A 72,089-nucleotide genomic window follows, 5' to 3' on the forward strand; every position below is an offset into this window, starting at 1 on the left:
CTATCTAATAAAACGCAAAACAGCCAAGAAGTGAATCTGCCATGAATTTCACAACTTTACAAGCTAAGAAATAGACACTGAGCTTTATATTGATTAAATATGTTAAATAGATATTAAATTAAATATAGATCCTGATAAATGCCTCGTTAATTTTCCATCATAGAATTACTGTTGAAACAACCCCTTATCCATGTTTGATGCCCTGCAATGGACTCACAGCCAACTGTAGAAAGCAGCCCAATCAGAGGCACTTTTTCTTTGACCCAGTTTATACTAAGTGGAGATATTATCTGAATTTCAGGAGTGGGACCACACCTCATTCATGCCGCCTCAGTTTATATATGCCCCCTTCACCAATACCCTCTGTTCTCATTTTCATGCCCACCTGGAGCCCAGGAGCCGCTGCCGATCCTGTTTGAGGCCTTCCCCACATTGCAGCACCAGTACACGCTCCCTCATCCATCATCGTTCATCGTAACTGAGGATGTGGTCCCAGCTAGTGAAATTGCTAGTAAAAATGTTAATGTGATGAACTCACCAGCTACTGGCTCACTGACATCCAGTACAAGAAGGCCAGGCTTACCAAAACATACAGTTTGATTTGTGCGCTCTGCTGCTGCTGCACACAAATACTGTCCAACACAAGGAATTCAGCCTGGATTTACACTCGTCCCAGTGTCCTATGGCAGGTCAGCTCTATCACAGGCAAGGACAGCTCTGACGCTTCAGAAGTGTTATCAAAATAAATAAATAAATAAAATAGAAATAACATAGTAGTTTGGATCAAAAGCCAGACTAAGTTTTAAGATGCAATTTAAAAGACTGGATGGACTCGGAGAGACGAATATAAAGAGGGAGGTTACTCCAGAGTCTGGGAGGTACGACAGCAAAGGCCCGATCCCCTCTGGACTTCAGACGAGACCTCGGTTGCGTCAGGAGCATTTGATTGGAAGATCTAAGTGCCTTATTAGGGATTTACAAATGGAGGCGCTCGCGTAGATAGCTGGGAGCTAAATTGTTTAAAGTTTTAAAGGTAAGCAAAAGTATTTTGAATATTGGTATGATAATCAACAGGGAGCCAACGTAGGTTGGCTAAAACTGGTGTGATGTGGGCATAATTTCTAGTTCCAGTTAAGAGACGCGCAGCTGCATTTCAAACTAACTGGAGCCGGTGAATAGAGGAAGGTGGGAGGCCCGAGTAGAGAGAATTACAGTAGTCTAATCTGGAAGTGATAAGACCATGAATGAGTTTTTTAAGGTCCTTCAAAGGGAGGTATGGCTTTGCTTTAGATATCTGACGCAGCTGGTAGAAACTGTTTTTTACCACAGAGGAGGTCGATTTCTTGAGCTGTCCAGGAAAACACCAAGGTTTCTAACAGTGAGTGAGAGATGGCTACCAAGGGACCCTAAGGCATCAGTAAGTTGTTCCAGCGGGGTGTGACTATCAAAAACTAAAACTTTTGTCTTTCAGTGTGAGAGACGTGACCACGTTTGGACCTCATTTAGACAGTCAAACAGGGGTTCCAGAGACGTAGAGACATCTGATGTCAAAGGGAAATAAATTTTTATGTCGTCGGCGTAGCAGTGAAAGGAAATGTTATATTTTTTAAGTATTACTCCCAAAGGCAGCATGTACAAGGAAAAAGAACTGGGCCGAGCACAGATCCTTGAGGCACACCACAGTGAATTTGTTTTTAAAAACTGAAGCTGGCCCTCCACCTCTGTCAGTGGACTGGGGTGAGCTTAGAAAGGTGAATCGGGTTGGTTCTGAGAAAGAAAAGAACTCACCAGGGCAAAGCCAAGTTTCAGTCAAGGATAAGAAGTCCAGCCCGGATGAAAGAATCAGCATAAAGAGTCCTGAAGTTGGCAGCATGGTGTTCAGAAAACAACCTGGGACTGAACACTAAGAAAACCAAAGAGGTCATTGTCAACGTCAGGAGGCACTGACTTGGCCCCCCTCTACATCAACGGGGAGTGTGTGGAGAGGGTCCACACCTCCCGGTTCCTTGGTGTCCTCATCTCTGCTGACACCTCCTGGACAGACAACATCTCAGCGGTCGTCAAGAAGGCCCAACAGCGGCTGCACTTCCTGAGAGTCTTCAGGAAGTACAAGCTGAACTCCAACCTGCTGCTGACATCACGGTATGGTACGGCAGCTGCACTAAGGCGGATAGAGGCTTCAGAGTGTGGTCAAGACAGCACAGAAGATCATCGGCTGCCCTCTCCCCTCCCTGAAGGACATTTATTCCTCCCGCTGCCTCAGCAGAGCAGCAAGCATTATCCATGACAGCTCCAGTCCGGTTCTAACCTGTTCAACCTGCTTCCCTCAGGGAGGCGCTACAGGTGCATCAGCAAGGAGACCCACAGACTCACAACAGTTTTTTCCACCCGTAACCTGAACTCACACATGATAAACACAGTTCCACCCCCCAATGTAGGACCTCTATACACAGACTACACAACTATCATCACCACTGTGCAACACTTAATTTACGTGCAGTAACCCACACTGTAATATATAGCACTATGTTTTGTTTCTATATTTGTAGATAGTGCTGCAGAACTGTGCAACTCACCCCTCTTTCTTTCCCACGTCTGCACTGAATAGGAGATGCTCTGAAGCTTATTGTGCATGTGTGTAGTGACAATAAAACGCATTCTATTCTGTTTTTGTTCACATGCTAAGTTCAGCATTCAAAATCTTGGTGTAATGTTTGAGTCTTCTCTGAGTTTCAACTGTGTAAAATCTTTATCTCACTCCTAACATTTCTAAATTGTGAAACATGGTCTCCTCTGCTGAACTGGAAGAAATTATCAATGCGTTTCCATCATTGCATTTAGATTAATGTACTGGCCTCTGTGCTGGATTAGAGAAACCACCAAGGCTCTGCACCAGTCTACAGCTGACTCTGTCAATTCTTTTAAAAAGCACTTCAAAACCTTTTTGTTTAAACAGATTTTCTGTTGAGAAGTTTTTTAAAAATTTTAAAACTACAGGTTTATGTTATTTTGGCACTTAATGGGTTTTTTGTGATGGTTTGTCTGTGAAAACGTCCTCACAATCACTAAAAACCAAAGAACACCACCCCCACAGTAAAGCGGTGGAAACATGGGTCATTTTTCTGCTAAGAGCACAACATGACCTCCCTGCATGGAGGGGCCAATAGACAGGACCGCGTATCGTACTGTGACGAGGAACCTTCGTCCCATGAAGATGGATGTTCAAGCATGATGATGATCCAAAACATCGTGTCGAGGTAACAAAGCAGTGGATGAAAATAAGAGTGGCCTATCGAGTCTTCCACTCATCACCTCCAGCTGGTGACGGCAGATGGCTGCCCCTCACCGAGCCTTGGGTTACTTCTTCTTCTCTGTAATGTTGTAGGGTATTTACCTTATAAATATGAAATATATAAATATGAAACATGTCAAAACAAAGCAGAGACAGCGATCAGTGATAACTGATTCTCAGTGCTGGAGATAAGGATGTACGGTAACCTTCAACATTACACATCCTGTGGACACATACTGTTTGATCTATTGTTAGCATAAAGACGCTGACAGGTGCAGATGAATGCGCCCCTGATTTCTTCAGCCTACAGCAGACAGACTGTCAGGAGTTAGCTGTAGGACTGCAGAGCGTATGCTTGGTTTTATGTTGCGTTGTTGTTTTTAGCCTGACAGATGCCAAATTATCTGTCTGATCAAACGGGCGATTATGGAAGAACACAAGCGCTTTGTCCTCTGGAGGCTGCTGACCTTCTCTGGCCACACAAACTGCTACACACTCACACTGACATTAACCTGTCACTGTGGTACACCACTCTATACTTCACATATCTTGGTTGTCCTCATTTACACGACAAACACTTAAATAGACACACACAGTGACACTGTACGCCACCCCGAGAGGCCCAGTGTGGCACGCTACTGGTGTGTCACATGCTCAGAGTCTAAACAGCCTCTGTGAACCCACACTGCTGCAAATATGTCGCCAGCGCCTTCAGATTCAAATCAGTGTGTCATTGAGCAACAGAGGTTAGCAAAGGTGTCCCAGTCCAAATATGGTGTAACAGCAGGAACGTGTGGGACATTCCTTTCTTATGACTTCATAAACTCAGCTACTGGGAGATTAATCCAGCGTGGTGTGGCAGCTTTGATCGTAGACCAAAAATGTGCAGTCCAAAAAGATCCCAGCGTAATCAAAACAGGCCGTCCTTTGGCGTCCACCGGGCAGTGTTTTGTAAATAATGTGTGTTTATCATTTATATGGGAATATAAAGAACTAGTTTTAGCTGTTCTACATAAACAGCATATCCCAAATATCATCAAAACAGAAAATTAGAATAAGAGCTTTCAAATCCAATTTATTGGCACAATTATTTCAATTTACTTAAATGTGCTCCGAGGGCTAACAGGCTGTTTAGATCACAGGGACATGTTACATAATGAAGTAATGAATGTCATTTCTAACTGTTTGATTTTAAAAAGTATGTTTGATAAATGTGGGACAAGGACAAGCATGTAATGGGATTAGTGGGGATACATTCATGGAGGAGAGGAGAAGTCCTAAAGCTAACTAATGAAAGGACAGCAAACTAACACAGAGGAAGAGGTCAAGGCAGATTTCTTTGCAGGGTGAGATGAGGAAGGGAGGAGAGTAACCACTGTGATCACCCAGAAGAGAATGACTCAGGTCTGTGTCCAGTCTCCCCAAATCAGCATGACACAGCAAACTAAGCTACATAAATCTCTGAATTACCAGCTGAGCCACTAATCCAGGCGGTATGACACTCGCCAAACTGCTAGTTCTGTGATATTTTACCACCGAGCATAAAAGTGCTTACAGGAAAGGCCAGGAAAGAATAAGCCATGAATACAGAGTTTAATCATAAGAATATTTTATAACGTTTAACATTACGCAGAAGCATTTCATATTCATGAAACGCTTTCAATTAAAAGAAAACATCGAAACAGGTAATAAGGACACACCCAACATGCTCAACACCCACTTTAGTACTTCCTACTCAGCAGTTTCAATTACTGGTTAAAGCAAATGTGTTAGAAACTTAAAGCACGTAAAGAATCTGCTCAAGTCAAACAAGACATCAGACAACACATCACCAAGAAGGCAAGTTTAAAGCAGTCCTACAGAAAGGTTTCAAAACTCACTCCCACAGCTTGATTCCAAGGATGTTAGATTCCTATCGGGCCTTTTCTACTGTTAATGTTTAAGCTAAATGACAACTTTGTTTGTCCACTGTCAGCATTCGAAACAACTTCTACAGGGTTTAATGGAGCACACAGATTTGACTTTTTACAAAAGCACTCAATGAGCTGTAGTAATGAAGAATTGTATCACAGTACGTTTTGTCATATCCTGTCTAAGATGTTTTTTCTTGCATGAGCCTAAGCACTCATTTATACTCGTATCCAATACAACTGATTTCGGTTTTATGCTTCCTAAAACCCTTAAAATTCCTTGTCAACGTCTTTTAGTTTAACCAATCCTAAAGAAAATCAAGCTTTGCTGCTCTACTCTATTTCCCGTTCCCTGCAACATGTGTGTGGATGCTGAATGAGACGGGTGGAGGGATGAGCGCTACATGGTTGTGTTTGAGCAGGAGGGCCGGATGATGAATGGGCTTTTATAGACATGCTGTTCGTTTACGGAGGCTTGTAGGCGATGATCTCTTTAGTGTAATATGAAAAGGAAACAGACACATCGTGATATCACAAACACAATCCTACATTTGTGCCAACCTAATAAAATAATATACAGTACTGTGTGAAACTCATCAAGTGGCCTGAACTAAAAGTTCTCCAGCAAGTTTAGTAGCATTGCTACTTGAGATTGTTCATGTTGCAGCCAAGAACTTCACTGATGACTGCTGCCATGGTGTAAATCAGCTGGTTGGTTCCAGCGATGGTCACACTAGGGACTGTCCACTGCAGTAAAAACTCTGCATTATCACTCCATTACCTGCTGCAAGCACTGCCACAGTCTGATTTTCTTTCATCACTACCTGAATTGTTTGACTAAAAGGAAAAAGAAATGGCAGATGTCCTTCTCTACAGGGGAGAACTGTTGGCAAACTGTTCACCACCCCCCAACCGCCCTGTCTGTCATCACTCCACTAGCATTGCTGTTTGTAATTATATTCACTCCACTTTTACACACCTGTACATAATATCCTAAAAGCCACAAATCAATTAGAACCCTGCTCTGTTTGGTAATGAACTGTGATAAAACAAATATCCCCTGCCTATGAAAAACCATAGGCTTCCCAAGGGAGTCATGAGTTCATAATGTTCATGTTTATAAACACTGAAAGCTGACATGGAGTAGGTCCCAGGCCCTGAACTCCATAAGCAAGAAAATGGATTGATGTATAAATACACACACACATATATACAAATATATTAGGGGTGCAACGACAAACAAAATTCACGGTTCGGTTCGGTTCGATACTTTGGTGTCACGGTTCGATATTTTTTCGATACAAAAAAAATGTTCATGCCTTTTTAATTTGTCAGTTATTAAAATTATAAATATATATTTTAACTCAAACGTACAGTTTTTAAATTTAATGTTGCTGAAACAACAAAGTAATAAAAAATAAATAAATCTATCTGATGGAGGAATCACCCATCTTTGGAAAAGAGAGTTTATTACAGAGAAATGGCTCTTTCAAAATAAAAGCTATACTATACGCTTCTTCTGGGCTATATTCTCAGCAGCATATTAATTAAACATATCAGGTCCCCATAAGGAGAATCCTGTGCTAACGGCTGTCTAAATGACTCGGGTAAAGTTTGTAGCATGGTGCTTGTTGTTTTGTCTGCTTCACTTGTCTTTGCACCAGGATGATGTCGGAGTAAATGTGCAGTCATATTCGTTGTGTTCCCACTAGTGCTGTCAGCGTTAATCTGAAATGACCTTAACGCCACAACACGGCAAATCTCCGTTAACGAGCGACCGCGGATCGCCCCGTGCGTGGGGCTAGACGGCCAACACGTTAACGAGCTAACTGCGCTAACGCACTAGTTCCCACCCATGTAATTGAGCATTGCGTGGCACATCCAACATACTGTTTTACTTTAGTCCATGACTCGCTTACCTTCAGGGTCATACGTCACATGAAAACCAAAATAGTTCCAAACACCAGATATGAATGAGGGTGGGGGAGGTTCAGTTTGCCATGTTGCAAGGAGCTTAGCTTCTGTCTCGCTAGCTTGCCCTGCGCTCAGTGGATCTGCACTCAACAGTGCAGCCTAGGCGGAGTAGTCGAACGCAGATCCACTGAGCGCTCAACACAGACAGCATCGTCAGAAGGAAAGTTGATGAAATAAATTAAAAATGTTGTATTGTTCGATACATATGTGTACTGAACCGAAAGCACTGTATCGAACGGTTCAATATCAATACGAATATCATTGCACCCCTAAAATATATATATATATATATATATATATATATATATATATATATATATATGTATATATATATATGTGTGTGTGTGTGTGTTTCTGTGGTTCAGCATTATGGTGCTGAACCACAGAAACACACACACACACACATATATATATATATATATGTGTGTGTGTGTGTGTGTGTGTGTGTGTGTGTGTGTGTGTGTGTGTGTGTTTCTGTGGTTCAGCATTATGATGCTGAACCACATCATAATGAATAAATGGATAAATTTCCAAAATCCCCGAGCAATGCAAATTAGCCGGTGCGAGGTAAGGAGCTCTGTCATTGGTTAGACAGTCTTAGCTTTGCACCTATACCAAAGGCCATTCAGCCTCTGTGTTTACACTCTGCCTACACAGATGTTGGACATGAGACGACACAGGAAAAGGATTTTTGATGTGAGGTTTTTATTGAGATTTTATTTCTTTTTTTTCTGATTTGAAGTATTTATTAATGGAATAATTATTTATTTTCAAATACTGATTTATAAATATTTATTTTATTTTATTTATTTTTTTTGCCTGTCCCGTTTGGCTCTTTTGCATCAGAATTGTTGTCTAAAAGCAAAGAAAGATGCCCAACGGATTTACTTTACCAAACTGACCATCCCAGCCTTGCCGTAATGGTCCATTTGATTCACCTTTTATTGTTTATTTTATTTTCACTTACTGAATACGGGACAGACTTGACTGGAGGAAAGAAGGGGAGAAAGAAAGAGAAACAGCTGAGAAGAGGGACGGGGGAGAAGGGCAAAAAACAAAAACCAACAGAATTTTATTTTCAATTAAATTACTAGATAATAAATTACTTTTGTATTGAATAAATAAAATAACTTAAAAATGAATTTGTAAATTAATATTTTATCGCACAATTCATTGTTTAAGCAAAGAACTTTTTATTTCGATGCGCTGGATCTTCTGGTCCTCTGCACATAAGTGGATTTCCATTTAGACTTTATATAGACAACAACTCAAAGTGCTTTACAACAAGTCACATTCACCCATACGATCATCTAGTGCTGTACTTTAAACACTTTAAACACAAACACAGATACTGTGGGGAGAGGCCACAGAGGCACAGGGAGAAAACTCACACAGAAATCCAACAATTAAAGAGGAACCTTCTCGATGTAACACTACCATCCTGCAAGATGACCTGGTCCTGGGCCATCTTAATAAGCATGCTGTGCACAGTAGTTTCATATTCCTGCCAGAACAAACACCAGACAGTTTGTACACAAGGCTCAGATTCTCGCTTTGCCAGATACAGACAATAGTTTAAGATCCTAATGTCTCTGCACAGCTCTGTATGTACTGAAATATCCAACCTCAGATATTTCCTGCTCACTCTCTGCACCGCCTTAGACAACAAGTAGTTCATGCTATACATAGCATTGACTTTTCATTCCAGCCATGTGCACTCATCAGGGCATCAGTGCTGCCGTAGTAACCACACTAACACTTCCTTGCACCTGTTGAAATGGCCTCAGTCTGATCGTGCCCTGAACAAACTCACCTTTAACATCCCACACACGGACTAAATATGTGCGTGTCAATAACACGTGACAGGAGAACATGCTGGTTGTCTGTCATGGGGCTGAATTAGAAACAGAGCAGGAACTACAGTTTGTCAGATTAAGACTGATCAGGTCCAACATCCGCTCCCAGCACTGATTTACACGTTTGGTGTCACATTGAAGGAAACGCCTACTGGCACAACCTGCATGTGTTAAACTGCTCCTGCGTGTAAACAGCGTGTCACTTACGGCTTTTTGCATCACAAGGACGCGCACTGGCGTCTCAGGGTGACTCAGATGTTTGCTGAATGAGGTGTAGACCGGACTAGGCGGGACTCATTTCACCAAAACACGAGCTTTTCCACCCACCAGTGTTTATCTGTGTGCTTATTTTAAAGAATTATTCCATCGTTATCAAATACGAAGCATTACACGCACGTCGAGCCGTTTCTGCTGAGTCAGACACCAGTGCTCCCGTGTGCTGATTCTCGGGTCCATCTTAAACTGGTGTGTTTGCGAATGAACTTCGGTAAAACGTTACAACGTTACCGGGCGCGCAGAGGGTCTCGGAGGCGTGTCGTACCTGTCCGGTGGTCGCGGGCTCCTCGTTCCCGGTGGGTGAAGGTGTTTCTCCTTCAAGCGATGCTGGGGTGACCGGAGAAGAAGCCATGTCCCCCCGACATCACCTCTCACTAAGCACCGCTCCTACTGTGACTGCTCTGTGCTGTGGCAGCACACTCCAGCCTGATAGTTCATTTTACAGCTTTTGGCACTGCGACGCTCTCCTCGGCTCGACAGACACAATCTCACCATGTCGGCACAATATACTGAGTGCAATCCATAACATGATTTTATCTCACTGTAACTTTTAAATCGACCAAATGTTGCGTAAATGACGTGTCACGTGACTTGAGCACATGCACACCCCCTGTCCTCACAGCAGACATTCATCTTAGCCCCCCCCCCCCGTGTTTTGAGATCATTGCTGCAACAAAAGGTTGCCACAGATATTTCTACATGAAACGTACTGATTCAGTTGGCACATATTTAACTATGGTTGGATGAGACCTGCACTCTGTTTTAATATAATGTTGTTTTGTTTGAGTGGCTGAAATAAAGCTAATAAAATAAATGAATACTAAAATAAAGCTGAATCACATCACAGGAACGACACAGCCCTGTTCCTCCGGGCTGTCAATCTGTGAATCAGCAAACATGTATGATTTATTGTCATTCATTTGCTAAACAAACTTACCTCTGAACTTTGACCCTGACAATTCAATTTTATTTATATAGCGCCAAATCACAACAAAAGTCGCCTCAAGGCGCTTCATAGATACAGAGAAAAACCCAACAATCATATGACCCCCTATGAGCAGCACTTTGGCGACAGTGGGAAGGAAAAACTCCCTTTTAACAGGAAGAAACCTCCGACAGAACCAGGCTCAGGGAGGGGCGGGGCCATCTGCTGTGATTGGTTGGGGTGAGAGAAGAAAAACAGGATAAAGACATGCTGTGGAAGAGAGACAGAGGTTAATAACAGGTATGATTCAATGCAGAGAGGTCTGTTAACACAACAAGGGAGATCCAGGTTTCCCAGCTGACGAGCAGAGGGCAGCGGCTTCCACTCGTTTGAGCAGTTTGTTGCGTGACCTCCTGTCTCTCACTGAACTAAAATGCCTCCAAACAACAGCAAAATAGATGGCACTCACTCCAACGTCTTGCAGCAAAAACATTAAGTGATGGGAAGAACAGGTGATGGATGAGCTGCAGATGTAACCGGTGTGATTCTGCGTTGTGTCTGATAAAAAAGGTAAAAGAAAGAAAGACCTCCCAGTAAATAATTTGCCCACTCCAGCTCCTACGACCAAATACAAACAGTGGGGAAGAGGGTTAGTTCAACCCACCACAGCTCCCAAGCTAGCAAGGAGTATATATTCATGCTAGCATTTATGGCGCCTAAAACACATTTATGATACACACATACGACACACTTATAACATCTAACAAAAACAGGCTTAATAATGACAATAATCGAACTAAAATTGCAACCAGAAACATCCAGGTGGCTAAATATGCATTATATGTGTGTTTTAAAGTGTTGGAAAGAAATGACACCCACCTCTCCCACAGGGGGATTGTAGAAAAGGGGAGAGGCAAAAGGGGTACACTGTATTTATAGGATTGCACCGAAGAAGAAGAAAAGAACGAGGAGGGGCTCTAACTGATAATGAACACAACTACAGGCTTGGAGGTCCTAAAAGTCAGGTATAAAAGGAGCAGTTTGGGGGTTTAGAACACATTATAACAATGTGATTTATGACCCTGTTACACAGAGCCAGCAGAATGAGCTGCTGCCACCACCACAATCAATGGTGACGCCAATTTAGAAAGAGCCCCAGTTGATTCCACTCTTGCCAGATGCTGAATACACATCGTCTAAAAGTGTGTGCCATTGACCAAAGGAGGAGTGGGCTGTTCACACATGCCTGTGTTCTTATGGAGCAGTCTTTGAGGATGGCGAGTCCAGAGCTGGAGGTTTAGATCTAAGAGAGTGATCCAAAGTCAGGAGAGGATTACACCCAACCTTCAGAGATCTTCCTATAAGCCAGAACTGGAAGCAGAGCCACCTTTGGCTATGATATCTTTACTGGACCCAGTAAGTCCAGTCAAGGTCAAAAACGTGGTCAGTCCCCCATTTAGTGCCATAGATCTGAAACATAGTAAACAAAATGCTAGTAAAAAGTTACAAACATGTTCAAGTTACATGTCTACAACTCCACAACAGACATACTTTGCTACTGGTGCCAAACAGTACTGCAGTCTGTAGCTTTCCAGCCATCCTTTGAACGTCTTTGAGTTTAATGTAGCCAAAACTGGATTCAGTAATCAGTGTTTATTTACAGAAGCCGTAGAGTATGGCTGCCACATGTGAACATCAGTGACGGCTCATTTAAACTGTAGGAACGATTAACCCAACATCAGAAAAATACTTCATTTTACATTAATGTGACAAATTAACACTGCTGGGACTTTTCTGGTCCTACACTGTTCATGTCCAAGTCAACACATTGTAAGATTTACACGTGGAAGGTCATCTAAGCTGCTTATGTGGAGATTACCTTTCCTTTAACAACGACCAGTTTCTTCTTTTCAGTTTTCAGTTTTATTTGTCATATGCAAGTTAGCACAGGGTCAACATTGCAATGAAATGTGTTTGACGAGCAGCAGTCACTCGGCAGCATCATACAGTAGGAGAAAATATAATAAAATAAAATAATAAAGAAAATAGAAAAATAGTAAGGAGCAAATATTAGAGAGACATGGTAAAAGAGAAAAGATGACTAAATATATTTGTATCTATAAATATATGTACACTAGTGATTAAATAAGAAAATCTTGAAGAGAAATATGACGGGAGGGCAGATGGGACATTGCACAGGAATGAGCAGCAGAAAATTTCAGTATTGCACTTTTAAATATAAATATCAATGACAATAAAGTGGAGTGACCAGTGCAGATTAAACAGAGTACTTGTGAAGCTGCAGGTAGCTTCTGAGTGCTGTGTTGTGTGTGTTTAAGTGTTGTGGTTGAGGTGTCGTATGGCTTGGTGGTAGAAACAGTTTTTGAGTCTTGTAGTCCGAGCAGACAGACTCCTGTAACGATGGTAACAAGGAGAACAGCTGATGTGCTGGGTGGCTGTGGTCCTTGATGATGCTGTGTGCTTTATGGAGGCACCGCTGGAGATAAATGTCCTGAATGGCAGGAAGCCTCGTGCCAGTGATGTGCTCTGCTGCCTTCACCCTCTGTAGTGATTTACGGCTGCTGGCAGAGCAGCTTCGTACCAAACTGTGATGCAGCTCGTCAGCAAGCTCTCGACTGCACACCTGTAGAAATTTGAGGTGATGTTGGCGTTCATGCCAAACTTCCTCAGCCTCCTCAGGAAGTAAAGCCGCTGGCGAGCTTTCCTGATTGTTCTCACCTCAAACACATTATTTACCCATCCAGGTGGAACATGTAGCTGTGCTCGGTTTGACAGCTTTCATCCTGGCAGCAGCGTCAGCTGAAGCATACAAGGCACACATAGATGTCACTGAGCTGGAGCTCTGGGAGAGACGTCGCCACTTTCAGGCCTTTAAACAAAGCTGTTGGAGCACAAGTCCCAAAGATTTATAGTTTCTCTTCATGTCTTCATTGTTCCTCCATGGAGAGATGTTCCAAGTAGCCTTGGCTCGAGACAGGCGTCCTGCAGGACTACCTACCAACTGTCCACTGTTTGCAGTCGTGGTAGAGTAATGTTGCCCACCAGTGACTGAAAACCATGGATTGGAGAAGAATGACAGAATTCAGTGACCTTGTGGGGCCATAACAGAGAAATGACAGCAGTGTAGTGGATCAAATAAAGAGTGATGATGTTATATTTGTGACTGTAGCAGGACCAAGGCTCAAAAGGTTGCAGGCGTTGTTAATTGAGCAGAAGATGGACGGCATCAAGCCCTCTCCTCGACAGCTACAGGATCACAGTCTGCAGGTTCAGTTATGCAACGTTTTAGCATCGATGCGTGAAGTTAAGAGCAGACAGGGAGGTTATTTTTGCACTGGGCTGGAATGACTCAGTTTACCTGTCAAAGGCTATCACGGCTGGGAGAAAACCCTCAGCATTAGTAAAGAAGGACCACGGTGGCCTCTGGGTAGAAACACTGCAGAGTTCATGTGGATACGCTGCTGCATTAGGTCAGATAGAAATATCATAAAGCATCATTAAGTAAAAACGTTTATTAAGAACAAATGTTTAAATATTGTTAACGTGTTTCCCAGAAACATCTGTAGAGACAAAGAGCTTTCTGTTGTTGCTTCGAGGAAACAAGCTCTTCTTTTTAGTTTTGTCCTGGTATTTATTCCAGGACGGACTCATCCACTGAGCAGTGTTTGGGTTTCTTCGTTTTCCTCGTTCTGGATGCAAACTATTACAACTTGGGCTTTATTTCAGTGACAATGGCCTTAAGCTGCAATACAACAGGAAGTTACTCATATATAGTAATTTCCCAGACCATATTAAAAATCCATTAACAGGAAATACAAATGATGGGACAATGCCACAGCATGGACATTAGAACAGTTGGGAAAATTTACCTGGAAAAAGGTGAAAATGAGGCTTCATTGAACTGGAATTACAAAGACCAGGAATGTGAGATCCACCAGCCACGACTGAGGGTTTTTACACGTCATATCCTCAAAGTAGAACTACAGTGATCAAAAGAATCGACTTTAATGTTATTCTTTCTTTATTTATGTCAGATTTAACCCCCCAAAAAGCTTTAATCTTTAACTAGTCTTTGGACGTAGCTACAGTACGGTCAGGTTGACAGTTTATGGGTAACATGTGGCCACCAGGCACTGCGACACACTTCCATGTTATATTACCTTGGCGTCCAGTAGGAATACAGGAGAATCATGTGAGGAATCTAAGAGTTGTTTCTTAATTCAATTCAGTTTTATTTACACAGCACCAAATCACAACAGCAGTCGTCTCAAGGTGCTTTATACTGTAAGGTAGCTCGTACAATAATACATACAGAGAAAAACCCAACAATATGACCCCCTGTGAGCAGCACTTTGGCGACAGTGGGAAGGAAAAACTCCCTTTTAACAGGAAGAAACCTCCGGCACTAGGCTCAGGGAGGGGCGGGGCCATCTGCTGTGATTGGTTGTGGTGAGAGAAGGAAGACAGGATAAAGACATGCTGTGGAAGAGAGACAGATGAACCGCTGAGTGTTGTCCCGTCGAGGTGGCTCTTCTATGTTGTGCATTTATGGCACCAAACCACAAATGCAAAGGAAGAAAGGGTCGAGGCACAGCACCCAGCTGCCTGACAATATTCAGGCAACCAGGGCCGTGCAGAGAGGTTTAAAGGGGCGGGTGCTCAAAGTTAGAAAGGGGCACATTGAACCAGGCTGAATAACAACAACACACATTCATCAAGAATCTAATATGGGCAACAAGGCAAAGCAAACGTAGCCGATGCTTTACCTGATGGGTACAATGTTGCTGTTGAGGGGTTGCTGTGGATAGTGCTGGAGGGCAGGGCTGTGTTGGTCTGAGACTGTAGACAGTAAAAAGTCCACAGGAGAGATGGTAGCTGATTAAACAAGTGTCATGAGATAATAACAAAATGCAAAGATTGGTGACAGCGCTTGGAACCATAAGGCAACAAAAAACTGTGAGAAATAATTTAGGCTCTGCCTGTGAATCACTCTTTGCTTCTCTTCTTCCTTCCATCCCATCATTTCATATATCACTCTGCACTTGCTGTCTATCTGAGAACAAGGCACAACTTGCTATTGCAATAAACTATAATCTAATTATCCACACCTAACAACTCTTGCACTTAATCAATAATAAAATGATGACAGAAAAATGTTATAGCCCTGCCTTTAGTAGCCTCACACAGCTCCTGCTGTTTCCTCCTCATGTCCTTACCAGCCATGTCTGCACAATGTTATATCATGAGTAATATTTTTTTAAATCCATCTAAATAAAACACACACATGCACGCACACAGTGACACTTTAGACCTTCTTCAGAATACTGTATATACTATGGGCATCATGGTGCTGATCCAGAATCCTTACATTATTATTTATTACTAGAGCTACAATAATAAAGCAATGAGGAGGGGGAAGTAATAAATATGAAATAATGTATTTATGATGATTCCATGTGTTTCACTATCCACTCTGTGCAGGGCAAAGCTTATTACATGTTTAAACTGTAGAGATACAATCATTTTACTGCTGTAAAATCCAACTTTTGTCTTATTTAAAATATAAATCTAATATAATCTGCTTCTTAATGTATGTTCTTTAAAATACAGCGTGTGTTTTTTAATATATTATAATTATAATCATTATTATGTGGACATGCATATTAGATCATTTTTAGTGAAATATAATCCCTCCAGAAAGGCAGGAAATGCCCGGAAACTTACTTTAAAACTAAATATGTTCCCTAAAACGGTGACAGAGCTACAGACCCATGACAGCCTTACACAGGTAGCCAGCAGCTGTGACCAGCACTACCTGTGCAGTTAATAAAAGGACAGGTAATGTTTGTCGCGCTGTTGCACACACAGCACGCTCGTTTGTTTCAGTTCGTCAGTAGCAACAAGACAGCTTACCAACGTGTACGTAATAAGCTAATACTCCTGTGTGCTACACACTACAGTGTACGCTGTACACCTACTTACTGGTTGTGTCGCATCAGTCTGTGTCTCTGAGTTAACTTGTGTTTCTCCTACAGCTCCGGACCGCTAAAAATGCGCGTGCTCTTTGTGAGCTCGTTCCCGGCTCGTAACCAGCGCGTTCTGCCGTCAAGGGCGATCATTGGTTAGATGTGATCATGTGACTGATGCAAGCCAGATCCTTTTATTTAGCAAAACTGTGATTAATAGTTAAATATTATTGTTGAGGGGCACAGACAGGACTCCGCACACACACACATAAAAAAATAATAATCTTTTTTTTTTTTTTTTAAAGTTGCCTCAACAAAAGGGCACCTTGGGCACCCATCAGGAAAGGGGCGGGTGCTCAAGCCCCTCTAGCCCCCCCCCTCTGCACGTGCCTGCAGGCAACATCCAAAGCCCCACAAAGGACCTACCAGCCCCCACACCCCACTGGCCCCGCCCAGATCAAGGAGCTGTCACAGCAGACAAAAATGTGAAGTCCGCACATAGTCGCCATGGCACCCACCAACCCACCACACCATCCCCCATGGAGCTACCAGGAGAGGCATACTGGCCCACTGAGGATCACAGAGGAGCAGACCCAGGGGGCCTGACAGCACAGCCCCCACCCACCAGTCCTGCAGCTTATTTTATCTTGTCAGCGTGAGCCCCACCTAAAGGGGACAGAGGGATTAGTGAGTTGCATTAGTGGGGCAGGAGAGAGTGAAGCAGGGGAGCCAATGTCACTGCGATACGACTCCTCAACACCATCCAGCCTGCCCCACCACTCATAATGAGTCCTGCTGTGCTCTGTAGCAATGATGCATTTTATGTGTGTGTGCCAGGTTAGTGCTGTGGATTCAAAGGAGCACAGTTCCACTAAACAGGAGATCAGGATAAACCCCAGTAACCAACCCTGCCCCCGCCATCACATATTCTCAATCCCAACAGAGGCCAGCCCCACAATGACATGCCACACGTGATACACAGCCAACATTACTGTTATAATTACATCTTTATTACTTTCCTTTCAACCTCTTTATTTTGCACCTTAAACTTTCTTCGGTTGCTACAAGCCACAAAGTCCTTTATGGTTTGTCTCTGTTGTGTGGAGGGCTGTTTTTAAGAGCTCAAAAATGGGTGTATCAGAGTCAAACAGGCAGCACAGTGGAAAAGTGGTTGGCACTGTTTCCTGACAGCAAGAAGGTTCTGGGTTCAAATCCAACATCTAAGCTGTTTGCATGCTCTCCCCATGTCTGGGTCCTCTCTGGGTTCTCTGGCTCCCACAGTCCAAAGACGAGCAGTTAGTGGGGTTAGGTTGATTGGTGTATGTGCCCATGAGTATGAGTGTACACGGGTGTTTCTCTGTGTTAGTGACAGTCTGACAGAAGGCTGCATCCCTCAGCCTCATGTGGGCTGTGTAGCCCCTTTACAACTGCAGTGAGAGCTCAGACCTGTTTCTGGTGGGTGGTGGACTCCTCCAGGGCTTCCCCTGATTCCCCTTCTGCCACAGAAGACTGTGGCCTCAGAAACTCATATCTGCTTTTTGCAAATGAAGCGAACCTGTTGGCTTCATCAGCAGGGGCGGATGTAGAAGGGTGGCATGGGGTGGCAGATGCCACCCTAAAATGATCCCTTGCCACCCCAAGTGCCACCCCAGTTTTGCATATGACAGTGTTGTTTATTAAAATAAGTTTAACAGTTTGAGCGTAGTTACAGTCAGCAGTGAATATAAATGCTAGAACTGGATATATTCCATAGTGTCCCCCCCTCCACATTAACAAATGGTTCAGCCCATAGCAGGACCGGCTTTCTTCTTGTTTTCAGTAGCAAGCGATGCTTATGATTGTGCCAGAGCACATTTTGAACAACACCATGGGAATTTTGGATTTTACACAGGTGGGTGGATGTTACACTGTGGAAATGAAGGAAGGTGAGTGCTATTTTAAATGGTTGTAGAAAATGAAAAAACAGCAGGTGTATTGGCTGCATTTTTAGATAAATAGTTGTATCTGTTTACAAAATGTACAATTTATATTTGCATTTCAAGTTATAAACATTTACCCAACACGTCTGTGGTTTTTTTACAGTAAAAAATACTGCTAGGATTTTAGGTTCTTTGTGTGATTTCAGATCAGTAATAGTTACATTAATAGTAATAGTAATACTAATGCAGTATGTCAGTGAAAAAACAACTAAATTCAGTTGAGCTGAAAAGATACCAAACAAAGCAAGAGGAGGAAAAAATAAAATGAAACAATCTGAGGGTGAAATACAAACGTAAACTCAAAGGAGTCACAAATGTCCGGTTGTGTTTCAGACCTCAGAGGGTGAATCCAACAAATCATGAAAAATGAGGTTTACATGTTTGTTCATGACAGTGCAGATTTCTGACATTTTGTGTAATTTAAGCTGCAACAATGTGACTGTTTTCTAACAAAAACAGTGAAACTTAAGTTAGACTTGTGTTTGTAAATGAAGCGCCCCATGTTGTGTAGCTTTCTGGAGTTTATACTTATTGGGCTACATATGTATTTAATATACAGGCTGTACAGTACATAACATCAAAACTCACATGTTTCATGTAACTAAAGTGTGTAATCATGTGGGTACAGACAATAATTAAGTTATAGACTATATTTATATGAAAAACGTGCATACTTACTGCATTTGAATCATTTTAACCACATGTAACCACCTGCATATGTGTTTGGGGGGAAAAGGCTTTGATTTTGCCACCCTAAGAAAATTTCTCTAGAGCCGCCCCTGACCATTTCACAGGATTTGCATTTAAAGATGCAACAAGACTAAAATGGTTAGGGTCAGGAGGTCAAAGGTCAGAGCTCCTGTGGGTCTGAGGGCGGCCTCACGCTGGAGAAGGATGAAGGAGTCTGACCTGAGCCAGTGTTTGACATGAACACATCAGCACTGCTGTCAGTGAGCCTAACGACAGCCGTTAGCATCATTTCAGTGTTTCAGTCATAAAAACACTTCCTGTCTCTGTGGTGGTTACAGTGACATCATGCAGTTTGTGCTTTGACCTCCAGAGGGCGACAAATCAGCACAGACAGAGAGCTCCATTCAAACTTTGCTGCCATCAGGAATAATTCTTCAAATATAATCATCAGTGTTTGAGCAGTTATGATATCAGGGACAATCTAGACATGTGTGACAATACTGAACATGTCACATGACACACCTCAAACATCATGTGATCCACTCTCAGTCTGCACTTTCATTCATGACTTCAACAGGTTGAAATGAGCTTTGAAGAAACATTCAGTGAAATAAATCTTTCATGGATTCATGTGAGCAGCAGATGAACTTTGTACCAACAACATCTTCAATAACAGAGTCTGAATGAAGCTCAGGTGTTGATGCTGCTCCCTGATTGGACGCTTGGTTTCAGCTCTGCTCTCAGTCTTTACTGCACAGGTGAAGGTAGAAAGTGTGACTGGATCTATAGACTGGAAACAGAGAAACATGCTGAACATTTGAAGCTTTGCAGCAGAAATGTTCATGTTACAAATACAGCAGAGCTGATCTGGGATCAGTGTGTTCACACCTGCAGCTACAACAAGGTTTCATGTCTCCACACGTCAGCATGTGAACTTTACTCTGACTCAGTCTGAGCAGTCAGACGGCATATTTTTAAAGTTAACACATCAGCACACACAGAGCTGAGCCCCTCCCACCTGTGCTGAGTTTCAGGTGGAGTCCCGCCTCCTTCCAGGAAGCAGCTCACCTGTGTGTCCGTGTTTAGTGTCCAGGTGTGGAGTGGAGCTTGTTGTTGGTGTGAAGAAACTGTAAGTTTGCTTTGTTTCCTCCTTTAACAGTTTGTCTTTAGGAACTTTACTGTTTGTTCAGCTCGTGTTTGATTTCTTCACACAACAAACTGTGTGTGTTTGTATTTCCGGTCTCTCCATTAAAGTCAGTGTGTAATGTTTCCTGGCTAACATCAGCTGTGTGCAGCTTAGTTCAGCACAAATCTGCCGCTCCATAGTTCACGGTAACGGACTCACAGCTGGACCAACGAGGCCGAGTGTGTCCGCCACTCTGAGCTACGTTCGTGTTTGTGTACTTGTAGTTTGTACTTTGAGTTCACTCAGAGCCCACAGAGGACGCAGCGTACGTGATGACGTCACAGCCCTTTACCTCCTTTACTGTCACTGTGATTAATATTTACACAGGAGACACCTGCAGAGCTCTGACGCTAAGCTAGCACACAGCATGCTAACGCTAAGCTAAAGCTAAGCTAACACTAAGCTAAAGCTAAGCTAACACTAAGCTAACACTAAGAGTTCTTACAGACACGAGTTAAAAAGCTGCTTTTAGTGTGTGATCAGAGTCCAGGACTGAGAGCATCAGCAGAGCTGATGGATGATGAATTACTGGATGGAAGAAGCTTCTCATTAGCAGTGAATCAGTGTGTGTGCAGTTCTCTGCAAACTCAGCAGCAAGAATTAGTGTGAAGCTTTAACTCTGCTGATCCTCTTTGAATCCTGGATCAGCTGAAAGGTTTAAAATGTTGTTCACACGTGTTGGACTGACTGAAGCTTCCAGTCACAGTGAATCAGTGTGTGTCAGTGAATGCATCGTGTGTGCTTCAGGCTCCATCTAGTGGACTGATAGCAGAGCAGCTGATGGCAGCTTCCTCTGCCTCACACTGCTGTCTGACTGCATCCAGCTGACACTGAGATGAAGCAGGAAAGAAGCAGCTGATATTTGGACAGCACACATGATGAAAGGAGGATTTCAGCTGATGTGCACATGAATGATTTGTGTTTCCTCTGCAGGTAGAAAGTGTGTGTGAGCTGATGTGAATTGAGCAGCATGGATCAGTGTGAGGACAGAGAGGAGGGAGTCCCTCCCTCTAAAAGCACTCTGTGTGGGGAACATGAGAGCCAGACCAAAGCTCAGAGGTGAGATGACCATCTCTAACTGTCCATGACTCTTCTCCATGTCACAGCTCAGCACTCACATCACTGCTGCATCATTCTTCACAGGAACCAGCCTGGACCTCCACCCAGCTCTGTGTCCTGTGAAAGTAACTCAGTCAAAGATGCCATTAAGAGATTTGAGCAAAGACAGTCAGCTGAGAAAAGGTAAGCTAACACCAATAATATCAGCTGATATGTGATGAGAATTTTACTGAAGATTTATAACTTTTTCAGGATCCATCAGAGACTCAAACCTGGACCTCGACCCAGCTCTGTGTCCTTACAGAGTGACTGGTCTAAAGGTCATCCCAGCCTGTGTCTGCTGCAGAGAGGTGAGCTGTTAGCAACATGAACTCTTTGATTAAACTGCTCGATGTTGTTGGATATAAACTACAAACACGTCGTTCCCTCAGTCCCATTTAAACTGTCTTTTAAAACAAGCCTTTGGTTTCTAAACAACTGAAAACCCACTTCAGCAAACAGGAAGTGATCAGAGCGTCCGTCCACTTCCTGTCAGGCCCTGCAAACATTTCATATTGAAGAAAAGTAGTTGATATCTCACATTTTTACTCCACCACATTCAACCATTGTGACATTTTACAGCATGAAACTCTTGTCACATGACTCCTGTTATGTTATAGAGTCATGTGACCACCAGGGAGGGATTTGTATGGATGAAACACATTCAAATCAATCTGATTCATCAATGGAAACATTTTTGGTGTAAATGCAGCAACACTGAAAACGCTGAAGATAAAAACACAACAGATGAAATATGAACAAATCGAGGCTTTGAATACACGTGTGTGTGTGTTTGAGACACAGAGATAAATGGATTGTGTGTCTGTCCTATTGCTGCGTGAGGGTTTTATTGTAGATTTTGTGCGTGTACACTTTTGACCACGAAGGTGTTGAAAGGGCGTAAAACAGTTGGAGGCACCAGAGTGAACACTAGTGCTGTCAGTAGATTAAAACATGACTAATTAATGACACAATCTTCTGTCATTAATCCTGATTAATCACAATTACTTGATCAATAGCTGCAGTTACATTTTTCCAACTTTATATTTAAGCCTGTAACAGACGTTTACACCATATAATGAAGTCAATGCAGAATAAACACAAAGAATGTTAAACGCTTCAATTCAAAGAGACTTTGAATAGTTTTCAGTCTTTAACTCAGCTTCTCTGCTGTAAATACAACTTTGTAACAAACATATATACTAAAAGCTAAGTGTGCACTAATATATAATAATATATAATCTATATTACTGCTGTTAATGAAAATGTTTAATCAGACTCATCACAGGGTTACTGTGGATTCATTTGGATTAATCACCATTAAACATCATTTTTAATGTAAACGAATCAAAGTTCATTTCATGAGCAAACAGACTCGAGAGAAAAGGGCAAATTTACACACTTAACATGTTTATTGAACATGTAAACATTGATTAACCTCCTGAATGAGCCGACCCCCCAGGGACAGTCCTGCATGCTAATGATGGGCTCTGCTCTGTACCTGCAGGATTCTGTCAGCCACAAACTCCTCAGCTGATCCTGAATCTGAGCCCATCTGTCAAACCATCATTTTCTTCACAGGTCTGTGGAGGTGGCACTGATCCTGCAGCAGTCTAACACTCTCTGTCACTCTTCTTCAAGTCTTTGACACGAGGAACCAAAACTATGTTATTAACAACACTAACAGGTCTGCAGTTTGTCCACTTGGCAGTTGTGTCATCAGTGCTTTGCATCGTTGTGATATTTTAAGCTGGAAGTGCTTCGGTGAAAAGAAAATTCCTTCTGTCACGATGTGCAGAATCCTTCATGTTGGTCGGCTGGTCCGCCTTGTTATTTTTTTAATGCTCAAACTTTCCATCGGGAGGTCAGTGTGTGTTTGTCATCTTCCATATTGAGCTGATTGGTTCAGCTGCCATCACTAACAGATGTGCTGCACATCTGCACGTGTGCAAAGGTAACTCTACTCGGACAAACTGCTCGAAGTGCGTTGATAGAAACATTTCAGGGATTTTGAGTCGTTCTGCTCTCCAGATGTGTCGTGTTAAAGGTTTTTATCATGTTAATCATGATAACAGATGAACCCCTAACCCTACATGTTAATTTTGACAGCACTGCTAAATCCTTTTTAATGTTCTTCTGTCAGATCATTGATTAGACTCGACTCCAAATACGAGACTCAGAAAACTCAAATGAAAACTCAAATCAAAGCAATGAGAAAAGGACCTCTAATGTTAGAATGAAAACATATGGAAGTGGTCAGGTTTCAAACACTCGATGAATCTACTGCACAGTTACATTCAGGGACCTTTGGCCTCCTGAGAGCATTAGTTGATGGTTCATCACAGTTTTCTCAAAGTTTCCTCTGAGCTTCTGCAGCATCATCACTTCCATCACTGATGAAAGAAAGTTCATAGAAAACAGAAAATATATCTTCAGAATCTGAGAGTCTAAAACTTGACAGACTTGATTCAGATGAAGTTATTTGAGCAGAAACTCCTGGATCTTTATCCTGTGTTGATCTAATCCTTCATGGTTCTTCCACAGAGTGGAGCAGCAGAGCTCAGAGGTTCCCAGTGGTCAGTCTGCCCAGCAGCATCAAACACAGCTGGACTCCATATTTATGGTCTGTACATGTACAACAACTACTTTATTATTAATAATAATGCATTTATTTATAGGTCCCTTTCAGAACACCAAGGACTCTGTGGACTAAATGACCAAAAGAAACAAACTTTGAAATCAGACGGTGCAAATATGATCACAGGGAAACGTTTTAAACATCGAGGCTTTAAACAGAAACCAAAGTGAAACAGTTTGTAGTCGAGATCAGTGGGGATGAAGCTGAATAACTGTTTCTTCAATATCTTTGAGCTCTTAAAAAAACAAAAACTAGCTGAAAGTGTGGCTGCTCTTATGAAAAGTACAGAGAAATTATGGGTCGCTCAACACTTGTGCACAATATAAGAGTTTAAATAAATCTGAAGAATAACTCAAAGTCCTACAATCATACTGATAAAATCATCTACAGCTAACTATCCAAGTGGATTTGTTTAAGACAGCTCCATCTGCTGGTGGCCCTCTGCAGGTGCATGAAAGGGGCGTGTTTATAGTGAAAGTAGTAGAGGAAGTAAACCCCACGGGAAGGAGGAGGACTCTCAGCAGCTTCCAGCTCATATTCAGACATTTGACTTCTCACTGAAAGCAGCAAGTTTGAGTGTCTGTACCTTAGTTAGAAGAGATAACATGTCAGTAGTAATTAGAGTTGATTGAGCAATGCTGTCCTTGTAATGTAGTTTATGATTTTTATGGACAAGTCCAGTTTTTCTGTAGAGCCTCTCAAGTTGGTGACAGCAGCAGTGGAAGTTCACGTGTAAACCAGAGCAGCAAATCAGGTCCAAATGTGTTGTTCACAGTGAGTGGGATCATCATTGGCTGCTATGTTAACCTCCTGCAGCAGGATGTGTTTGGTCAGAGAATGGATAGATCACTAAGTCATTGTTGAGTTTAGGGAGACAGTAGACAGTTGGAGGAGGTTCAGCCAGTTGACACACAGTAGATAAAATAACTGATTTATTCATCTGAGAAAAGTCACAGAGTTGTGTCTTGATGCTCAATCATCCAGGTACGTAAATCCCAAAAAGCTTGATTCTGTTCATCTGGATGTTTTCAGTGGGAGAAACGTTTCATCATCATCAGGTGACTTCTTCAGTCTCAGCTGACTGCAGGTTTCAATCTCATAAACAGGACATTTGTATGACTGAAACCAGCCCACTGAAGGAACAATGTGCTGGGAGGTCAGTTCATTGATCATTGGTACGCATATTGTCAGGACCATTGATCAATGGTTGTTGATCAATGGTCATGAGTCCAGTTCACAGAGAGCTGGGGAATGGCTGCAATCACAGCATGTAAGATGGTGACAGTTGTACCCTTAGGCCCCTCCTCCATTCAGAGATGGTCTTTCCCTTTCACTTAAATGGCCTCCTTGACTCCGCCCTCAAACCAGCGTTCACATTTACTCAGGACCTTCTTGATGTGAAGTTCTTCTGCTTCGCTGGCTGCTGTGTCTGTGGGGATGGTGTTTGTTCTGTGTTGTAGTGTCCTGATGACGCCCAGTTTGTGCTCCAGTGGATGATGAGAGTCAAACCTTAAATACTGATCTGTATGTGTAAACAGAGTGAACCTTTAAGACCAGTTGTCTGTACGATCAACTCAGTCACCTGAAACATCTCCAAGTTTCTGGCTTTGATCATCAACCTGTTGGTAGTTCAGCTCTGAACACCAGTGAAATGTTTCTCCCACTGAAATCGCTGCATTCATATGAACAGCATCAACGTTTTGGGATCATGGAGTTGTGGACAAAGTCTCAGTTAATCAGATAAAGTCAAACCTATAATTGGTAAAGAGTTCGTGGATGATATGCCCCTTGATCGTAAAGAAGTGGATGTTGTGTGGACTAAAGTTCAGAGTGGTGGGTCATTCATAAATATTCTGTTCCAGCTGCTGGAGGACAACATCATCACTTTTGTGAAGAACGAGCTGAAGAAGATCCAGAAGACTCTGAATCCAAATAAGCCCCAGTGCTTGGAGTTTCAGAGGGAGGATGATGAGCAGAGGAGAAACAGCAGAGAGGCATTTGTGAAGATCACAGTGGACTTCCTGAGGAGAATGAAGCAGGAGGAGCTGGCTGACCGTCTGCAGAGACGTAAGAGGATTTATCTAAAGATTTAAGCTGCTGGATAAATGAGACACTTGTGACACCAGTGTGTTCAGTCATTTCTCAGTGGGTCAGAAATTGTCATCAGCATTTTGTAAAATATGATTGTTAAAGTTGTATTTTTATTATTATTATTCAGAACTTCCAGCTGCTGTTTGTCATCGTAACCTTAAATCCACCCTGAAGAAGAAGTTCCAGTGTGTGTTTGAGGGCATCGCTAAAGCAGGAAACCCAACCCTCCTGAATCAGATCTACACAGAGCTCTACATCACAGAGGGAGGGACTGCAGAGGTCAATGATGAACATGAGGTCAGACAGATTGAAACAGCATCCAGGAAACCAGACAGACCAGAAACAACCATCAGACAAGAAGACATCTTTAAAGCCTCACCTGGCAGAGACGAACCAATCAGAACAGTGCTGACAAAGGGAGTGGCTGGCATTGGGAAAACAGTCTTAACACAGAAATACAGCCTGGACTGGGCTGAAGACAAAGCCAACCAGGACATCCAGTTCATATTTCCATTCACTTTCAGAGAGCTGAATGTGCTGAAAGAGGAAAAGTTCAGCTTGGTGGGACTTGTTCATCACTTCTTTACTGAAACCAAAGAAGCAGGAATCTGCAGCTTTGAAGACTTCCAGGTTGTGTTCATCTTTGATGGTCTGGATGAGTGTCGACTTCCTCTGGACTTCCACAAAACTACAATCCTAACTGACCCTAGAAAGTCCACCTCAGTGGATGTGCTGCTGATAAACCTCATCAGGGGGAAACTGCTTCCCTCTGCTCGCCTCTGGATAACCACACGACCTGCAGCAGCCAATCAGATCCCTCCTGTCTGTGTTGGCATGGTGACAGAGGTCAGAGGGTTCACTGACCCACAGAAGGAGGAGTACTTCAGGAAGAGGTTCAGAGATGAGGAGCAGGCCAGCAGGATCATCTCCCACATCAAGACATCACGAAGCCTCCACATCATGTGCCACATCCCAGTCTTCTGCTGGATCACTGCTACAGTTCTGGAGGATGTGCTGGAAACCAGAGAGGGAGGACAGCTGCCCAAGACCCTGACTGAGATGTACATCCACTTCCTGGTGGTTCAGGCCAAAGTGAAGAAGGTCAAGTATGATGGAGGAGCTGAGACAGATCCACACTGGAGTCCAGAGAGCAGGAAGATGATGGAGTCTCTGGGAAAACTGGCTTTTGATCAGCTGCAGAAAGGAAACCTGATCTTCTATGAATCAGACCTGACAGAGTGTGGCATCGATATCAGAGCAGCCTCAGTGTACTCAGGAGTGTTCACACAGATCTTTAAAGAGGAGAGAGGACTGTACCAGAACAAGGTGTTCTGCTTCATCCATCTGAGTGTTCAGGAGTTGCTGGCTGCTCTTCATGTCCATCTGACCTTCATCAACTCTGGACTCAATCTGCTGGAACAACAACAAACAACATCCAAGAAATCTAAATTATTTAACAAACCAAACCTACAATCTCTCCACCAGAGTGCTGTGAACAAGGCCTTACAGAGTCCAAATGGACACCTGGACTTGTTCCTCCGCTTCCTCCTGGGTCTTTCCCTGCAGACCAATCAGACTCTCCTACGAGCCCTGATGACACAGACAGGAAGTAGCTCACTGACCAATCAGGAAACAGTCCAGTACATCAAGAAGAAGCTCAGTAAGAATCTGTCTGCAGAGAAAAGCATCAATCTGATCCACTGTCTGAATGAACTGAATGATCGTTCTCTAGTGGAGGAGATCCAACAATACAGGACTTCAGGAAGTCTCTCCACAGGTAAACTGTCTCCTGCTCAGTGCTCAGCTCTGACCTTCATCTTACTGTCATCAGAAGAAGATCTGGATGAGTTTGACTTCAAGAAATACTCTGCTTCAGAGGAGGCTCTTCTGAGAATGCTGCCAGTGGTCAAAGCCTCCAACAAAGCTCTGTGAGTAAATCTGTTGTGATCGCTTCATTGTTAAAATCATGGGAAATAAATCAGAAATGCTGAGTTCAAAGAGCACTGTAACATTTTTTTAAAATAGTAAATTAAATGATCATCAGTCACTCAGTAAATATATGGTAGTTTTAATGTTTCACTCCAGCATTTCTAAAACACACTTTGTTCTGTAACTCTTATCAAAGGACAATCCAGACCCAGCCTATAAGAACATGAGCTCTGATGCTTCAGCCCCTCTGACAGGTTTATTATCCTCAGCTTGTTCACTTGTCTCCAACTCCAGGAGTTTGGTTGTTTTATTCTAAAGCACAAACTTCACCTGCCAGACTTCACCTACATCTTTTTCTGATGTTCATAATTTAAGTTCAAGTTTGTATCTCACTTTCAGTGCACACTCTCCCTTTTTAAATATAAATCTCTGCTGTGCTGTCATGTTTTCATCCTGTATGGAGGGAGAACTTCGGTCTTCATTACTGAAATTGCCTCTAAGGTCGTGTTTCTTGTCAGTAACCATATGTAACTGTAAGGCTTCCATAACCAGTGTTATCACAGAATTACAGTGGGTTCACTCTGGGTCCTCTACAGTTTCTTCCCACTGTCCACAGACATGCAGTTAGGTTACCTGGTGATCTAAACTTCATGCAGGTGTGAGTGAGAGTGGTTGTCTGTCCCTCTGTGGGCTTAGTGGAAGAGACTGGATGGATCTCTGCTTTGTCTTTGATATATGCTGACAGCAAACATTCTCCATGAAGTCTGCATTTCAGCTCATCTCCTTTATACACACCTTTAACAGGAAGAGTTTTATACAGCTAGTGTTTAAAATCAAGTGTTATTCACAATACACAGGTAATGAGCATGATTATTGAATTACTAAAATTTTCTAAAATAATTGTTTTAGTTAATATTGTATGACAGTGTACACAGAATTATTAGCTCAGTAGGCAGAGTGGTCGCCCCATGATCATAAGGTCAGGGGTCGAATCCACCGAATAGTTACCTTGTGGTACCCCTGAGCAAGGTACCATCAAGGTACCAATCATGTGCACTGGACTGGTAGCACTCATAGTCTCATAGGTTTAAAATAAAAAAATAAAAAAAGGTTCAACATATAAACAAATTTAATTTGATCACATATATTGTTTTTTTTTTTTTTGTTTTTGTTTTTTTCCTTTCTCTCACAGACTGAGCAGCTGTAACGTCTCAGAGAAAGGCTGTGAAAATCTGCTGTCAGTGGTCAGCTCCCAGTCCTGTAGTCTGAGAGAGCTGGACCTGAGTACCAACAGCCTGAAGGCTTCAGCAGTAAAGCTTCTGTCTGCTGCAGTGGAGAGTCCACATGCCAAACTGAATGTTCTGAGGTCAGATCAATTTGTATTCTGTTTAGTTCTGTTTGTTTATGTGTTTGATGTTTGTTTTTGTTTATGTCTTTATCCAGTTATCCTTGTTTCATAGCATTTTTATTCATTTCAAAGTTAAACAGAAGTTTTACTAACCTGCTCAGCACAAGACAATAAGCTATTGCACCTTGATTACACTTTAACAACAATCTTTATTCATGTTTTTATCTTCAGACTTAACATCTGTAAACTCTCAGAGGAAAACTGTGAAGCTCTGTCCTCAGTTCTCAGCTCGCAGTCCTCTAGTCTGACAGAGCTGGACCTGAGTATCAGAAAGCTGCAGGATTCAGGAGTGAAGCTTCTGTCTGCTGGACTACAACGTTTAAACTGTAAACTGAATACTCTGAGGTCAGATCAGAAAACATTTAGTTTTTAGAATTATTAATTAAAGTTCATACATATGATGTTGTATCTTAGTATGTTTATGTTTCCTTTAAAAATAGAAAGTCAACATTTAATGTTTTGAAATGTATTAACAAACTCTACATGAGTACTTGTTTTATAGATTGTCTTTTATTTTTCAGACTGAGTGGCTGTAACCTGTCAGAGAGAAGCTGTGAAGCTCTGTGCTCAGTCCTCAGCTCCCAGTCCTCCAGTCTGAGAGAGCTGGACCTGAGTAACTCTGACCTGCAGGATTCAGGAGTGAAGCTTCTGTCCGCTGGACTAAAGAGTTCACAGTGTGCAGTGGAAACTCTCAGGTCAGGATTCAAACTTTTCCACAGATGATCATTTGAAATGTGAATTATATTATTGTATAAACAGGTAACTTTTACAGCTGTCAAGTGAACTTTTATTCACATTTGAGTGGATAATTGGACTCTGAATTACTAAAAGTTGTTATAGTCATGTCTTTGTTTATTTAAAAAAATACTTCACGTACTGCCTAATTTAAAGATTTAGGCTCCTTTGGGCCCATAATATATATATTTGATTTCTTTGTGAATGAAATTAGGAGGATATTGGCGACTGCTGATTGGCTCGCTGTTTGTTTTTTATTCACAGTACTTAATTTTAAAGGCTGATTTCTCAAAATGAGATGTTTATCTTTTCTTCTACAACACGTGGAGCCACCAAATCTTCTTGCTTGATTTATTCATTACAGTTTGATTTAAAGAATATTAGACTCGTAACATAATAAATATATTTATTTCACTTCTTCTTGAGAGAAAGAAAGGGATGACTGGGTGAGCTCCAGTGGTTCATCCCAGCAGAGAGAGCGGCACACTGGGCTGCAAATGATCACAGTAGTAATGGCCATAGTTTGATAAAACAGGCAGTCTTACCCTGTAGATAATACAGGGTTCTGGTGCCGATGTGGGGGAGGGGAGTCGCCCGGTACTAACTACATACTACTAACTACCTCATCCAGATGTCTTCCCTACTAAACCTGATAAGAAGTAACTGCAGTAGCCTTATAGGTCAAATCAGTTTCACCTGTTAAAGTTAGCTCCGCTATTAATTAGGGGTGGGGGAAAAAATCGATACTGTGTAGTATCGTGATATTTTGTTTGCTAATAATGTATCGATACAGGGACAGCAGAAATCGATATTTTGTTACAAACAATTTTTTCTCTGAAGTCAACATGCTCTGGAGTCAGAGCATGTTGACTTCAGAGCATGTTGATCCTTTTTCTGAGCAACAATCCTGACATTCCTTCACTGTCCAAATGTGTTTAACTTTTTTTTTGGCAGCAATAAACATGACAGTTTACTTATTTTAATTTAAGACATGTTTAATTTTAATTAAGTTTGAAACTTTTTTATTTAATGTAAAATTATATATTTTTTTAAATTTACTTTCAAATTCTTCAGTTGCTGAAGGGGCTGCATAGTTTTCATAAATTGCATAGTTCAGAATAGCTATAATTGTACCAGATGGTTGCATTCAGTTAAGTTGGACTAGACTGTAATACAAACCGTTCAGTTTGTCAACAATAAAACTGACTGAAATGAGAGAAAGACTGAGTGTGAGACTTTGATATTAGATAAAATGAATATTGATAAAGTTTACCTTTATGTGCAGAATTTAAATATCGCAAAATATTTTTAAAAATCGCAATAATATCGTATCGTGCGTTAAGTATTGTGATAATATCGTATCGCGAGTTGTATGGTGATTCCCACCTCTACTATTAATGGTGTCACTTGTTATTTCTGGGATGAGTTTAGTAGCCTGAACAGCTGCTTAAAGGAAAGTAATTAAATAATAAAAATAACCTAATTCCGGGGGAACCTGCAAGAGCTGTTTGCACAAAGAATAATGCTCAGACTTTGAGGTTTTATCGTTTTACGCAAGGTTTAAAAATGAATGTCCACAATTGAATTGCAGAAATTGTTATTGAGCTAATACTGATGTAGTTGTTATCTTTGGTAAGGAGAGGTTGGAGGAAGGATGAGCACAGTCAGGCCTAAAGATGCTCTTAATAATAATAATGGATTGCATTTATATAGCGCTTTTCGAGACCCTCAAAGACCCTTTACAATCCCACTACAGGGAGTGCAGAATTATTAGGCAAGTTGTATTTTTGAGGAATAATTTTATTATTGAACAACAACCATGTTCTCAATGAACCCAAAAAACTCATTAATATCAAAGCTGAATGTTTTTGGAAGTAGTTTTTAGTTTGTTTTTAGTTTTAGCTATTTTAGGGGGATATCTGTGTGTGCAGGTGACTATTACTGTGCAGAATTATTAGGCAACTTAACAAAAAACAAATATATACCCATTTCAATGATTTATTTTTACCAGTGACACCAATATAACATCTCCACATTCACAAATATACATTTCTGACATTCAAAAACAAAACAAAAACAAATCAGCGACCAATATAGCCACCTTTCTTTGCAAGGACACTCAAAAGCCTGCCATCCATGGATTCTGTCAGTGTTTTGATCTGTTCACCATCAACATTGCGTGCAGCAGCAACCACAGCCTCCCAGACACTGTTCAGAGAGGTGTACTGTTTTCCCTCCTTGTAAATCTCACATTTGATGATGGACCACAGGTTCTCAATGGGGTTCAGATCAGGTGAACAAGGAGGCCATGTCATTAGTTTTTCTTCTTTTATACCCTTTCTTGCAGCCACGCTGTGGAGTACTTGGACGCGTGTGATGGAGCATTGTCCTGCATGAAAATCATGTTTTTCTTGAAGGATGCAGACTTCTTCCTGTACCACTGCTTGAAGAAGGTGTCTTCCAGAAACTGGCAGTAGGACTGGGAGTTGAGCTTGACTCCATCCTCAACCCGAAAAGGCCCCACAAGCTCATCTTTGATGATACCAGCCCAAACCAGTACTCCACCTCCACCTTGCTGGCGTCTGAGTGGGACTGGAGCTCTCTGCCCTTTACCAATCCAGCCACGGGCCCATCCATCTGGCCCATCAAGACTCACTCTCATTTCATCAGTCCATAAAACCTTAGAAAAACCAGTCTTGAGATATTTCTTGGCCCAGTCTTGACGTTTCAGCTTGTGTGTCTTGTTCAGTGGTGGTCGTCTTTCAGCCTTTCTTACCTTGGCCATGTCTCTGAGTATTGCACACCTTGTGCTCTTGGGCACTCCAGTGATGTTGCAGCTCCAAAATATGGCCAAACTGGTGGCAAGTGGCATCTTGGCAGCTGCACGCTTGACTTTTCTCAGTTCATGGGCAGTTATTTTGCGCCTTGGTTTTTCCACACGCTTCTTGCGACCCTGTTGACTATTTTGAATGAAACGCTTGATTGTTTGATGATCACGCTTCAGAAGCTTTGCAATTTTGAGACTGCTGCATCCCTCTGCAAGATATCTCACTGTTTTTGACTTTTCTGAGCCTGTCAAGTCCTTCTTTTGACCCATTTTGCCAAAGGAAAGGACGTTACCTAATAATTATGCACACCTGATATAGGGTGTTGATGTCATTAGACCACACCCCTTCTCATTACAGAGATGCACATCACCTAATATGCTTAATTGGTAGTAGGCTTTCGAGCCTATACAGCTTGGAGTAAGACAACATGCATGAAGAGGATGATGTGGACAAAATACTCATTTGCCTAATAATTCTGCACTCCCTGTATTCATTCACTCTCACATTCACACACTGGTGGAGGTAAGCTACAGTTGTAGTGGTAGGTTAGGTTTTGCCCAAGGACAAAATGACCAAGACAGAGAGAGCTGGCTCATCAGACAGACAAGCTCATCTTGTAACCTACTGGTTCGCTGGTCAGCACACCAGCTGACTAGCGAACCGGCTAACTAGCACACCAGCTAACTAGCACACCGGCTAAATAGCAAATCAGCTAACTAGCAGACCAGCTAACGGCAGCCACAAGCTGAAGGACGATTAAATGTAGTGGAGATATCAGAGATGACACTGGTGTGTCCGATTCACTCTTTAGCACTCTGGTCACTCCGGTGTGTCAGCCAGAACACCACTGAAGGCCAAATGATCCCAGCATGTGGAATAAAGAGCTTAAGGTTTGGTTTGAGACACTTTATTCTTTCACTGATTGATTCTTGCGGCTGTGATCATGTGTGTGGTTTCTTACAAAAAGGAAGTACACAATACAAATACATGACAAATAAGATGAATAGATAAGTTACATATCCAGTTATATGTACGTACATCAGTATAGCTAATATAGCCATATATAAGGACAAAGATCACAGTACTATAATGCAGTAATGTTAAACACAAAGGTGTATATCTACATAAATCTGTCCTATCAGTGATCAGGGTACTGTAGTATACTTCCACTACATAAACTATAGAAACTAAACGACATTAGTGTGACTTTAAGTTACCATCAGTACAGACGAACTGATGGTAGTTGTACAAAATAAAGGCATTGCAATTATTGTGAAGGGCTTCCGGTTAAACTAAGATCAGCTGATTACCTCATAACAAATTGTTTGCTATAGAACGCAGCTCCCACTCTTCATTAATATCATGTACTGTAACTCCCAAGTAACCATGGTTACCCAGCCACGCCCAGTAGTCTCCAGAGACCAACAGCTGGTGCACGTTGTAACGCCGTGGCTTTCATAGTCTCTCCCTTTTCTACAGCTCATGTGTTCTTCTTGTGATGGTGCGTCTTGAGGGAGGCTCATACATGCCGTCATTTGTTGATCCTAAGAACGTTCCTCAGACCGACTTCTTCAACAACACTAATCAGCCTGCAGTTTGTAGCTACTCACTTCACTGTGGTGTTTGTTAGCTTGTCTTTCTTTGGTTTTATCCTGACTCCTCCCACAAGCTGATCCTACGTAGTCTGCCCAAGCCTCCCACCTCTGTTTGTTTGGGTGGTTTGTTTGCTGCCATCAACAGTGTGTAATGCATTTAAGTGATACTTCAGACATGAAGTACTGCGACAATAAAAAACTCAACTTTGCTTAAAAATAACTTTAGTTGTATCAACACTGCCCTCTGGAATAATTAGACTTTGGTGACAAACTGATGTGATCTCCATGTTTCCTTTGTTGGACTGTGGGCGAGTGTCAGAACTGAATGTACTGAGTAACATGTGGAGTTTAAATATGTGTCAGTTCCAGTTTTAGAGCTCTAAAGTGCAGCTATCATGTTAGGAATATGTTAGGAATAGACAGGAACACTGAGCACACTGAGGTCAAATCTTTATTTATCCAGTTCATCTGTAGGCTGAGCTCAGTCCATCCATTTAGTGAAATGATGTTTAAAGGTCTCCTTGTTCTGTGAGCGTGCACAGATCCTGAAGCAGAAAGCCTGGGTTACAGAGAAATGATCATCACTGTGATGATGCTCACCATCTCTGACTGGGATTTGAGGTTTTGTCAAAGCAGCAAAGAAAGCCTGGCTATGTTGGACTGGGTGTGGAAGCAGCTCCCAGTTTGAGTTCAGGAGACAGACACCCTCTCTACTTTGACGATCAGCTTCAAACTTTCCTTTTTGATAAAACTTATAGTTAGAGCTGGATCAGGTGACCCTGAACCATCACTTAGTTATGCTGCTATAGAGATGGATAACAGATGGATTGTTGTTTTGTGTGTCTGCAGTCTGTCAGGCTGTCTGATCACAGAGGAAGGCTGTACTTCTCTGGCCTCAGCTCTGACCTCCAACCCCTCCCATCTGAGAGAGCTGGACCTGAGCTACAATCATCCAGGTCTCTCAGGAATGAAGCTTCTGTCGGCTGGACTGAAGGATCCAGGCTGGAGACTGGACACTCTCAGGTATGGAGAGAATGGACGTGTCCAAATTCATGAGCTGCATCCTCCTGAGGCCGCATTTGTAGACCGATTACGTCACAGCGACGCGCCGAAGGCTGTCCAAATTCATATACTGCTCCGAATGCAGCCGACAAACGAGTCCTCCTTTTCCCCGAATTTGAAGGATGGGTCGGGTGTGTCCTTCGTGGCCCACCATATCCCAGAATTCATAGCGCAGCCCAGCCAAGCTCCAGTTCCCGGCTAATGGCGGCCGCTACTAAGTTTTAAAATTACTCTTATTAATCTTTCTGGGTCACAAAATAAACTTTTAACATATTTTCAGGCGAGAATGTGGGTGTGTAAACTTCAAATATCTGCTCAGTTTATCAAGACACCACATATTTTCAAAATCGCTCCAACGTTTTCGGTGACGTCTGTCACCCACCAGCTCGACAGCTTGCCAGCCCAGAATTCATTGCACAGAACTTCATTCACGTAACGATGGCGGCACAAAAGGATACGGGAGACGAATACACTTTTAAATGTAAGTATGTGAAAATCTGGTGGTACAAAAGTTAAATTTTTATAGCGGTTATGTTGTTAGGGTTGTGAATTTGCATAGACTTGTAATATTTATTTAAACAATCTTCATAAAAAGTGGACGTAAACTAGCTTGTATGGTGGGTTCCACGGTTTTCCATTGGCGCTTACATTTTTCCCAATCGTTTTTGTGATATGTTTATAGGGACCAAAGAGCAAACGGCAGACTTTATTAAAACTCGAGGAGAAAATGATCACCTCTTCACCGGGGTAAAAAATTCAGCGAATGTGGGATGGAGGTACACGAATAAATCAATTTACACATCATATTCATCTGAGTACGGTTTCAATAACCCTCATTCTGTACAGAACCTGTGATGTCCAGACGATATTCCTCTTGTGTTCTGCTGTGAAAACTTTTGGATTTAGGGATTATCATAGTTGTCATGGTTTTCTCTCTTCTCTTATTTTTTTGTGTGCGATCAGGACTATTCTTGAGAAGATGGGCCTACAAGGGAAAGTCACCACCTTGCAGGCCAAAAAGAAGTGGGACAACTTAAAGAAAAGATACAAAGTATGTGTGCTGTCAAGAAGATAATTTAAGAGAGAGATAAGATAGAACTTTATTAATCCCTCGGGTGGGTTCCTCTGGGAAATTCTATTTCCAAAAAGCACAGCACCGACAGAAGTACAAGTGAATTGCACATTTCAAGTATTGAGTCTATTGCACCATTAACTATTTACAAAAAGTATTGCACAAGGTATTGCACAGTGAGGTGAAGAGGCACTACAGCTTAGTTGTTCCCCCCTCCTTTGTCCTCCTGTTTCCCCTCCCTCTCCCCTCCAGAGAGGAGTTAAACAGTCTGATGGCGTGTGGGACAAAGGAGTTTTTAAGTCTGTTAGTTCTTGTCTTGGGGAGAAGCAACCTGTCACTGAACAGACTCGTCTGGTTGTTTATGGCCGTGTGCAGAGGATGCCTGGCATTGTCCATAATGTCCAGCAGTTTCTTTAGTGTCCTTCTCTCTGCCACTGTCACCAGAGTGTCCAGCTTCATGCCGACCACAGAGCTAGCCTTCCTGATCAGTTTCTCTAGCCTGCATTAAGAATGAAATTTAATAAATGCACATTTACTAAAAGTTGTATTGTTTACATTTGTCTGTCATTTCTGATTTCCTCTGCCATTAGGATTGCAAGTGTCCAGGGTCAGGTGAGGGAGTCAGTGGGAAGCCCACTGCTGCTACTTGGCCCTGGTTTGGCCTCATGGATGAGGTGATGGGACAGAGGCCTTCCATTAGGCCCCCTGTCCTTATTTCCTCTCTCCCTGAGGACACTCCAGGGCCAAGTACAGCAGTGGGTGACCAAAGTGAGATGGAAGAGGAGACAGATGAGGAAGGAGGTCAGCCAGCAGCAACGGGAAGGAAGAGGAGAAGGGACAGACAGGATGAGCTCCTTGAGCTCATCAAAGAGGACATGCAGTACCAAAGGGAGGCTGAGGAGAGGAGAGAACAGGAGAGCAGGGACAGGATGGACAGACTTTTTTCCATACTAGAAAGATTAGTTCCTAAATAAGTTAAAAATATATTCAGATATGTTCTTACTTTGTTCTATTTGTTATGTCATACTAAAAGTTTTTGATTAATGAAAATTAGTTCCCAAATTGGTTGTGCCTTCAGATATTCTTTTTTTTAATACATTTCATACCTTTTTCTACGTGTTATTTTAAGTTTTCCACTATGAATAAATTGATGAAAACAGATTTCGCTGAACTCATTTTATTTAGTTGTTTTTAACATGTATGAACATAAACTTTAAATGTCAATTTAAAACTCTTCAAAGGTAAATAATAATAAAACAAGAATATTTCTAAAAAATGAATTTTAGTCAGAGAAGGAAAAATATATACAAATATTTACAAATTTTCACACAGGATTAACCAAAGTGACCTGTTCCTGGACCGTTTTTTTTTTTTTTCAAATATACTTTAAAGATCACACAAACAGAAAATCTCTGGCAGTGTTGCCGAAAGAAGATCAGACATGGATGGGGTGCTGCGACTGTGACCCGTGGTTTGTCTTTTCTGGTCAGAAAGTGGAGAATCGCACAGGGTGGTCTGCAAAGAGTTTTAGGATGCTTCCTCCCTCTGTCCACTGCATCGTCCATCCACGGGTTTGCAGGGCTGACTCAATCGACGGCTGCCACACCACTAAGAGGTTTTTCAGAAATATGCAAACCAGAGAAAGTGGATTCACTACTAGTATAATACTTGTGACTCTGTAGCAGACAACAGTTTGAAAAAATGGTATTAAAAAGATGCTTAGATAAATGTTTACTTGCCTGTTAACAGTAGTCATGGTCTGGTGGTACCTCCTCCAGGGCAGACACCTCGGCAGACAGCTGGTCCCGCCACAGAGCACCACTGACTGCCTCCAATCCAGCCTCCCCCTCATCCTCTGCTCCATCTTCCTCAGGTTCATCCTCAGGAGCCACAATGTCACCAGCACTGAGGCAAATGTTGTGGAGGATGGCACATGCTGTTACTACCTGTAGTGATATACATATACACATTCTTTCATACACACACACACAAACACACATACATATATATATGTATATGCACACACAATTAATTTGACATTGGGTGGTCACTTACATGAGGTACAAAGGTGTGGTGCACCTCCAGCGCTTGCAGGAAGATGGCCCTGAACCTGTTCTTCATCATCCCAAAAGCACGCTCTATTATGGAGCGTGCCCTGGAATGATGGCTGTTAAAGCGCTGGGCTCCCACACCTTGGACTGGCCTCTTGTAGGGTGTGATGAGGGGGAGTGGACGCTGGAGGCATGGGTACCCTCCATCTGCGAGGATGAAATGCCCTGGAGGAGGGTAGACTGACTGTCTGTACAGTGGGCTGTGGCGGAGCACCCTGGAATCATGCACCGACCCAGGCCAGCCCACGTATGTGTCGATGAAGCGGCCCCGATGGTCACAAACCGCCTGCAAGATGATTGATGGAAACAGTTTTCTGTTCCTATAGCACTGACCATCAGGGCCACTTGGACACTTGATGCGTATGTGGCAGCCGTCAATTGCACCCACCGCTTTCATAAAGGCTCTGTGGCGTGCCAGCCCTGCAAACCCACGGGACACTACCTCCAGGTCCTCTGGGGTTGTTGGGAGGTGGATGACCTGGTAGCGAATGGCCAACACCTCTTTCGTGACTCGGTGGACGATGTAGTGGACAGTAGAACGCGGCATCCCAAACACTCTTGAGACCACCCTGTAGGATGCTCCACTTGCCAACCAGAAAAGTAACACCAGTATCTCAATTGTGGCACCCCATCCATGCCGCCGATCCTGGTTCAGGAGATTTAACAACACTGCCAGAGACTCCCTGCTTAGCCGAAAATCAGGCCTTGGATCCTCCTGGCTAAAAAAACGGTCCAGGACTGGTACACTTTGGTTAATCCTGCAGTACAACGGCCTTGTCTGGTTAAGGAAAAGGTGGAGAACAGCATAATCAGTTTTAATAGAAAGGTATGACTTCATTTATTTTATGACATCAAAGCATTATTCTGATTACTAAGCTTGAGTAAAATATACTAACACTGAGAAATAACATTTTATACATTTCATCTGTGTAGCTAAGCTTTTTTGTGAACTCAAAAATAACCCTGTTTTTGGCTTTCTGACAATTTTACTGCAATTTTATGTACAAAAATAAGTAACAGATCATATGAATAACTGAAAATAAATGTAAACTTATAGAAGAACATTTTCTAAGGGATTTTGTTCATATATTTTGAATGACCGCCGTCATTCAGTCACTGAAATTATCCATAAAACTAGCTAAGTAATTCCTAAATGCGTCTAGATTAATAGTTTTACCTGGATATGATTTTCTCTGATGAGCCTGGAGTACAAAACATGCCGGCGATGACGACCGCGAGACAGTTTTTTTTCGATCGTTGATAATTAAAAATGAACACAAAAAACGGAGAAAGATTTCGGGGTCCATTTTCGATTTTCGTGCCGTGGTGCTGACGGCCGGAAATACTCTGATTTAAGGGCGGGAGTAGAAGGCTAGACCGTCCAATTCCACAGCCGTTTACTTCCGGCTTACCCAACTTCCTGAGGACCCGGCCCACGTAGACCGCGAAGGCCGGGTCCTCAGGAGGATGCAGCTCATGAATTTGGACACGACAAATGTCTGATATAGGAGGAAGAGCTGGAATCATTTCCTGTGTCTTTCACTCACTTCCTGTTTGTTTCCTGCAGATGAGACATGAACAATCACACATGCAGGAATATTTTCAGGGACAGACACACTAGTCTAGCTGGATAGTACATGGATATTTATGTAGGGGGTCTTCAAGGAGTCTGTTTGCAGGAACATTAATGATAACTGATAAGTCATGTTGAGAGTTTCATTAAAAGTAGACTTACAGTTAGGTAATATTTGGACAGAGACAACATTTTGTAACTTTAGATACAAGTATCAGCCATGTGTGTGTTTCCCATGCTGTATGTCCACAGTCACAGTGACAGTCAGTGACACTGACAGAAGGATGAAACAAGGCTGTGAATCATTTCAGTCTGTGTGTGTGACAAAGAGGCAGACAGGAGCAGCTAACATTTGGAAATGGAAGCTTACTGGAAACACTACATTCACGGCTGAATTCACAATAGATTTGTTCTCAAGTGCACATTTAGCAGCTAATGCTAATACTGTTTTCCCTTTGCTTTCTACAGCAGCTATTGCTAAGTAGGCCACTTTGCTCCGCTAAGGATTTGTGTGACCATGATGGAGACTCTGATAAGCTAATGCTGCTAAGCTAATGCTGTTTATGGGCCCTGTTAGAATCAATATTTCATTCTCATTCTGTTGTTTGAGAACAATATTAACGTTTCACATCATTATAACACAAGAGAAAAGGGTATTGGCATTAGCTACTAGTGCTTATTCACCTCAAATTACCTTTAGCTGCTAATGGCAGCCTACTTAGCATTAACTCCTCACTAATATAATGCTAATTTACATCAAATTAGTGTTGCAGGAATTGCTGTCTTGTGTGTGACTGGGTGCAGTAAGGAGTGTATGTAATGTGTGTGTGAGCATGCGCGTGAAGAAAACGCTGGGAGCGAAAGAGGAAAAAGAGAGTGAGAGAGTGTGTCATGGGTAGAGGGCGACCGGGAGCAGCGTTCTAACGGGCTACAGGCTATGCAGTGTGTTTCCAAAGTGTGCAGTACTGTTATTAAAGCCTCATCTCTTCAGTACTCTCCGGTGCCTCGGCTGATTTCTGTCTGCCTCACTACTCCACAAAAGTGAAGGGAGTTAACCCCGAAGGAGGACAAACTTCGGCCCTGGAGGAAGCATCTCCCCTCGTGTCTCCCGACCACGGTCAGGGGACTGACGGCGAGGAATGGTTAACACTGGCGACCACGAAGGGACCCTCTCACGTTGTTAAAGAAGTGGTGAGCACAGAGAAAAACCGACAGGCTAAAGCGGCTAACGATAAAGCCGAGTGACTGTAATTACAAGTGTATTAGCCCGCAGCTAAGCTAACTCGCGATGGCCGCTGCTCGCCATTCTCGTGAAAAGTACGGACTTGAGACCAATTACTCCAACCCGTTCATATCGCTGACCAGTGTCTCCGAGGGTGCCGCGAGCATTAGGGAAGCTAACAGAGACAGAGCTGTGACTAAATGTGAACATATGAACCCATTCCTGTGTGCCGAAAGTTGTGCTAACACACACGCTAATGGAGAGTGTGTATTCGCGCCGCCCGATGGTCCTGCCCGGCCGCAGTTTTCCCGCACGAATCCCTTCGTTGATGCTGAATGCCGCAGCTACGGCCGTGAGAGAAACACAGGCAGCAGCATGAACTATTATCCAGCTCCTACTCCCCAAGTGAAAATCCACTATCCAGACTCAAACCCATTTTCCTCCGCTCACATGGACAGTTTTGTACACAGCACACCGGCTCAGTTTAACGCAATGTTAAATACACCCATGCAATGTATGCCTTCCAGTAGCCTTAATGAAGCCATTAGCTATGGGGAAATCACTGCACAGCATAAACCCCGCTCGAAACCAGGCAAGACCCGCTGTGTGCCCCGTCAGCCCCTATCTGACAGTGAAGAGGACGGTGACACTAGAGAGAGAGTCCCCACCCTACGTCCGGGCCAATATGACGGCACCACACCGTGGAAGGAATTTCTGCACAGGTTTGAGAGCTGCGCTGAAGCCAACTATTGGTCAGAAAAAAAAATGACAACTCAGCTTAAATTCTGCCTAGTTGGAGCAGCAGGGGCCATTATCCACAGAAATCCCCGCTCATCCAAATGGGATTACCGCCGCCTGGTGGACGAACTGGAAACTGCATATGGCCCTTCTTCTGACCATGCAGCTGCTGTTGCTGTAGAACTGAGGCAGCGAGTGCGTAAACCTGGTGAGGCCCTGCATGTTTTCAGAGATGACATTTATGGGAAAGTGGCTGTTGCATATGGTAATAGAGCAGAGATTGAACAAGACTCTATAGCTGTTGAAGTTTTCACCAATGGGCTGGGTGATGCAGAAATAGTACAGAAGTTGCTAGAGAGGCACCCAGCCACACTTGCCTGCGCATACGAAATAGCCCACCGACACGAAACCACTAAAAGGGCTGCATCTTATGTAACCAGTGCCATGCAGCAAGGAGCCCGTAACGCAGCTGAACGCCGGCCCCGAGCTGCCGTCGTCAGAGAAAAAGACAGAGATGAGACTGTTGCTGAGCATGCACCTGCAGCTAGCCCCTCACCGAATCGTTTTGTCCCACACACACCCTCGACAACACCGAACAATCACAGAAATTTTAAAAGGAGTGGGGTTCGCTGCCATAACTGTCAAGGTTGGGGCCATGTCCAAAAGCAGTGCCCTTCCCCTCACAAAACCACCAAGGCCTTAACATTGAACAGTAGCCCTTGGGACAGCCCAAAACCCACTGTGCTCCACCTTAAGTGCCAAAGCCAAGAAATGAGTATCCCCATGCGCCTCTACGAAGTGGAGGTATGTGCTGTTTTGGACAGTGGAGCCCGGAGGAGCGTGCTGCCGCTGCCCTACTACAACTCCATCCACCCAGACGTGAGACCACCACTACAGCCCTCAGTTGTTGAGACCTTGCTTGGTGTGGGACCTGGGGACGTGCCGGTGCTAGGTGAAGCCCAGATACCTGTCAATATCAACAATCGACAGGTGGATGTTGATTTCTTGGTGGCAGATATAGCAGGAAATGAGGTGCTGCTTGGGCATCCCTTCCTCACTCAAGCTGAAGCACGTCTTGATTTTGGCAAACGCCGCATCATCCTTTTCGGTGAAGAGGTGCTCTACTACCAAACCGAAGCCAGTACAAAGTCACACGCAGTGAGAATAGCTAGAACTGTGGTGGTGGAACCGGGGCAAGAGTATATGGTGAAAGGCAACGTGCATCCTGGTGCAGCAGCTCGAGGTGACATGATGCTTAGTCCCACCAAAGGTTTTGTTGAGAAGCACAAAGTACTTATCGCCAGAGTCCTAGTCAACGCACAGCCTTCTAAAACTGTCCCACTTCGCCTTTTTAACATTGGCAATAAAGCAGTAACAATTAAGGCGGGATCCATTGCCGGGCTCCTCCAGCCAGCTGAGGCCGTGGAACCCTCCATGGTCTCCCCAGCTGCAGACTCTCTGACCAGCCCTCCTGTGGTTCCTCTGCACCTGCAGGAGCTCTATGCCCAGAGCTCCACAGACCTCAATGACTATGAACAGCTCCAACTGAAACGCTTGCTTTGCACTTATGGACATGTGTTTTCTACAGGGCCTGCTGACCTGGGCCGAACCAGCCTTGTGCAGCATGACATCATAACCCGTCCTGGTGCCCCAGTCAAACAAAATCCACGAAGAATGGCAGGGGAAAAGCAGCAAAATGCTGATCAGCAGATCTACGACAGTCTACAGAGCGGTCTCGCCCAACGCAGCTGCAGCAGCTGGGCCTCGCCCATCGTTATGGTGCGTAAGAAAGATGGGACATACCGTCTCTGCATTGACTACAGGGCTCTCAACGACCGCACCATAACAGACGCCTACCCACTGCCCCGCATCCAGGACACGCTGGACACACTCTCAACTGCCAGATGGTTCAGCACATTAGACCTCGCATCTGGCTACTGGCAGGTTGAGCTGACGCCTAGAGCACGCAGGGCCGCCGCTTTCTGCACTAGGACAGGCCTCTTTGAGTGGAACGTCATGCCATTTGGACTATGCAATGCCCCGGCAACGTTCCAGCGGCTGATGGACCGCGTCCTGGCTGGCATGCAGTGGGAGACCTGCCTGGTCTACTTGGACGACATCATCGTGCTGGCTAAGGACGTGTCAGGGATGCTGCAACGGCTTGGCCAGGTATTCTATAGACTTCAACAAGCTAACTTGAAACTGAAACCTGCCAAATGCTGCCTCTTTCGCCGCGAAGTTGCTTATCTTGGCCATGTGGTATCCGAGCATGGTGTGGCTACCGACCCCAGCAAAGTTCAAAAGGTTCAGATGTGGCCCACACCTACGTCCATCCAGGAGGTCAGACGCTTCATCGGCCTGGCCTCATATTACCGCCGGTTTGTGAAAGATTTTGCCTCTATAGCCGAACCCCTGCACAACCTGACCAAGAAGAATGCACATTTTCAGTGGCATGCTGAGCACCAAGCAGCTTTCGACAAGCTGAAGTGTCGACTCACCTCTGCCCCTGTTCTTGGCTATCCACTTGACCATGGAGAAATGACACTAGACACTGATGCCAGCGACACTGGCATCGGCGCGGTGCTGTCACAGATGCAACAGGGCGTGGAACGTGTGCTGGCATATGGCAGTCGTAAGCTATCAAGAACTGAACAAAACTACTGCACCACACGACGTGAACTACTAGCCGTCGTGGATTTCACGTCCCACTTTCGCCAGTATCTCCTTGGACGGCCTTTCAAAGTGCGCACAGACCACAGCAGTCTACGGTGGCTAACAAAAATGAAAGAGCCAGAGGGACAATTAGCTCGATGGCTCGAGAAGCTTGCCGAGTACAACTTTGAGATCATCCACCGTCCAGGTCGAGTGCACACCAATGCTGATAGCCTCTCCAGAAGACCCTGTCGCCAGTCTTGTCCATGCAGAGTGCAGGACCCCCCCAAGCATCTCGGGGGGACCAGTCATCAGGCAGTTCAATGCGAGTTGGACTCTGACACCAGCTCCCTGTTGCTGAGTCCGGTGAGGGTGGAGGGACAACCGGCTACTACAGCGGTGTGTCTAGTGGGGGTAAGTCATAACACCACCACACCAGAAACAAAGACTTTAGACCAAACTGCTCTTACAAAGTCAGACATTTTATGTCAAAACACTCCTATCAACACAGACATCTCAGAACAGACAATTCACACTAGAACAGACATATCACACCAGAACATGTCCACTAATACACACACTGTAAAGCTGACTGAGAAAGTATATGTGGCTAAAACCCTTGATACTGCTTCTCTGTTTCATGGTTGGACCATGGGGGAGCTGAGCCAAGCCCAGGACGCTGATGCAGACATTGCACCCATACGCGCCTGGATGGAGGCCAGCAGTGAGCGCCCCCCATGGACTATTGTTTCACCATGCAGCCCAGCAACTAAGACATACTGGGCTCAATGGAAACGGCTCTACTTCAGAGATGGAGTTCTGGTCCGTCGCTTCTACTGCCTTGACGAGACCCAGTTCTATCCCCAAATCGTACTGCCACATAAGCTACAACCAGAAGTGATGGGCCAGATGCACGAAGGGCCAGTGGGTGGACATTTTGGTGTCGAGAGGACTGTGGCCAGACTACGAACCCGATTCTATTGGTATCACATGAGGGAAGACGTCGCTCTTTGGTGCCGTACTTGTACCAGCTGTGCATCCAGGGCCCGACCCCAGAAGACACCGCAAGCTCCGATGGGAACTGTCCGGGTAGGAGCCCCAATGGAGCGCGTTGCGCTGGACATTATGGGACCACTGAATGAGACAGAGCGCAGAAACCGATATGTGCTTGTGATACAAGACTACTTTACAAAGTGGACTGAAGCCTTTCCTATCCCAGATGAACGGGCTGCAACCGTTGCCGAGGTCGTTGCGTCTGAGTGGGTGTGCCGCTACGGGATACCTCAAGCACTACACAGTGATCAGGGACGCAATTTTGAATCTGATGTGTTCCAAGGGGTGTGCAGTTTGTTTGGCATAGATAAGACTCATACAACGCCATTCCGACCCCAGTCAGATGGCCAGGTTGAACGTTTCAATGCCACTCTCCAGAAGATCCTGGCCTCCACAGCAGAGCGTTGTCATTGGGACTGGGACCTGATGATCCCGTACGCTGTTATGGCCTACAGGGCGACCAAACACAGTGCTACAGGTTTCACCCCGAACTTCATGATGTTTGGCCGAGAACTGAGTGAGCCAGTGGACCTTGTCGCAGGTCTACCTCCTGATCCAGGCAACCAACCCTCAGTTCCAGAGTATGTGCAGCAAATGCGTGAGCGGCTGGAGCTGGCCCACCTCATCGCCAGGGAAGCCCTGGGTGAGTCAGTCAAGCGCGCAAAAAGGCAATATGACAAGAACTGTTGCCACACACAGTATAAGACTGGAGATCCTGTGTGGTATCTCATCAAAGGAACACGTCACGTCAAGAACAAGGTCAGAAAGTTCCTCCCATCGTATGAAGGACCATTCTTTGTCCTGGGACAATTGGATGACCTAGTTTATCGGATCCAGAAGAACCCAAGGTCTAAAGTGAAAGTTGTCCACCATGACCAGCTAAAGCATTATCGCTGCCGCGAGCCACTGGACAATACCTGGGTCCTTGATCAGGCTCATCAGTGGTCCCCTACAGAGGTCCCACCACCAGCTTTAGAAGATGACCCAGCAGACCGTGATCTGGGTCTGCACAGTCTGTTCTCTACTGCAACTGGCAATGGCCCCAGCTCCTCTCAGCCTTCTGTCTCAGTTGCAGCTGATCCCGCTCTGGTTGTGGTTGTCCCATCGTCCCCTTCCCATGTAGACCATGAGAATGGTGGGGGTGTGGTGGGTGAGCCAGACCACCCGGGCCAGCAGTTTCAGCGACCAACTCGTCGGCGCAGAGCTCCAGACCGGTATGGAGTGTGGATCACTTAACTTGGTTTACCTACCATGGACAGTTCCAAGTAGGACTGAAGATTCGGTTCAAGTTTAAATCGTTTCAGCCTCCTATACTGTTAGCTACAATGGTTTAAAAGAGTTATATTTTTTTTTTCATTGTTCCAGTGTTTACATTTTTTTTAAAAAAGTATCTGAAGGACCTACGGGGTTAGCTACATGCACTTATCCATTTGTATTTGTGCCTTCCTAGATGCTAGGATAAGTTGGTTATTCCCGGTCGCCATGTAATAGTTACAATTGTGTAATTTCTTTTCTACTTAACAGCACTTGAAATGCTTTATTTTGCACATGTATGTACACCTTACTTGAGCCAACCTCTTTGTCACTGAAGTGCACTCGTTGATACTATACCTCACCTTATATGCGGTAATGGCTAACACTTTTATCTCCTGTGGGCTCCAAGTGGTAAAGGGGATTGTGTACCAGTTTTATGCATTACAATGCTGGAGTGGAATTATTGTTTAATTGCCATCCAGAGTGGGGGTAGTGTTGCAGGAATTGCTGTCTTGTGTGTGACTGGGTGCAGTAAGGAGTGTATGTAATGTGTGTGTGAGCATGCGCGTGAAGAAAACGCTGGGAGCGAAAGAGGAAAAAGAGAGTGAGAGAGTGTGTCATGGGTAGAGGGCGACCGGGAGCAGCGTTCTAACGGGCTACAGGCTATGCAGTGTGTTTCCAAAGTGTGCAGTACTGTTATTAAAGCCTCATCTCTTCAGTACTCTCCGGTGCCTCGGCTGATTTCTGTCTGCCTCACTACTCCACAAAAGTGAAGGGAGTTAACCCCGAAGGAGGACAAACTTCGGCCCTGGAGGAAGCATCTCCCCTCGTGTCTCCCGACCACGGTCAGGGGACTGACGGCGAGGAATGGTTAACATTAGCATTAACTGCTCATATTGTTATAAGGAAAGAGAAAACGGTATTAGCATTTGCTGCTAATAATTATTCACCCCTAATTAGAATAAGCCGCTAAAAGCAGCCAACTTAGCATTAATTCCTCACTTTGTTGTTACCCAACGGAAAAGAGTATTAGTATTAGCTACTATCATTTTTAATAAGTAAGAGAAAACACTATTAGCAGTAGCGCATAATGCTAATTCACGTCAACGTAGTATTAGTTAATAATGGCAGCCTACTTAGCATTAACTGCTCACTAATATAATGCTAATTTGCATCAAATTAGCATTAGCTGCTCAAGTTGTTATAAGGAAAAAGAGAAAACGGTATTAGTATTAGCTGCTAATAATTATTCACCCCTAATTAGAGTTAGCCACTAATGGCAGTCTACTTAGCATTAACTCCTGACATTGTTATAATGCAGGGGAAAAGAGTTACCATTATCGGATAATGCTAATTCTCATCAAATTAGCATTAGTTAATAACGGTAGACTTCGTATCATTAGCTGCTGTCATTCTTACAAAGGAAACATTATGAGCATTAGCTGTTAATCCTTTTTCATCTAAAATTAGAATTAGCCACTAATGGCGTATTGTTAAAAAGTAAGAAAAAACATTGTTAGCATAAGCGGATAATGCTAATTCATCTCAAATTAGTATTAGCTAATAATGGCACCTGCTTGGCATTAGCTGGTCACATTGTTATAAGGCAAGAAAATATGGTATTAGCATTAGCTGCCAATTTCTATTTACCTAAAATTAGCATTAGCCACTAATGGTAGCCTATAGCAAAACCTTCTTAATGCTAAATGAAGTTAATTAATGCTAAGTAGGTTTAACTGAAATTAAAGTAGTGTTAGCATTAGCTGCTGATATTGTTAAAAGGTAAGATAAAACATTGCTAGCAGCAGCGGATAATGCTAACACACATAATAATTAGCATTACCTAATAATGGCAGCCTTCTTAGCATTAGCTGCTCATATTGTTATAATGCAAGGGAAAAGAGTTGGCAAAAACAGTGTTAGCATTAGCAGATAATGCTAATTCACCTAAATTAGCATTAGCTAATAATGGCTACGTACTTAGCATTACCTACTAATATTGATATAAAGCAAGAAAATATGGTATTAGCATTAGCTTCTAATGCTTTCTCATCTAAAATTAGAATTAGCCACTAATGGCATCCTATTTAGCATTAACTCTTCACATCGCAAGGGAAAAATTAGAATTCAATAAAAAAAAAAGTGTTCACATTAGCTACTTGTATTGTTAAAAAGTAAGAAAAAACATTGTTAGCATAAGGGGATAATGCTAATTCACCTCAAATTAGTATTAGCTAATAACGGCAACCTACATAGCATTAGCTGGTCACATTGTTATAAAGCAAGAAAATATGGTATTAGCATTATCTGCCAATTCCTATTCACCTAAAATTAGCATTACCTGCTAATGGCAGTCTACTTAGCATTAACTCCTCACTAATGTGATGCTAATTCACATTAAATTAGCTTTAGCATTAGCTGCTAGCATCAGCCTACCTAGCACTAGCTGCTCACATTGTTAAAAGGGAAGAGAATACGATATTAGCATTAGCTGGTAATATTTATTCACCCCTAATTAGAATTAGCCACTAATGACAGCATACTTAGCGTTAACTCCTCACATCGTTGTAATGCAAATGAGGCTAACTTGCATTAAATTAGACTGCTGTTATTAGCTAATGCTATTTAGCAGTAGCTGCTCACATTGTTATAAAGCAAAGGAAAACGATATGAGCATTAGGTTCTAATGCGTATTTGCCTTAAATTAGACGTAGGTGCTAATGGCAGCCTACTTAGCATTAGCAGCTCAGATGTTGTAATGCTAGGAAAAAGAGTGTTAGCATTAGCCGTTCACATTGTTATAAAGTTAAGGGAAATAGTGTTAGCATTAGCTACTCACATTGTTAAAAAAAGTAAGTGTTAGCATTAGTGCATAATGCTAATTCATGTCAAATTAGCATTAGTTAATAACGGCAGCCTATTTAGCATTAGCAGATAATGTTGACCTTGGCCCACTGGAAAAGTTAAGAACTAAAGATTTAGGAGTGTTTCTCGATAGCTCTTTCTCGTTTGAGAAACAAATGAATTCTGTTATTAAAACCAGCTGTAAGGTTTATATTGTTGATTGTCATTTATGCTTAGAAATATTTACTCATATATGCTTAGAGTTGTATAATCGATTGCATAATGATAGAGGTTTGATCCTGAGTAGTCTGTAAAGACTCTGTGTGCCTTCCAGAGTGCTCTGGCATGCACACACCACTTGGGGCCATGAGAGAGGTCGTACCCTCTCTTACTGATTTATGGTGTAGGACAGGGGTCTCAAACTCAATTTAGCTGGGGGCCGCTGCAGGCAGAGTCTGGGTGAGGCTGGGCCGCATTAGGTTTTCCACAAGAAAGGCATGGTTAAAAAATTCCAATCTTCTCAAATCTCTTTATTTTTATTTTTTAACACAAAATGTGAAAAATAAATAAACAAATTAAGAATTAATAAGAAAAAAAATCAATCTGTAATACATAAATAAAATAATAATAAGATATTTTTAGTCAGTGAACTTGTGTTTTTCTTTCAGTCTTCTATATCTGCTGTATTTAGATTGAAATGTCTGTATTAACAGTTCTATAACCTTCTTCTGAACATGAATGGAACACTGTAGAAAATGAACTGTTCTTCTGAACATAGCTTCTCTTGCCTACTCCTTGCTGCTAGAGACCTGGCAGCGTTTCCTCTCGCATAGCCGAGCCAGATTTGGCCTGAGGGAGGAAGCAGTTGCGACCCTCAGTATGTCTTGAAGATGATCATCCGTAAGTCTGGACCTGTACTTGGACTTATTGAAGTTCAAAGTGGAGAAGAGCTTTTGGCACAAGTATGTGCTACCAAAAAGGCACATGGTCCGCTTGAACATTCGGGAAAGCCGAGGGAAACTAGGGCTCAAGTCTCTCAAAAATTGTCCAAGCTTGTCTGCTTTTCCACTCACCTCCCTGAACTTTGCTTTGAGTTCAGAGTTGCACTGCAGCTCAATGAGCTCCATTTGAAGCACAGAAGGGGCATCTTGCACATCAAAGGAGAAGGGGTCCGCAAAAATGTGAAAGGTGGCTCTGTGTGTCTTGAAGTCAGCAAATCTGTGATCAAATTCCTCCTGTAGCCTCAAAATGACATCAACATACTCGTCAGCACTGAATGGTGTGCCTGCATCCACGAGTGCCTTGCATGCTGGGAAATGGCAAAGGTTTGTCTGAGAGAGCTGAGCTTTCCAGAGCGCCAGTTTTGTGGAGAATGCTCTCACGTTGTCATAGGCAGCACTGACAAGTTGCCGCTGGCCTTGTAACGTCTTGTTCAGTACATTAAGCTCATGTGTCATATCAACAAGAAAAGCTGAGTCCATGAGCCATTTGGGATCAGTTAGCACAGGAACACTAACTCCATCCTTCTCCATGAAGGCTTCACTTCTGCTCTCAACTCAAAAAGTCTCTTTAATACATTTCCCCTGCTGAGCCAACGTACCTCAGTGAAGTCGAGCACATCCCCATATTCTGACTCCATTTCCTCTAAAAAAAGCTCAGAACCTTCGGTGCTTTAAGCCCCTGGATCTGATTTGGTTGATGCATTTCACAACAATAGACATCACATTGTCAAACTTCAGGCATTTGTTGCAAAGGACCTGCTGATGGATGATGCAGTGCAGAGCAATGGCCTCCTCCACGCCTTCCTCTTCCAGTTTGTTTTGTGCCACCAGTCCATGTTTCCTCCCTGTCATTGATGGCGCTCCATCTGTTGTTATTCCAACAAACCTCTTCCATGGCAAACCAACATTCTCAATGGCATCACACAGCTTGTAAATATCTGCTGAGCGGTGGTCTGGCCATGCATTGGAATTACTGTGAGCAGCTCCTCCATCACTTCAAAACTGTCATCAACACCACGGACATACATTGGGAGCTGGGCAGTGTCGGTGATGTCTGTGGTCTCATCAAGAGCGACTGAGTATACACTGAAACATTTGGCTTTCTCACACAGTTGGTCATAAATGTCACTTGACAGGTCAGAAATGCGATCTGCTGCGGTGTTGGCAGAAAGGCTGATGTTGCTAAACTGACCTTTCTTTCCCGGACAGACTATATTTGCAGCCTGCAATATGCACTTTTAGACAAATGCACCTTCTGTGAATGGCTTCCCTGCTTTAGCAATCATCTCACTAACCACGTGGCTCCGACTGCTGCATTATTCTCTTTGGTTGCTTTCTTGGAGAAATCTTGCTGCCTCAGTAGATCTGTTTTAAGACTGGCAACCCGGTTCGCTCTCTCGTCTCCCTGGTATTTTGCATCCAGCTCAGCATGTCTAGTTGTGTAATGACGTTTCAAATTGTATTCCTTGTGCAGCGCAACTTTCTCTGTGCAAATAAGACAGGTCGGGGTGCCCCTGTGCTCAACAAAGAAATATTGCATTTCCCACTTTTCCTGAAATTGTCGGTGCTCATCACCAACCTTTCTCTTCACCGCAGGCTTTGAAAAAGACATGTTTGGGGCTATGTGACATTTATAATTCTACTTGGTGTCACTGTCGCATTGAAGTTTCAATCAAGCGTTTAGCCGACGGACGGGGAACGTCTCAACGCGTAGAGAATGTCATTTCTGCTTCTTTTTCTTGCAACCGTAGCACGGCGATCGGCAGATAAAAAGCCGGTAGCAGTCTCCTTTGTTTTTACGCTCGATGTTCATGTCTTTCATGACGACACGAACACCGTGGCGTTTGCAGATGGTAGAAAGTGCAGGGATAGCGAGCGCAAAAAAGGCGACTGCTCACGGCGCCGGGCTGTTGTTACAGGAGAAAGAAGCGGAAATGACACCGTGACATATAACAAATAACATCAGCTGTTTCTGATGTTAGTTGTTTTGACTGCTTTTACATTATATTGAAATATATGTAATGTTCATGTTTGCTGCAATGCAAACGCAGTGATGCAAATAAAAACATCGAGCCACAAATTACGGTGCGACCCTATAATTAGTCCGGGTTACCGGGGACTGTTGTTGCCGATGAACAGGTGTCGCTATGTGACTGCAGACTAAATTGGGCTGCATTGAGTTCATGACTTTTCTTTTATCCCGCCGCCTACGCATCACTGTGAGAGTTAATATGAGATCTCTCTCTGTGGAAAAATAACTTGAAATCCCACTGACGTGTGTATAAATCTATATACGTATAATGTCCCGCTGGGCAGCAACTTAAAAAAACAACTTTTTTTGAAGTGTTGTGAACGCAGCGCGCTGGGGCAAATGTCGGCGTTTGCCCAATAGAAAGGAGGAAGCCAGCCAGGCACAGGAAAGAAAGAAACACTCCAGGGCAACGCTGCTGGAACTTTGACTCATTGAGAAATGTTTCCCTGCTTGCATCAAGCCCGGCTGGTGTCCCCTGAGATCCATATCCCACCCTGATTGGTGGGTTAATTCAGCTCCGCCCACAACACTGTAAAGTGTCATACATTATCAAACTAACATTACATTTTCATATTAAGGTGGGGCCAAAAACTATCGTCCTGCGGGCCGCAATTGGCCCGCGGGCCGCGAGTTTGAGACCCCTGGTGTAGGAGGACACCTACTCTGTGTCTGGTTAAGTATAAGAGCCCTTTGTTAGGGGGACCGCTGGACTCTTAGCACCAGCTTTGGGGTCACAGGGTCACATCTGGAACACACACACACACACACACAGACACACACACACACACACACACACAGACACACACACACACACACACACACAGACACACACAGACACAAACACACACACACAGACACAAACACACACACAGACACAAACACACACACAGACACAAACACACACAGACACACACAGACACACACAGACACAAACACACACACACAGACACAAACACACACACAGACACAAACACACACGCACACACAGACACAAACACACACACACAGACACAAACACACACACACAGACACACACAGACACACACACAGACACACACACACAGACACACACACACACACACACACACACACACACACACACACTATGCACAGACTGGTACTCTTTGTTCATACCTGTGTAAGACGTCATAATGAACTTGTGCATATTCATGTAAGCTCAATAAAGAGCAGTGTTACGAGGGAGCAGACGAGAGCGACTGAGGTCAAGTGAAGGAACGGCGCTGTCACAGTTCTCTCCCTCATCAATTGTCTGGTTCCAGCGGTGGGTCTGTGCTAGACGACCCATCACCAGCTTTTTCCACTGGTTACCAGTACGTGGTAGAATCCACTTCCAGATCTGGTTGTCTTTAAATCTGTGAATGGATTGGCTCCATCTTATCTCTCTTTAACAAAAGAATCCAAGTGGAGCCCTCAGGTCTGCAGATAAGCAGCTTCTGACCAGAACTAGACGTAAAAACAGAGGTGAGCTTTATCGATGGCTGCAGCCAAACTCTGGAACAGTCGCCCTTCACATCAGGTCGTCACCAACACTGGACATTTTTAAAAGCCGGTTGGAAACACATTTGTACTCTGTAGCTTTCAATCCTGACCAGTCTTTATAGTCATTACTGTGTATGTTTCCTATTTTCTCTCTACTCTGTGCAGCACTTTGGCTCAAGCTGTTTTTAAATGTGCTGATAAATAAATGTAGATTTCTTTGAATAAAACAGTGGAGCCGAGCTTTGAGCTCAGTGTGTAACAGTGTGTGTGTGAGAGCCATGTAATGTCCATGTGTGCATGCTGACTGTGCTGCTCTGACCCCCCTCCTCCTTTCAGGGTGGAGCCTGCTGGAGTCCGATGGTTGAGACCAGGTCTGAGGAAGTGTAAGTGTGTTTTTAATGGGATTCATGAAAACAAAGCAGCACACATTCAACCATCTTCATCATGTCAGGAGTCATCATCAAAGTGTCAATCAATGAACAGATGATGGATCAATAACTGCAGCTGGATTGTGTTTGTTCTCTCCATCAGATTCCTGTCAACTCACAATCGACACAAACACAGTGAACACAAAGCTCCAACTGTCTGACAACAACAGGAAGGTGACATGTGTGAAGGAGGTTCAGTCATATCCTGATCATCCAGACAGATTTGATGTTTGGGAACAGCTGCTGTGTAGAAATGGTCTGACTGGTCGCTGTTACTGGGAGGTCGAGTGGAGAGGAAACGTTTATATATCAGTGAGTTACAGAAGCATCAGAAGGAAAGGAGGCAGTGATGACTGTGTGTTTGGATGCAATGATCAGTCCTGGAGTCTGTTCTGCACTGATGATGGTCCTGGTTATGTCTGGCACAATAACAGAGTAACATCCATCTCCTCCTCCTCCTCCTCCTCCTCCTCTGTCTCTAACAGAGCAGCAGTGTATGTGGACTGTCCTGCTGGCACTCTGTCCTTCTACAGAGTCTCCTCTGACACTCTGATCCACCTCCACACCTTCAACACCACATTCACTCAAACTCTTTATCCTGGGTTTAGGTCCTGGTTTCCTGGTGGCTCAGTGTCCCTGTGCTGAGTGGAGTGTAAAGAGTGTCTCCTGTTACAGAAACACTCTGACTGTTGAACAGATAGTTCAGTCTGTACATGTCTGTCTCTTTCACTCACAAACACGTTTTCAGATTCATGGATTCAATCAGTTGATGTTTGAAACTCTTCTAAATGATTCCTTGTAAACTTCTTCAGTCACAAACAAACAGGAAGTGATGTCACATGTGTTCCTGTCCACACAGCAGAATGAGTCTATTGCTGACAGTGATGTACAAACAGAGTGAGCATTTCTGAGGCCCAAAATAAACTGAGTAGTTCACTGAATGAACAATGGACTGTGAGCTCAGTTCCTTCATCATTAGTATGGATTATATATGTATATGTATTATATTAGTATCATATATATCAGGTGCTGCTGCTTTCAGTCATTGTGCAAATGTGCTGTTTGTAAGCTTGTAAAGCTGCAGTCAGCTGAGACTGAAGAAGTCACCTGATCAGTGAGCAAACGTTTCTGAAAACGTCCAGATGAACAGAATCAACCTTTTGGGATCAGCCAGCAATGCAGCATCATTGTTGTTCAGCTTCAGAGGTTTGCAGGAAGGAACTGATGACCAGAAACAGCTGCAAAGTCCAAGAAAATACCAGCTGGAGTTCAGCTGCATTTGAAGAAGTCAAAGAAAAGTAAGGATGGCAAAGGGCGACGTTTTCTTCCAAAGAGCTGCAAACATGGTCGACGCCTCATTAGAAGAATCATCTGGACATTTGTGAGGAACTCTAACCAAGAAAGCAACGTCACACAGATCCAACAGACAGTTTCCATGACTGCAAGTGTTGAGTGGAAAAATGCTACGTTGCATTATTGCATCCTCTCACCACAGGAGGCGCTGTTGGCACCACTGATTGCTGATCAGCTGTTCTCTGATGATCTGATTGATACTGTGAATAACGGGACTCACTGAACTCTGTGACACAGTGAAGATTACAGAGTTTAACTTCACCCTTTAAGACTGACCACAGAACCAAGTCCGCCAGAGCTTTTGTTATATTTTTACATGCTGTGGAGCCATTTGTGGGAGCATTTCAAGTTGCTATACATCAATACAACTGTTATAGCCCTAATTTTAATAATATGTATGCATTAAGTCCATAGTAACTACATAAACTGCAAAAAAAACCTCTGCTCATCCATCTCTGTGTGTATCAGGATACATTTGGTTCATAATACACAGAAAAATCAGAGTTATTACCTGTAATAAATGTGAAAGATTCCTGCAGTGATAACCAGGCAGGACTGAAACACATCCAAGCTGTCACCACGGTAACAGCACCGCCCATCCACAGGTGAGGGGAGGAGCAAAAAGAGGGACTTTGACCATTTTATACTAAAAACACTCAACTAATGTTTCTAATATGAAACAAATAAGCCCACATTAATGTGAGCGTTTATTAAATAATAATAATGATGATTTCCTCCTGATCTCATTTCCACAGCAGAGAAAACTGTGGTGTATATTGAGGTGGAGGGTGTGGTCTGTGGCTCAGGTGTAGAGTGAGGGTGGGGTGCACCACAGCAGCATGCTGGGACTGCTGAGGGTGGCGGAGGGAGTGATGATGACATCAGAGCTGCAGCACAGAGACCAGTGAACACACAGTCTGTTCATCTTTGCATAGATACAATATACAGCACAATATTGAATGACAGACACGCTGTGGGAGCTTCCACAGATACACTGACGTCAGCATCCAGAGTCCTCCTGCTGCTCCCCCCTCAGAGCCCCGTGATCAGCACCAACACATTCAGTTAGATGACAGAGTCCAGCTGCAGCTAGAATCAGCTCCCCTCTGTGAACAACAGCACAGCGTCAGTGTTTCACACTCAGTGAAAGGAGGAAACAGCAGAAGAACACCATGTGTGCTACGTTTCCCAGGACACACTACAAACTGCACAAATACAGAGCAGCACGTGGAAGGACCTGGAGCTGCATTTACAGAGCTGCAGACAGCGTGATGTCCTGTATGGACAGGTGGAAGGAACCAAGTCCTCAGCTGGAACACTCGTGTTTGTCCACAGACAGGAAACACAGCAGGAAACTTCCTGACAGAAGTGCAGCTCATGGATAACACACTTCCTGTCAGTCAGAATGAGGCTGCAGCCAAACACAGAAAGGTGTTTTTGTCCAGATGAGCCCAGAGAAGAAACACGAGTGTTCACAGACATCAGAAGCTCAGAGAGGTGAAACATGAGGTTGGAGTCCTCGTCAGCATCCAGAAGAGCTGCTGTGAAACCCTGAGTACTCATGACAGACTCTGATGGCACAAACACATCATGATTCAAACAGAAAGACAAACATGGAGCTCCTGATCCTCCTGCATGAGAACAAGCTGACATGAGCGCTGTGTCTGAGAGTGTCTCCCTGTCACAGTGACAATAACACAGCTGCTGCTCACAGTCATTAAACTGACCTGAGGTCAGCTGTGCTCCTTACATATGAACCATGTGACCTCACATCAGTGCTGTGGATGACTGTAGTCATAGAAGAGTAGAGCTGTAGCAGGTGGTGTGAGGAGGAGGTGGTGTATTCTAGTTAACGCAGTACTGAAACACTCCAGCAGAGGGCGCTGTTAAGTCCTTATTGTAACACAGTTACTGTGTGCAGTTAGACTTCATACATAATCTGCACTTATTTCCATCAGACATGCTGTCAGTAAATGATTGGTTTCTATTGATTCTACTTCCTGTTGACTCGTTTGATGACAGTGAAACAATCACAGCTGATTGTGTGATGATGTAAACTGTCACTGTTACATTCAGTGTGTGTGACATAATGTTAGTGCAGGCTGATAACAGCCTGGTTCTGTTAGAAACACATGAACGTGTCCATAGATCAGTGTGTGTTTAACATGAGAGCTTCAGCCCTGCTGATGTGTTAAATAAAGACATGCAGGAAAACTGATGAGACTCTGAAATAACTCTTTATATTTATAATGTAACTCTGCATCAAAAGAACAACAAAGGATCCCAGACAGGTTTCTGTGAACAAAGACCATTCTGATGTTTCTGTGTTTCTAACACTTTGACATTATTAGTAAACAGACTGCAGTGAGCAGCATTTATAAAGAGCTTCTATATAAAGATATGACAGCTGTTTGACAAGTTTATCACTCTGTGTTTGGACCTGATCAGTCCAGCTGTTTACTTGAAACATGTTCATTTACCTGTTCTGTTATATTCATGTTCTTGTCTCTGTTGAAAACACATTTTAATGTCCCTCAGATTTTTCTCCCAGATGAATAAATATAAAAATGACACAAACTGACTGCAGCTACTTTTTGTCCTTTCTGTCAAAAACCTTCATGTGACTCATGAGAGACACGTTTCAGCTGTTTGTGACAGATCAGAGGCCAACAAGTCATTTATAACACTTTCCATCATTGTTTAAAGTTCTCAGTGTTTCTGTGTTGCTGCGTATAGGATCTCCCAGCATCATCACTGTGCTGTCCAATCATTGTGTGCGAGGTTACCCTTATAGTGCGATGTGTGTTTGCACAAAGAGAAGCATGTGTGTCAAATATAAATAAGCACAGAACAGAAACAGCTGCTCGTTTCTTCTGTTTAGAGTCAAGTTAGTGTTTTGTGTCTTTGTTTGAGGCCTGATGTCGAGCAGAGGTGTGTGTAACTGCACTGGTCTGTTATATGTGTGAAGTGTGTGCTTCTCTTCAGCATCATCTTTGTCACTGCTGATTCCTTTGTGTCATCATGTGTTGAGAAGAGAGAACAGTTATAACGGAGGAGCAAAAGGAAGCCCTGAAATCTGCATCAACAAGGAAGTGTTGGCTCACCAGTGATCCCAGCAGAGCCACTGGTTTGGCTCCAGTTGTTCTAGATTCAATGATGTTGTTGCTACAGATACATGTCAGCATCTTTATTGAATTTTATATGAAGCAGAAATGGTGTCATTAGGAGAAGAAGAGGAGAACAAGTCCGGCGAGGAGGCAGCAGCTCTTAAAGATGAAACAGCAGCTCAGCCCTGAGCTCAGAGAGCTGCACATGAAAAAGCTCCTCAAGCAGATCCTGTCAGAGGTTTGTCATCAACAGGAGGAACTGTTCACATCATAGGATGAAGATGCTGTCAGCTGGATGAAGAAGGTTATTTAATGCAAACGTTCACACTGAAGTCAAATTGTTGTCGTGTTGAACAGATTCATGTACTGATCGTCTCCAGAATGTTAGAAGAGCTTCAATGAATCATTAGAAACAACTTACAGCTGCACAGCTGTGTCAAACACATCTGTGTGTCATTGTGGGATTGTTGTGTTTCTACATGTGACACACGTCTAAAACATGCACACAATCTGAACACAAACAGGGACTCATGTGTTCCCACAGCCAGATGCTGAGAGCCATTTCCTTGTAGTCCTGTGTCTACATACATGAACCATTAGATGTTATTGGAATGATTGTCAGCTCTGATAGTTTCATGTGTGTTTAGCTGGACGCTGTTTGATCCTCGACATGTTTAAAGGTGTCCAGTCCTGAGACACTGGGGCTGGAAACAGCTGTGATGTCATTGGACTGTCACACAGACAGAAGTGCATGAAGTGAGCAGCCGAGGAGCCGCTGATGTTTTGGATTCAACAGCATTTGAAAGGTCGACACAGACACATTTGCACACAGAAAGCTGAATCTGTCATATGCCACAGTGAACTCACTGTTCAGTGTTTTTCAGGAAGCTTCTTAACTGCCTCTGCTGCCAAACAAGCAGCTGATGTCCTTGAGAAGAAGCTGAAGAAGTCTTCAACAACAAATACAGGAAGTGGACTTTCAAATACTAGATTCACTTTAGACTCACAGAGAAATGACTCAACCAGCTGTGTTTGACTCTATGAAAGGTCAGTGTGTGTCTGCACACAGACTGTTGTGTTGGACTGTTATTCAGTTGTCTGCTGAATGTTTTCAAATGTCTGCATCTCAGCTGTGATGAGGCTGGGGGTCATGGGAGGCCACCGTAGCAGCCTCTTCAACATCATGACATCATCATAAATGCTGCTGGACTGTCTGAAGGGCTGACGGTGAAAAAGCCATCGGGAAGGAAACAGAAGACATTTCAGAGGCTGCAGCAGATTTCTTTGATTCGGGGCCTTTTTCAGCTTTATTGGACAGAGCAGTGAAGATAAGTGACAGCAAAGCAGAGAGAAAGGGGGCGTGGCCCGGGTCAAAGCCAGGCCAGCTGCTCTCCACCTCGTGGTCACCTGCTCATCCTAGTGAGCTCCACCAGCAGCCCTTTCACACACTTTACACTGTCAAACACTGTGTGTGGACCTCAGCTAACAACAGGCTACATTTAAGTCTGGACTACATGCTTTTATATTGTTTTTATTCCATCAGCAGCTCAACATCATGAGCAGCTTTGACATAAAGACATCAAACTCAAGCTGACTTTAAACTACTTTTAATACAGGGGCTCAAAAACAACAACATCTTTATTATATATCAGGACACAAAGTCATTTCATCTCAAAGGGAAACAGCTTTATTTGGAATAACCAGCACTATCAACTGGTTTGGGATCTCCACCAGTTTCATGTCTTTGCAGCTTCTCCAACAAAGTTCCTGTAAAATCAGCATGTTTGTCTTTATTGGTTTGATAGTGATTGATTATTCAGTCCCAATCTGCTGTCATCTAAAGAACAAAATGATGTTTCTATGAGTCACAAAGCTCCAGATGTTGTCGGCTTCACAAAGAAAACAAAGAACTTAAACACAAAGTGTTTGGAGCCAAAATGTTCCCAAGCTGCTCTTTTTGAAATGGCAGAGGTACAGTGGTGTCTAACAGCACACTGTGGAAGGCAAACATGTTATTGTTGGATGAAACTTCATGAATCCTTTGTAGATTTGAGCTGTTGGAGCCTTTCTTTTCTCTTCAGGTGTACAGATGCTGAGGAGGCAGGTGGAGCAGGTGGAGCTGTTGTGATGCTGCAGAGGGTGTGTCTTAGTAACTCTGTGAGGCAGAACTGGATCCAACATTGTGGATGTGTTGATGTTGGAGCCATTAAGAGTCTCTGGCCACACTGTAGGATTTCCCTTTGATCCACTGTGGGGGCATTTTGGAGTCTGTCAGTGAAACTCTTCATGTTTGTGTTTGACTCCAGTTTATAGAAACAGAGAAATGTGTCATGCTTTTGTTCGGCCTCCACAAATACACACATTTGTTCATTGGTTGGACTTTTTGGAAGGAGACACATTGAAAACCATGTTAATAAGATCTTGTTGTTTCCTGTGGATCCGACACAGAGAGTGGACTTCAGACAGAAAGCGTGGAAGAGATTTTAGAGGCCGTGTGTGGCAACAGGAAGTTTCTGTGTGTTTGCTGATCTTACATGTGGAAAACAACACGTGATGTTTGTGAAGTTCTACAATGATCATTGTTCTCACAGCATTTTGAGTGGGAACAGTTCAAACTGGGAGTAGTGGGAGTTATTTACTGATTGAAACAAGCTGAATGTTTCTGTGACGATGAAGATCAGCAGCTCAGCTGATCAATGAACTGACATCTATCAGTCGTTTCATGAGATGAAGTCATCAGCAGACATTTGTTCTGACTGTGTGATGAATGTCAGAACGTCAGGGCTCTGCTTTAGTCACTGCTTGATGATCATTGGCTCATTGTTGAATCCAGGGCCCAGTCTGACCTCTGACCTTTGCTGCAGGTCTTCTGTGTTATCTCCACTTTCATGTCTGATCTTCTACTTGTAGTCCTGTGTCTACATATACAGTGGCTTTCAAAAGTATTCGGCCCCCTTGAACTTTCCCACATTTTGTCACATTACAGCCACAAACATGAATCAATGTTATTGGACTTCCAGGTGAAAGACCAACACAAAGTGGTGCACACGTGAGAAGTGGAACGAAAATCATACATGATTCCAAACATTTTTTACAAATAAATAACTGCAAAGTGGGGTGTGCGTAATTATTCAGCCCCCTGAGTCAACACTTTGTAGAACCAGCTTTTGCTGCAGTTCCAGCTGCCAGTCTTTTAGGGTCTGTCTCTGCCAGCTTTGCACATCTACAGACTGAAATCTTTGCCCATTCTTCTTTGCAAAACAGCTCCAGCTCAGTCAGATTAGATGGACAGCGTTTGTGAACAGCAGAAATTGAAATTGAAATTGCAGTGAAGTCAGCTAGAAACTTACAGTGACGTGGACATCATGCAAAGACTGCCAGACTCTGTAATACTGCAAATGATCAGTGACTCAGGTTAACACTAAACTTTAAACGGCACCTCTGTGTCTCTGTGTGCTGAACATCTAGGATTGAGTCAGGCTGCATCAGCTGAAGCTGTTATTTGTATATATCAGTATTTTTTTATTCAGGTGTGGGGAAAATACGTAAGACTGCAGTGAAGCGATGCACCAGATGAATCCCTGGCCAAAGGTATCGTACTCAAATCAGACTACTGATCCAGCCACATCAGCCTTTTGTGAGGTCTGTTTAAAGTAGACTAAAAGTGAACTGCAGGTTCCTGAGAGGTGGACTGTGAGCACAGAAACACATGTTCATACATACAGCTGCAGCAAACTTACATTAATTTTAAATAGATTTGTTACTCTGATGTCTGTCTCTGTGTTAGTCCTCTGTCAGACTGGTGACCTGTCCAGGTGTGCTCTACCTACTACTGGGACAGGTTCCAGCCTCTGTAATAGAAATGTTCTGTTATTCTCATTTAAAGTGTTTAAGTGCTTATGCATATGCTTAGTTGTGACACTGTTACTGTTCAGTGAAAGTTGCTAAAACTAGATGAACTTACTTCAGCAGTTTGAGAAAACAACTCCCTTTACAGGTGCTGATAAGGCCAAGGGCACAAAACAGCACAACCATTGATGCGTTAGGTTTCATAGCGAGACACGTGAAGTGTGGTAGGATCAGTTTGTAACTTCCTCCCTCTTCCTTGGAAGGCGTAAAGGAGGAGGAGCACGACCTCTGTGGCAGCGCTGACATGACTGAACTGTGATGTTTGATGAGTGTTGGCGCAGTAATAAATAGCTTGATCACAGCTCTTTCTGTGTTGCAGACTTTATTTAAAAAATTCCACGACCCCCCCCCCCCCCCCCCCCACTGTGAACATGAATTGAATATTCAAAAGACATTTGTTTAAATAGTTCTACAAATCTGAGCTGTTGGTGTGTCCTTGGATTGTGTGGTAATAATATTAGAGCCTGCAATCTTTCTTACTGGATCTCTACTATGAGTCATGTTACCTGAGATTAGTTCTATGTTTACCTGTCAGCCTGGACGAATGTGCTGTGTGAAGAATGTAAATGACATCAGATCTGAACTGCTTACATCTAAGGAGCCTGTTCATATTTAATTGTAATATGAACCAATGATTTTCTGATTGATTGCTGATATATACAGTGGGGCAAAAAAGTATTTAGTCAGCCACCGATTGTCATCATTTTAGGTGGGGGAACTTGCACAGAGGTCAGTAATTTGCACCAGAGGTACACTTCAACTGTGAGAGACAGAATGTGAAAAAAAAATCCATGGATCCACATGGTAGGATTTGTAAAGAATTTATTGGTAAATCAGGGTGGAAAATAAGTATTTGGTCAATAACAAAAATACAACTCAATACTTTGTAACATAACCTTTGTTGGCAATAACAGAGGTCAAACGTTTACTATAGGTCTTTACCAGGTTTGCACACACAGTAGCTGGTATTTTGGCCCATTCCTCCATGCAGATCTTCTCGAGAGCAGTGATGTTTTGGGGCTGTCGCCGAGCAACACGGACTTTCAACTCCCGCCACAGATTTTCTATGGGGTTGAGGTCTGGAGACTGGCTAGGCCACTCCAGGACTTTCAAATGCTTCTTACGGAGCCACTCCTTTGTTGCCCGGGCGGTGTGTTTTGGATCATTGTCGTGTTGGAAGACCCAGCCTCGTTTCATCTTCAAAGTTCTCACTGATGGAAGGAGGTTTTGGCTCAAAATCTCACGATACATGGCCCCATTCATTCTGTCCTTAACACGGATCAGTCGTCCTGTCCCCTTGGCAGAAAAACAGCCCCATAGCATGATGTTTCCACCCCCATGCTTCACAGTAGGTATGGTGTTCTTGGGATGCAACTCAGTATTCTTCTTCCTCCAAACACGACGAGTTGAGTTTATACCAAAAAGTTCTACTTTGGTTTCATCTGACCACATGACATTCTCCCAATCCTCTGCTGTATCATCCATGTGCTCTCTGGCAAACTTCAGACGGGCCTGGACATGCACTGGCTTCAGCAGCGGAACACGTCTGGCACTGCGGGATTTGATTCCCTGCCGTTGTAGTGTGTTACTGATGGTGACCTTTGTTACTTTGGTCCCAGCTCTGTGCAGGTCATTCACCAGGTCCCCCCGTGTGGTTCTGGGATCTTTGCTCACCGTTCTCATGATCATTTTGACCCCACGGGATGAGATCTTGCGTGGAGCCCCAGATCGTGGGAGATTATCAGTGGTCTTGTATGTCTTCCATTTTCTGATGATTGCTCCCACAGTTGATTTCTTCACACCAAGCTGCTTGCCTATTGTAGATTCACTCTTCCCAGTCTGGTGCAGGTCTACAATACTTTTCCTGGTGTCCTTCGAAAGCTCTTTGGTCTTGGCCATGGCGGAGTTTGGAGTCTGACTGTTTGAGGCTGTGGACAGGTGTCTTTTATACAGATGATGAGTTCAAACAGGTGCCATTCATACAGGTAACAAGTGGGGGACAGAAAAGCTTCTTACAGAAGACGTTACAGGTCTGTGAGAGCCAGAGATTTTCCTTGTTTGAGGTGACCAAATACTTATTTTCCACCCTGATTTACGGATAAATTCTTTACAAATCCTACCATGTGGATTCATGGATTTGTTTTTCACATTCTGTCTCTCACAGTTGAAGTGTACCTCTGGTGCAAATTACTGACCTCTGTCATCATTTTAAGTGGGGGAACTTGCACAATCGGTGGCTGACTAAATACTTTTTTGCCCCACTGTGTATATATATATATATATATACACACACACATATGTATATATATATATATATATATATATATATATATATATATATATATATATATATATATATACATACACACAGTGGGGCAATATATATATATATATATATATATATACACAGTGGGGCAATATATATATATATATATATATATATATATATATATATATATATATATATATATATATATATTGCCCCACTGTGTATATATATATATATATATATATATACACAGTGGGGCAATATATATATATATATATATATATATATATATATATATATATTGCCCCACTGTGTATATATATATATATATATATATATATATACACAGTGGGGCAATATATATATATATATATATATATATATATATATTGCCCCACTGTGTATATATATATATATATATATATATATTGCCCCACTGTGTATATATATATATATATATATATATATATATATATATATATATATATATATATATATATATATATATATATATATATATATATATATATATATATATATACACAGTGGGGCAATATATATATATATATATATATATATATTGCCCCACTGTGTATATATATATATACACACATATATATATATATATATATATATATATATATATATATATATATATATATATATATATATTTTTTTTTTTTTTTTTTTTTACATACATAGTTTTTTGTTGCCTTATGGTTCCAAGCGCTGTCACCAATCTTTGCATTTTGTTATTATCTCATGACACTTGTTTAATCAGCTACCATCTCTCCTGTGGACTTTTTAATGTCTACAGTCTCAGACCAACACAGCCCTGCCCTTCCCATATTAGATTCTTGATGAATGTGTGTTGTTGTTATTCAGCCTGGTTCAATGTGCCCCTTTTTAACTTTGAGCACCCGCCCCTTTAAACCTCTCTGCACAGCCCTGCACTGAACTCACTATCTTCTCCCTCTAACAGCCTCCACATGTTCTCACTGTAATTTCCCCTCATGAATGAATTTATGCTGCACTAATGTGAATGTTTGCAGGGAAATCAAACGCATTTCACACGCAGTACTCGAGCTGACTTACCTTTGTTTGAATGACGACTTGTACGCGCTGACTCCACAGATAAGGTACGAAAATATATCAGGCTACGTCTTCAGGGTTTCTACTCCACGGCCGTATTTCATACGGGTCCACATTTCCACTGCACGCTATTTTCTGCAAGTACCGCCGCTTCGCCTCTGGACGCAATCGGACTCTATACAGTCCGTTCTCTTTTGAGCTGCTTTTAAGCATCTTGTAATCGTCGTTCCAACACAGTGTGTTTGTTTTGATTCGTAGACCTCGAAAATGGTGCCGCGCTCCCACAATGCATTGCGGCGTGACGTCAACTCCAAAGCCCTATAGAACATGTTCTTTTTCATTGTCAAAATTATCAGGAATAAAGAAGAAAACTGATTCAAAACCTGTGGAACCTGCCAAAAAACAAGTTTTACTGCAAAGGATTTCTAGATGTGAAGGTTTTGTGGCTTTTTTCAGTTTCTAAAACAAACTCATTTGTACAGAAGGATATGAGGATGTATATGTCCGGTGGTGGGTTTTTTTCTTCTTGATTTAATGTATTCATTTATCTCTTCACTTAATCGTTCTTTATGGTTTTTTTTTTTTGATTTGGCATGAGCGATTTCCGGTCCTCACTCCAAGCCAGTTGGTGGCGGTAATGCACCACATGTTCTATCACAGCTGCGTCCGAGAGGACAGGAAACGTCTGTATGCGTCTGCAAACCAGGTAACTACACTCAGCTGAGCCTCTCTGCTAGTCGTTATTAGTTGGAGGGTTTTGCGTCACTTTCTCTCGGCTTGATAAAGGGCTGTATAGAAATCTCTGGTACGTAACACGTAACGTCATTTTTAGGGAGCGTCGCAGAGAAGTGAGGCTGTTTCTTTGTTTTTGTCGAGTTTTGATTGAAGACATGTTTCCAGTCCGTTTTTTACTCGTTTGTTTTTTCATTAATAACTTTACATTATCACAGAGAACAAGAAGGCGCTTTGTTTGTCACATTCACCTTATGTCTGTGAAGGTTCTCAGTCATCCAGGTCATCGTAGTCAAAGGAGCTTGCAAAGAAAAGCGTCTGGACTTCTTTAAGTTACTTGAAGACGTTTCACCTTCATCCGAGAAGCTTCTTCAGTTCTAAGGTCAAATGGTGGAGAGTCCCAGATATAAACCTAGTGGGAGTGACCCCCCACAGAGGGACAAAAGGACCCCCTGATGATCCTCTAATCACCTGAGCCAAGGTGTGAAACTGGGTGTGGGTCCCAATCAGCCAGTTTCGGGTGAGTTCATTGTGAAACCTGGCCCCACCTTATCATGCGAATTCCTGAGGTCAGATGGCCCAGGATGTGAGTGGGCGTTAAGGCGTCTGGGAAGGATCTCAAAACTGGATTATAGATGGCAGAGAGTTGGTGTCGTAAACCCCGCCTCTGTTCAAAGATGGTCGCTCACAGTGGACATAGATGGCTTCTTTCACTCCTCTTTCAAACCATCTGTCCTCTCTGCCCAAAATGTGAACATTAGCATCCTCGAAAGAGTGTCCTTTATCCTTAAGATGCAGATGGACTGCTGAGTCTTGTCCTGTGGAGGTGGCTCTTCTATGTTGTGCCATGCGCTTGTGAAGTGGCAGCCACTTGGCAGCCACAGTGATAAATGGCTGAGATGGCTGCAGCTGTACGTGTGAGGTACCTACATGTTTCAAGATGAATTTGCAGAGATGTCATGTTTGGTGCTTACAGACATCACACTGCATTTTGTGATTTCGTAGCTATTGTTGTGATATTTCGGAGCTTCCCATGATCACCGTGACAGTCATTCATTTTAACATAACCTTTCTATTCCTTTCAGGGATCCTCATTTTTTTGGTGAGGAAGATCAGCAGCTGTGTCGACAGGCAACAGGTAACGGCATGCTTTTCTGTTAGTACTGTAGACCTTGGTCTGGTGCTCTTTTTTTAGTTTAACACAGTATTTTCATTTGCCGAAGTGTAAAAAGCTTGTTCCAGGAGAAACAAACTTTAGTGAGTTCTGCAAAATGATTCCCACCATTGCACACTCTGTCAGCCTCCAGTGTGCCCTTTTTTTGTCCTTTAACTGAAGAAAGTCGGTATCAGAACATATGAGATAAGTGAGATCCTCATTTTGCCTGCTTATTTCAAGATACAACATTTTCACAAACTGCTGTAGGATAACCTTGCTATTTGTCTTTTCCAACACTTCTACATTCATCCATATTTCCTTGTCTGCTTCTTTCCAGGTGAAAAGTACCTGAAATGGGTGAAAGATTTTGTTTCCAAAAACAAAAGCATGTGCGTTCACCTGAAGAAGCCAAGTGGTGCTGACCTGTGGATAGAAGAGCTTGAGAACACCAAATACAACGGGGATGATGATGAAGTTAACGCCTGGGGAAAATTCTACCTTCCCGAGATTGTAAAAATGCAGGTTATTGGTGTGGTAAAGGGCACCTCATGTCCATGTGACGAGCTTGTGCTGATGACGTGTGAGGACAAAAAGCTGTACGGCTATGACGGAGAGGAGCTGCATCTGGTGGCTTCCAGTTTCCTGGAACTATGTGACAAAACGATAGAGTATCCAGCATCCAAGCGCTACTACAATGGAGAGGCCTTCAAAGATATGGTGAGAAGTTAGACTGCTAAGAATAAGACTGGGGATGCCTAGTGTTAGAGATCAATCACCTGAGCTTTTCTTTGTATTGTTGTGTGTTCTGTTTAGACTGAGGAGGACTGGAAAAAAGTTAAGATGAGTGATGTGGGGAGGAAACTGCAGGAAGAACATAAAAAGCTGGTAAATGAAACCCAGTCAGCGTTCGTCAGCCTAATATCATAGGTGGGTATTGGAGCTGAGTATCATCACTGATTTCTAGAACCTGTTCAATTCCAATTCACAAGGTCCCAATTAGATTCCATTTAATTCTTACTCAGAGAGTCAGAAACATTATAATTCTGATCATTTATCAGTACTGACACTTGTGAAACTTCATCAGAGGTGTGAGCATCACAGCAGATGCTTTTGTGTCAAAGTAACTGAGGATAAAACACAAAACCATGAAGGAGATTTTCCTGGCCTAGCTTTTTACAGTAGATAACCTTAAAAATATTATTCTGCAGTAGAACAAAAGCAGACGAGAACCACGACTCAACAAATGTACATTGGCTGATGCTGCTGAAGTGATTCAGAGGTTTTAATAAGAGGTTTTAATAGAGACACAGCAGAGCATTTTGCAGTTTCTATTTTCTGTGTACCCTGGGTACAGACCAGTATAAATATGGGATTCTTCCCAATAAATGCTGTCTAATAATGCTTCACATTGCATTAAACACTAGATATGTAAGCAAACAAACAAAAACCCATAGAAGCCAGTTTTAATTATTAAATGTGACAATTACATGGAGATGGAAAGTAAACGTGCTTATACACGTCTCTGTGATTACAGAAAATCCACACAGATGCTGTCAGAGCAGAGAATCTTTGATTTATCAGAATGATGAATGCAAATGATTTCATGAAATCTCACTCTTGTTCTGGGTTGTAAAATTCACCTGTCCAGTTAAACCGAATCCTTTGCAACACGGTTCTAAGAACCCTACCAACCTCATCCTCAGCTCTCTGCCTGTTGTCCTTTTCAGCTGAGTATTCATCCACATGTGTTTCAACTTCTCTCTCATTTTCAAGCAAATTGCTCAGGCTCTCAGCTTCAGCACAGTTACCATATGGCCACTCTCTGAGGTCTTCTGTGTTCAAGCCAAACAAATTCTTACATGATCTGCAAGGCTTCATTCTGGCACCATCACGGAGACAAAAAGCCTCACACCTGATATTTCCAGGTACTTCAATTGTTCCATCAAAGTAATCTTTCTGGACTGTGTTTGGATAATAGGTCATCACCGCACCAGATACATATTTATGCCATTTGCTAAGACAGGAGGCAGCAATCATAATTTTCCCAGCATTAGGACCTTTGGTGGACATGGAGACTCCGTAGTACCTTTCTGATTTGTTGGTTTGGGATTTTTGAGAAATGCAGATGGTGGACGAGACGAAAGCTGTTTTTTTATTATTCTCTTCTAAGTCCAAGTCTGTGAGGAGATCTTGCAGACTCTGCTTTATTTGCTCTTCATTCTCTGAGTTATTTTGCAGGACGATCTGAAAACAGTTACAGATCTGGTCAAAGTGTTTCACCTGATTATATAGTTGTTTTTAATAGAAAGTTGATCAACATGTTTGTTTCGCTGCTTGACTTATTTAACTATGCAGGACCATTGGATGCTTTTGATTTAGACATTTTAAGATAGGGGGTGAAACAAGTCACAAAAATCTATTTAATTTTAAATCAATAAGCAAAAATCCATCTTTGTTCTCACTAATTTATAATTAAATTTGCTAATTGACCTTTTTTTCCCTATTTTGCTATGCCGGGCTGTCAAAACACGCTGAATTTAGAGTCTTTGAGCTGACTTAACAGATCCAGCAGCTACATAGTGACAGCATCATATACGCCTTGTAAGTATCTCCAATAATGAGTCTGTTAGACATTATTTAGAACTAACAAATTCTGAAGCAAGTCTCCAGCTCTCCTGCAGTCTCTGTGTTTGTTGGAGAAGTATAGCTAGAAGCATATGTTGAAGTATAAGGTACAGTATGGATTTTCTTTGGATTTCTCAGTAAAAAAGCACTTTGCATTATACTTTCCTAAAAACTGGAAGTTTACCTCAAAATACCTCAAAAGTGAACTTTAAAAAGAAGAGGACCAAAAAGGACTTTTGCACAGAAAGATCACAGCATTGATTTATTATTTAATTGTGGGCATTTATGTTGTGTGTTGTATTAATTATTTTGTTCCATTTCCCCTTTCCTCCATTTATTCAATATATTTTTGGTACAAGATATTGCAGTCTTTGGTCTCATCAGTCACACCATCTAGGCTCCATAAAGAACTATTTCTTCTGCGCATCAGTCAGTAAACTCATCCATTGAAATAAAACTAGTCCTTAAATAACTTTGAGTTACACAGTGGCAAATGTAATAGAGAAAGACACAGGGCCACCTGAAATCTGTCGTCCTATCTGATTCAAAAAATGTAGGAGAATCTGGAATTTTTGATTTTGAGTTAAAAATAAAATATGGGTAAAATGCAGAAATGTTTTTACTAACATGTACTAACAGAGACTTGGAGGAGAGAGACCTAATGTTTAATAATCCACATTTCACTGTTTTACTCTTTGGTTCAGATGTGGATACTGTATTGTTCTTTCTTTGTGATTGTTTATGTTTAAGTTGTTTGTTGCTGGTTTTTAGTTTGTTTGTCTGTTTGGAAGCTGACACAGTCTCTATGGAGATGGGTTTTTGGGGGGTAGCAGGAGGAGAGAAGCTGCAGAGAGGCGTGTAAGACTGCAACTCTGCTTCCTGGTCCCAACTCTGGATAGTCATATTT

At 42.9% G+C, this 72,089-nt stretch overlaps 4 protein-coding genes across 4 annotated transcripts; all 4 read left to right on the forward strand.

Moving 5' to 3' along the window:
• The first annotated feature begins 19,938 nt into the window (after window positions 1-19,938).
• Window positions 19,939-27,834, forward strand: LOC146679604 (protein NLRC3-like). The gene is made up of 6 exons (XM_085450398.1): window positions 19,939-20,018; window positions 21,009-21,134; window positions 21,219-21,317; window positions 21,387-21,484; window positions 22,681-22,754; window positions 26,038-27,834. The coding sequence occupies exons 2-6, from the start codon at window positions 21,046-21,048 to the stop codon at window positions 27,832-27,834; spliced, it is 2,157 nt and encodes a 718-aa protein (XP_085306524.1). The 5' UTR covers window positions 19,939-20,018; window positions 21,009-21,045.
• Window positions 27,835-28,799: 965 nt separating this feature from the next.
• Window positions 28,800-35,661, forward strand: LOC146679605 (uncharacterized). The gene is made up of 5 exons (XM_085450399.1): window positions 28,800-28,810; window positions 29,024-29,197; window positions 29,411-29,584; window positions 29,761-29,934; window positions 35,247-35,661. Exons 1-5 carry the CDS (start codon window positions 28,800-28,802, stop codon window positions 35,659-35,661), a joined length of 948 nt encoding a protein of 315 aa, XP_085306525.1.
• A 236-nt stretch (window positions 35,662-35,897) lies between these two features.
• Window positions 35,898-37,505, forward strand: LOC146679606 (uncharacterized). Its single transcript, XM_085450400.1, has 4 exons — window positions 35,898-35,940; window positions 36,142-36,235; window positions 36,423-36,510; window positions 37,122-37,505. The coding sequence occupies exons 1-4, from the start codon at window positions 35,898-35,900 to the stop codon at window positions 37,503-37,505; spliced, it is 609 nt and encodes a 202-aa protein (XP_085306526.1).
• A 17,316-nt stretch (window positions 37,506-54,821) lies between these two features.
• LOC146679607 (stonustoxin subunit beta-like) lies at window positions 54,822-57,026 on the forward strand (the record flags this gene model as incomplete). Its single annotated transcript, XM_085450401.1, has 2 exons — window positions 54,822-54,894; window positions 55,043-57,026. Coding segments are annotated over 2 exons (615 nt in total), but the record flags the coding sequence as incomplete, so codon positions are not given.
• Between the last annotated feature and the right edge of the window lie 15,063 nt (window positions 57,027-72,089).

Source organism: Copadichromis virginalis, unplaced genomic scaffold, assembly GCF_057382275.1.
Source record: "Copadichromis virginalis isolate Kocher_CV1m ecotype Utaka unplaced genomic scaffold, C_Virginalis_male_GT1.1 unmapped_scaffold_1, whole genome shotgun sequence".
Lineage (NCBI taxonomy): Eukaryota > Metazoa > Chordata > Actinopteri > Cichliformes > Cichlidae > Copadichromis > Copadichromis virginalis.

Excerpts from the sequence above, each read along its gene's own strand:
- LOC146679605 (XM_085450399.1), top strand. Across the intron at positions 29,198-29,410 it reads GCCAAACTGAATGTTCTGAG|ACTTAACATCTGTAAACTCT; the intron begins GTCAGATCAATT and ends TTTTATCTTCAG. Across the intron at positions 29,935-35,246 it reads TGTGCAGTGGAAACTCTCAG|TCTGTCAGGCTGTCTGATCA; the intron begins GTCAGGATTCAA and ends GTGTGTCTGCAG.
- LOC146679606 (XM_085450400.1), top strand. The coding sequence starts at position 35,898 with ATGGCGGCACAAAAGGATACGGGAGACGAATACACTTTTAAAT. Across the intron at positions 35,941-36,141 it reads AGACGAATACACTTTTAAAT|GGACCAAAGAGCAAACGGCA; the intron begins GTAAGTATGTGA and ends ATATGTTTATAG. Across the intron at positions 36,236-36,422 it reads TCAGCGAATGTGGGATGGAG|GACTATTCTTGAGAAGATGG; the intron begins GTACACGAATAA and ends GTGTGCGATCAG.
- LOC146679604 (XM_085450398.1), top strand. The coding sequence starts at position 21,046 with ATGGATCAGTGTGAGGACAGAGAGGAGGGAGTCCCTCCCTCTAAAAGC. Across the intron at positions 21,485-22,680 it reads CCTGTGTCTGCTGCAGAGAG|GATTCTGTCAGCCACAAACT; the intron begins GTGAGCTGTTAG and ends CTGTACCTGCAG. Across the intron at positions 22,755-26,037 it reads AACCATCATTTTCTTCACAG|GCTGCTGTTTGTCATCGTAA; the intron begins GTCTGTGGAGGT and ends TCAGAACTTCCA.